Here is a 72089-nt window from a genome sequence, read left to right as displayed (position 1 = left end):
CTCATCACGTTACTTCTAATTAATGTTGTTGGGTTTTAATTGTACTTTTAATTGGGATTGAGAATGCTGTCAACCATTCTCAATGTTTCACAACCACCATGATAGTTAAATAAACTTATTGCTTTGCAGTAGGGAAAAACTGGCTTTACGCAAAACTGTAACCATAGAGCTTTCCACCAGCCATATATGCATATAGTATAGCTGTTTCATTCCATTACTCTCTATGTGTTACATTGCCAGCATATTCCATGTGCTGACCCGTTTCGGGCTGCAACGTTAATGTTGCAGACTTTTCAGACGACGATTGAGGTGTTCTTAGGTCATGGTTCTATACTCAGTGATGCCGCTGGAGTTGATGGACCCATTTATCTTCCGAGTCTTCCGCTGTTATCGATATTAGATGGCCTTCAGCCATATTTATTGTAATAAGTTCTTTTTGAGCCATCGATGTAATAAGTGTGTGATTGCAACTCTGCTATAAATGCTCGATGTACTGTGTGGTGTCAGCATTACTGATCCAGGGATGACACCGTAGCATAGTAGACGTGATCCATTCGGGTCAGGTCGCTACAGAGATGGTATCAGAGCACACGCTGACTGTAGGACACGACCACTAAGTTAAAGCCATAGATCACCATTCTCTTCTCATTTTCTAACTCCTCATCTTTTCTACTCTTTTAGGATGACGCACGCGAAGATTAAGTACGCTCAACCGGATGAAAGCACACCATTTGGATTTCACCTGAAGGAAGTCACCAAGTACCTGAACATTGGATTACCAAGCTTCACGGGAACCTTCAACACCACTCTGCCTGAAGAGGAGCGCTGGAAGATTCAAGCTCACGTTCCGGGAAGGACATTCGCGCCAATCATGAAGCCTATAGATAGTGTTTTCAATGCACCAACCTGGAGTCTGGGAAAGAGCATGGCCGCTCATATCACCATAGGACGCATTGGAGAAGTTTATCAAGAAGACCTCAAGGACACTATCTACCAGATTTGCGGACGCCGAGATGAACAATGGGAGTTAGTCAGCACCAAGAAGGATAGATCCATTGCATCTTTCATCCAGGAGTTAAACCAGCACATTCGACGCCACGAGAACCAGATGTGCAATGACATGATAGAGTTGAAGAATGCGAAGGCAAGGATCATCGAGCTAGAAGGAGAACTGAAGTCTACACGCAAGGACTACATGGACGAGATCGTAGCTCTAGCGAGACACAATGGCGATTTTAAGCAGGAGATTGAAGAACTCAAGAGGAAGTTAGGATCCAAGGAGGAAGACAAGTATGTCGCATGTCCGGACAACTACATCATCATTGACGACACCGATTCGGATCCAAGTGAACCCGACTTTGAAGACGAAGCTGGAGCAGATATCATGGAGTCTTCCATCGGTTCAAATTTCTAGATGACCACCAAATAGTAGTATTTCCCCCATGTAAAAATTATAGTTCGAGCACTTTTGCGATAGTTTTAGATCGTTTGTAAGCCCTTGTCTGATTGATTGAAGTGATTTTGTATGCATTTGCCTCATGTGCATATGGGTAGTGTTTTCCCTTTAGACCTCTCTCTATTCTTAATTCTCGTCTTTTCTAAACCCTCAGATGCCTCCGAGATGTGACAATGGATTTCCACCGAAGCTCACTCAGTTGATCCAGCAGCAGAATCAATTGATGCAGATGTTAGTTCAGAACCAGCAGAACAACAACAACAACCCACCACCACCTGTTGACCACTTAGCCCGTTTCCTTAGGCTGAATCCGCCGGTGTTTTCTAGTAGCACCGAGCCGATAGTAGCAGACGACTGGCTCCGCAAGATAGGAAGGGAGTTGACCACTGCAGGATGCACGGATGGTGAGAAAGTGAAGTTTGCCGCTCACCAGCTTGACGGACCCGCGGCAACATGGTGGGAGAATTTCACAGCCACTTACCCAGTTGACACTATCACATGGGATCAGTTCCAGCAAGCTTTCCGCACTGCCCATGTTTCAGCAGGAGCTATGGCCATAAAGAAGCGTGAGTTTCGCAACTTACGCCAAGGAGGAAGGACTGTTGGCCAGTATGTGGAGGAGTTTAGTAAGCTAGCCCGTTATGCTCCAGATGACGTTGCTATGGATGCAGCTAAGCAGGAGAAGTTTATGGAAGGACTGAATGATGAACTAAGCATGAAGTTGATGGTAGCGAGTTTCAACAACTACCAGGAGTTGGTAGATCATGCCATCATGATAGAAGGGAAGCAACAGCAGATTGAGAACCGTAAGAGGAAGTATGGACAGGGGAAGTATACCTCTGGAGCCCAGCAGAAGCCCCGTTTTGCCCCTAAACCGGGATTTCAGTTTCAGCATACCCATGGAGGAGGTAGCTCGCACAACCATAATGGCCACAAGAATGGTAATGGGAATGGAGGAAGCAACGGCCAGAATCGGACCACCCCATCGACCCCAACCAAGAGAGACCTGAGTCAAGTCACCTGTTTCAAGTGTTCCAAGACCGGACATTATGCCAATGAATGTCCCGAAGGCCAGAATGGAAATGGCAATGGAAGCTCTGGGAAGAAGCCGAACCCTTTCAATAGGGGACAGGTGAACCACATTAATGTGGAGGAGGTTGAAGATCAGCCCGATGCAGTAATCGGTAAGTTTTTGGTTAAGTCATTTACCGCACTCGTTCTTTTCGATACTGGTGCATCGCATTCATACATATCAAGGGGATTTGTGGAAAAATATAACCTGCCAACCCAAGCCCTTAGGTCACCCATGTTAGTAAGCTCACCAGGAGCGGAGTTTATGGCTAGACGATGGTGTGATCGGTTACCATTAAGGATTGGTAACTATGTGTTTCCCTCGGACCTAATAGTATTGGAATCTCAAGGACTGGATGTGATATTAGGCATGGATTGGTTATCAAAGTATGAAGGGAATATTGAGTGTGCTAGTAAGTCAATTTTACTTACCACACCAGAAGGAAGAAGGATCAAGTATGTATCCCGGCATGTGCCACACAGGACACAAGTAAACTGCCTAACAGGAGTTGTGCAAGAGGAAGTACCAGTGGTACAGGATTTTCTTGATGTATTTCCTGAGGAATTACTAGGCATGCCACCGGATAGAGACATTGAGTTTTTGATTGAGTTATTGCCAGGTACAGGCCCAATATTGAAGCGACCGTACCGGATGCCAGCAAAGGATTTGGTGGAAATTAAGAATCAGATTAAGGAATTATTGGATAAAGGTTACATTCGCCCAAGTTCTTCGCCTTGGGGATCACCCATACTTCTAGTGGAGAAGAAGGATGGATCATTAAGGATGGTTGTTGATTACCGTGGATTGAATGAAGTAACCATCAAGAACAAGTACCCACTGCCAATGATTAATGATCTGTTCGATCGTTTGCAAGGAGCTAAAGTGTTTTCCAAGATCGATTTGCGATCAGGGTACCATCAGTTGAAGATTCGAGAGCAGGACATACCTAAGATAGCATTCGCCATGAGATATGGACTGTATGAGTATACCGTTATGTCATTTGGATTGACTAACGCACCCGCCTATTTTATGAACCTGATGAACAAAGTGTTTATGGAGTTTTTGGATAAGTTCGTCGTAGTGTTCATTGATGACATCCTGGTTTATTCAAAGAATGAAGAGGAACATAAGGAACATTTGCGTTTGAATTTGGAGAAACTAAGGGAACATCAGTTATACGCCAAATTCAGCAAATGTGAGTTTTGGTTGAAGGAAGTTGGATTCCTCGGACACGTTATATCCGGAGAAGGTATAGCAGTTGACCCCACAAAGGTCGAGACCGTAACCGAATGGGAAGCACCAACAACAGTTGGAGAGATCCGGAGTTTTCTTGGACTCGCAGGATACTACCGGAGATTTATTGAGAATTTCTCAAGGATTGCGAAGCCTATGACGGAGTTGTTGAAGAAAGATACTAAGTTCAAATGGACTGAGGAGTGTGAGGCTAGTTTCCAGGAGTTGAAGAAACGCTTGGTTACCTCACCAGTATTGATTTTGCCAGATCAGACCAAGGATTATGAGGTGTATTGCGACGCTTCACGTCGAGGACTTGGAGCAGTGCTTATGCAGGAAGGAAGAGTTGTTTCGTACGCTTCACGACAACTGAAGCCTCGTGAGTTGAATTATGCCACGCATGATTTGGAGTTAGCAGCCGTAGTGCATGCATTGAAGACATGGAGACATTTCCTCATTGGAAATCATTGTGAGGTGTACACGGATCATAAGAGTTTGAAGTACATTTTCACACAGAAGGAGTTGAACCTCAGACAAAGCAGATGGTTGGAGCTCATCAAGGATTATGATATGAGATTGCATTACCGTCCCGGAAAAGCTAATGTAGTAGCTGACGCATTGAGCCGTAAGAGCCATGTCAACACCCTAGTGACGGGAGAATTACCAAAGGAGTTAGCAGAAAACCTTCGTGAGCTATGTTTGGAAATAGTTCCGAGAGGCTATGTAGCAGCATTGGAGATTCAGTCAACATTGATGGATAAAATCAGAGAAGCTCAGAAATCTGACAAGGAGATTGCCGCTATAAAAGAGAGAATGAGTAAAGGAAAAGCAAAGGGATTTCGTGAGGATGAGCACGATACCCTATGGTTTGAGGACCGTGTTTATGTGCCCAATGACCCGGAGATCAGGAAGTTGATTTTGCAAGAGGCACATGATTCACCGTATTCGATTCACCCAGGGAATACCAAGATGTATTTGGATTTGAAGGAAACATTCTGGTGGACCGGAATGAAGAAGGATATTGCAGCATATGTAGCGGTTTGTGACGTATGTCAGAGAGTAAAGGCAGAGCATCAGAAGCCAGCCGGATTGTTACAACCATTGCCGATACCCGAATGGAAGTGGGAAAGGATAGGCATGGACTTTATCACAGGACTACCCAGGACAAAGGCAGGCTACGATTCGATATGGGTAGTAGTTGATCGTTTGACAAAGGTAGCACATTTCATTCCAGTTAAGACCACTTACACCAGTGCTAAGTTGGCAAAGATATACATGACTAGAATCATTTGTTTGCATGGAGTTCCGAGGAGTATCGTATCAGATAGAGGAACCCAATTTACCTCAAAGTTTTGGAATCAGTTGCATGAAACTTTAGGAACCAGACTGGAGTTCAGCACAGCTTTTCATCCGCAGACAGATGGACAAACCGAGAGAGTCAATCAGATTTTGGAAGATATGCTGAGAGCTTGTGCACTAGATTATGGATCAAGTTGGGACGAAAACTTGCCGTATGCGGAGTTTTCTTATAACAACAGTTACCAAACCAGTTTGAAGATGGCACCTTTCGAAGCTTTATATGGAAGGAGGTGCAGGACACCATTGTCATGGGACGAAGTTGGAGACCGTCAATTCTTTGGACCAGATTTGATTAAGGAGTCTGAACGGAAGGTTAAGTTGATTCGTGATAGGCTCAAGGTAGCCCAGTCCAGGCAGAAGAGCTACGCAGATTCAAAACGCAAGGAGACAGTTTAAGAAACCGGAGACAGAGTTTATCTTCGAGTATCCCCACTTCGAGGAGTTAAGCACTTTGGAGTTAAGGGAAAATTAGCATCGCGTTTCGTTGGACCATATAAGATCTTGCAACGTATGGGAGAAGTCGCTTATAAGTTGGAATTACCAGAGGGACTGTCAGGAGTTCATGATGTATTCCATGTTTCGCAGCTGAAGAGATGTCATGCCGAGATGGCAGAGATACCGCTAAGAGATACAGTGCCGCTGGAGTTGATGGACCCATTTATCTTCCAAGTCTTCCGCTGTTATCGACACTAGATGGCCTTAAGCCATGTTTATTGTAATAAGCTCTCTTTTGAGACAACGATGTAATAAGTGTGTGATTGCCACTCTGCTATAAATCCTTCGATGTACTGTGTGGTGTCAGCATTACTGATCCAGGGATGACACCTGAGCACAGAGCGCTTGATCCATTCGGATCGGGTCGCGACAGACGGATTTCATTACATTCAAATGAACTACGCGGTGCTAGTTCTGGACAGCACAGGTATATAATACCTGGCCTAAATGGTCGCCCGCCGATCGATTTGTGTTCCTCATGTCCGGCAGCACGATCACCGGACTGCCGGGAGCCCCGGAGGTATATGCTTCAGCGCAAAGGACGGCTCGCTTCCCCACTGCCCAACTGATATCATTGGCTGGTGCCGAAGATGATGGTGGCCGGCACCGGTTCGAGTTCATCACCGGCCACTACTTCGCCCTGGCCGGCACCGGCTCAAGTTCATCCTAACATTCCCCTCTTCCGTGGAGCCCATGCGGGGTCGACGAAGGTCCTCACAACAAAAGGATCCGGCAAGATACCTGCTGTGTACGCCGGCGTCGCCTCCGCGGTGGCCTTCATGGGACCCAAGCGGCGGCGGCCTCCCGTGTTCTACTTCTCCTCGATGATGGCGGCGGAAGCGGAGGCGCTGGCCACCGACTCGTCGCTCTCCACGCACCCGGCTTCTGTCGCTGCTTGCATGGTGCGGCCGCCGGCATGGGAGTCTCGGCCACAAAAACAGGAGACGCGGTACGAGGCGGCGGTGTGGATGGCAGCAACGACGCCCGTGCGCCGCTCCTCGTCGAGCTGGCCTGGAGCGGCGAGTTGCTGAACTGCGCGCCAGCTTGGGGCAGCAATTGGCTCCGCCGGGCGAGGGGAGGGAGGTGGATCAGCGAGCTGCATAGCTCGTATCCGGCGGGCTACCCAGCCGGCTTGGATGCGGAATAACTACTCTTCATAAGCCATTGTAAGAGTGGACAAAATGGTGGAGGAGATAGGGGAGCGGTGGAGGTGTGCGATTCTTGGCTGGCGTTTGGCCTCGTTTAAATAGGAGATTAAATAGATGGCGGACGGGAGGAGCTTGGCCGGCACTGCGTTTAACGCCGGCCCGGTCATGAACGGACGTGTGTCCAGAGTGGGATTCTCGGCTTCCACACGGGTGGGTTTCATGGAGGCGTTTGAATGCGGCACGGAGGCGTGTTCAGCCGGGCGTGCCGCGAGTGGCGCCCTCGACTCTGACCTAGGACACCGCGCCGTTCTTCCACTGATGTGTGGGCTCTTTGGGTGCATGGCCTGCATGTCAGTGACCCAATGCAGGCAGCGCACAGCAGAGGAACCTTTGGAGGGCCAGGGCGCTCAGAAGCGGGCATTTCATAAATCGATGATTGTTCATTGAGTGTGACGTCATCTTTTTCATGTAGATAAGCCTACTATGTTGATAGCCCATTCGATACGTTGTGATTCATAAAGACCGCTGCAAACATCAATGTTCTGCTTATCACAGATAAGATTGATTAATACCCATAACAATCCATGTCCTTAACAAAGGGTGAATGCACGTATAGGTTGAGCGTGTGCCTTGCGTCGTGTGCTGTGTGCATGCAGGCGTGCGAGTGTTGCGTGCGTGCAAGGGTACGTTTCAGTGTTGCATGCATGGGTGCGTACGTGCGTGTGTTCATGAGTGCATGTGTACGTGTCAGTGTTGCACGCCAGCATGTGTGCGTGTGTACGTGTCAGTGTTGCACGCCTACATGCGTGCGTGCATGTGTACGTGCGGGGTGAGGCTACACGTCGGTCGACTGACTTTTTCATCTCTGGTCATTAGATTTTCCAGCCGTTGGATACGAAATCAAGGGCCTCCAGTTTATCATCAAACTCCACCCCCCCTGGGCCGCCAGCCACCACCGGCCGAACCGCCAGCCCCCGCCGCCCGCGGCCGGCCCGCCCTCCCCGAAACCACTCCCCACCGCCGGTCCGCCGCCGCACCGGCCATCCCTCTAGCCCCCCCCCCAGCCGAGCTTTTTCTCCGGGGATCCCCACCCCACCGCCCAATGAACGCCCCCCAACCATCGGTGACTACCAAGCAGAGGTCTCACGACTTCGAATACCCACCGACCACTAATTTATTACCATTTTGTCCTTAATATACGCGCTGATGGGTGGGCCCTATGGTAATGTGCGCTGCTGAATGTGGACCGTTTGACTGGTCAATTGATCGTGTTATCAACAAATTACGGAGCTGTATGGTGAGCCAATGACCGTATGATCACCCTAAAATGTACTCCTATTTTATTAACACAATACAGACTCAAACTACCATTTCTTTCTTTCATATACGGGCTGACAGGTGGGCACCACGGTTACGCGCCCCGATGCTGCAACACTAGTTGCGCCGCGTGGAACGTTTGACTGGTCAATTGATTGTGTCATCAACAAAATACGGCATTGTACGGGTGAGCCAGTGGCCGTATAATCATGATTTGTATTTGTTTAACACGGTACAGACGCAAGGGCTCATATATACGCGCAAGCACTCACCGCTATAAGCGCACACACGCGAACCCTACCCCTATGAGCACCTTCGAGAGAGTGGGCCAGCATATATGATCTTGAGATTTTACGAAGTCACCATAGGTGCCTCGTAGTCGAGTGGAACGTCTCCTCCCACTGAACGTACATCGCTGGAAAATACTGAAATTAACACAAGATAAATGCGAGCACCGGGACTTTAACCTTGGTTGGCTCGAGAAACCACTGTCCTCTAACCATCCAACCACATGTTGGTTAGCATGACAAAATGTATGTGGTAACCGTGATGAGCTTATTCTGAAGTCCAGTGACCATATTGTGCTTTCGCTTCAAATACAATGACCGTAAGTGTCGTTAAGAAAATACGGAGCACGCGTCAAATGCAAAGTCCGTCAGTGCCATCAACAAAATATGGAGACGTATCGTGAGCTAGATACCGTTGTACTTGTATATGCTTATTTTCTTAGTGGCCGATTGCGTGTGTGGTGTGGTGGGCACATCATTTCTAGTTGTGGTGGGTCAACATGAAGACTCATGGGTCGGTTCCATCCTGCGCCACATATAGGTTGGACCGAGACGTGTTATACGAAGACCCATGTGGAGGAATCGGCGTACAACACGAAGCTACCAGAGTCGCGGAGGACTCTATCCCCATTAGTGATAAGCCGACTATATATGATTTGTAACCCTAGGCCCTTAGTGTGTTATACAAGCTTGGGGGCTAGTTCGTCAATAGTATACACACACGCACAATGCCTGGTATTCACGTGTACTTTGTACACACCCCTATCACTAATATACAGTACCATGAGTAGGCTCTTTCTTCAACTGCAAGGGTCCGATCCAAACTAGGGTAAAACTTTGCCTCGTATTACCATCCAGCCTAACAGCCAGGGATATCCTACCGAATGATATGATGAAATCATATCTGCCAACTACTAAGAGAGAGGTGTGTCGGGGGGGCAATGTGTGCGAGAGAGGCCTAAAGATAATGTGCGTGCGGGAGACACGTAGGCACATATATGTGCGTATAGAGGGCTAGTAGAGACCGTGCATGTGTATATATGCATGTGAGAGAAATAGTGTTTTCCAACTGAGATTAGTGAAAAGAGTGGTACATAGTAGTTAGAAAGAGAGAGAGAGAGAGAGAGAGAGAGAGAGAGAGCATGTGTGTGAGACACCCCGACACCCTGAGAGAGATTATGAGCATGTGTGAAAGAGAAATGCCGATGCATATAAAGTGTGTGCACTTATGCATTAGATAGAGAGATATATAACGCGTTTGGGAGAACGGGGCGAGGCATAGTGCATCTACGTGTAAAAGGCGGTTCTACGCATTAAATTAAAATATAAATGGTATTATTATTTTTGGATGAGATCATGAATTTTGCAAATTGTGTATGGACGAAAATCGGTCTATCAGACACCCATACTCTATTGAATTCTAGCATGTGCATGTGTTTATTTCATATTATCGATCCATAGAGTGAGAGCGGTTTGAAATACAGGCAATGGATGCTTTTGCAATTCATATATAAACATTAATTAGTGCACTCCATGTTGTTAGTGTGAAGCACTTTATACATTTTTCACTTGCATGGATACATTCCAAATTGCTAGCTACAAAATAGAATACATGTCGAATTCAACATAAAGGGGGTTTCGAAGATTCGAATTCATAGGAAGTGCATTCATCTATTTGAACCCGAGATAATGGCATTTGTAAATCAGATGTAAAAGGGGGCATCAATCTTTGTTGTGAGTTTGAACATGCTATATATATTCATACGCATATCTAACTTTTTTTTGCATCCAAGGAGATTATATCTGGAACCATGCATGAACTGAGGTAAGTTGCATATTTTTTAATATATACTCGTGTACAATGTATATTCAAATGTACCCCCTCCATTCCAAAATAATCGTAGCTTTAGGATTTTCAAGAGTAAAGATTTGTGAAGTTTGACAAATCCTGAAAGTTCAATTCAAGAGAACCGAAAACGTTAATGCTTCTGCTCCCAAATATTGAACGAAGCGCCAAATAGGCCTCTGGTCACCCGAAACCGCGCGAGACTAATGTTTTGGTGGTAGGAAATTACTGTCCTGACTCTGGCCCGTGTAGCCTATCGTCCCGATGTCCAAAGGTTTAAACCGGCGTAGGTTTGTAACTTCACCAAGACGCCAGTCTCAACCACCTCCGAGAAGCATTCATACGCCGTGGGCGCCTACCCATGCGCTCAGCTGAAATCTATCCCGCCGACATTTGGGAAACCTGACATGACTGTCCTACCCCCAACCCGCAATATGACCGAAATTTTAGATGGGGGCAAAGTTTGTAACTTTCCCCAAATTTCAAACAAGCGCGTCTCAAACCGAAACATTGTTCCCCTTTAGTTCCCCGCCTCCCTCCATTTCCCCATTCATACTCCGTGGGCACGAAAACGCCCTCTCCACCAGCCGCGAAACCCCAGCCTCCTCCATCCTCCACCCCATAGCGGCCAATCCACCGCCGCCCTCCTCCATCACGCCGGAGCCGGTACCCCGATGTCGTCGTCCAACGCAACCGCAACTGCAACGCCCTCAAGGACTTAGCAGCTGAAGCCGAGGCAGAGCTGCCTCCACGATGCCGACGCCGACACCGACGTGCGCCGTACCAGAACCACTCCGACCACGCCGTCCTGCGCCTCACTGCTGTGGCTCCACTGTCGCAATCGTCCACCGCACCGAAGCAGTTCCCGCTACGCCGTCGTTTGCCGCCGTGGATCTGCTTCCCCGCTGCCGACAGACGGCCACCGCACCACACTCAACAACTTGGCCATGGTTTCTTCCAAGGCTGCACCGTCCTCCACAACTTCTGGTTTTCGGTGAACAACAAGAAGATCGTCGGAAAAACAGAAGGAGGACACAGCACTGCCAGCAGAAAGAGGTACTCATCTTCCCTTATTCGTGCAAATCTTACGTCTCCGCTCACACCGTATTCATCCCATGAAAGAAACTAGTTGAGCACTTCTTACTGCATCTTCCTCGTGATACTAAATGCACAAGGTTTCCTCCCTTTTACTATTTCACCTTTGCTAGAGGTCAGTAGCCCACCTGGATTTCAATTCAGGGTCAGTCGAACCGCAATTAAAAGAAGCAGCACCCGCTTAGGCGTGCGGAGCACTTAGTCCGCATGTTCCCCGGGAAGCGGCGCATCGGTGTCTATCATAGGGGTGTGGGGCGCAGGAGCTTCTTGCGCCCGATCTGGAGGTCAGCGGGGCTTGAATGGATGGCCGGGGGCGGTGCCAAGCATGGCAGTGCGGTGAGGTCGAGGGGAGGGCGCGGGAAGGGGAGGAATACTGGGCCGGTGGTCACTGGCGTTTCGAGGAAGATCGTCAACACTGACTGGCTGGAGGTAGATGAAGGCGATCTGCCTGTTCTTTGTACATCGGACGGTGCAAAAAAATGGACTGACCTATTTGCTTTCAGTCGACTGTTATTTTCATAGAATCCGGTAGTAATTTAGTGTGCCATGCATGTTGTAGAGCTATCATATGTCTCCCGTCATTTATTTCTCACCGACCTGCTATCTGCTACCTTTACACTGTACTAATTCTGCACACACTTCACCCATACTCACACTATTGTTTTTTTATGCACGGGTATTTTAGACTCTGATGCAGTGTTGATGAATGCAGAAAAGAAAATACAAAAGTTGCTGCAGTGTAATTCGAAGATAAGCACTAAGCGTTTCAGCACTCTAATGGGTGCAGTGTCAGCAGTTGGAGACAGTAAACGTAGCACTGCAGTTGATGATCTCAATTGCCACACACAACCATCCCAGGTGCTTGCTTTAACTTCGCGCTGTGAAATGTGGTTGCATGTTGCATATGGTGTCTAGCTTGTATTGCTTCCAATTTGGTTAAATTGCATCTGCTTACTTTACACATTATACCTTTGATAATGACATGCCTTCCTGTTTTTGGTACATACTACATATGTCTATTAACCATGTTCGTACATCAAACTAATGCTCTTTTGTATCCCTCGTCAATCACTTATGATGAGACAGTCACCCGAGTGGGTTACTGTGAGACGCCCTACTCGTTTAAAGAGTGCAGTGTCATCCTCCCCACATGATTCTCAAGAAACAGCAAGGCTAAATGAAGATAGTCAACATAGCTCTCTAGTTGATCACCGCAATTCCCCCACAACACCATTGCAGGTGCTTGCTCTTACTTGGCAGTGTGATATGTGGTTGCATGTTGCATATGGTCTCTACCTTGTAATGCTTCTAATTAGGGTAAATTGCATATGCTTAGTTAACACATTATACCTATGAATGTGACATGCCTTCCTGTTTTTGGTACATACTACGTCTTTCTATTAACCATGTTCTTACATCAAACTACTTTTCTTGTGTATCCCTCATCAATGCTCCTAATTTGTTAAATTCCATCTCCTTAGCTTACACATTATACATGTGAATATGACACGCCTTCCTGTTTTTGGTACATACTACATCTGCCTATCACACCATGTTCTTACATCAAACTACGGTTCTTGTGTATCCTGCGTCTATCTCTTATGATGAGACAGTCACGCACGTGGGTTAATATGAGACGCAATACTCTTATAAATAATGCAATTTCATCCTCTCCACATGATTCTCAAGAAACAACAAGCCTAAATGAAGATATTGAACGTAGCTCTGTACCTGAAGACCGCACTTCCCCTACACCACCATCACAGGTGCTTGCTCTAACTTCGCAGTGTGATATGTGGTTGCATGTTGCATACGGTGTCTAGCTTGTAATGCTTCTAATTAGGGTAAATTGCATCTGCTTAGTTTACACACTATACCTGTGAATATGACATGCCTTCCTATTTTTTGGTACACACTACATCTATGTGTTAACCTTGTTCTTACATGAAACTACCTCTCTTCTGTATCCTGCATCAATCACTTATGATGAGTCACCTTTATTCGTTGCATATTATTTCTAACTTGTTGCCATGTATTGCTTCTAATTTGGTCAAATACATTTGTTAGGGCACCCTTTTAATTTGGCAGAGTGATATTGCTTTCATCTTTCATATGGTTTCTAGCTTGCATCGATTCTAACAAGTTCAAGCACCTTGTGCTTAGTTTACACTTTATACATCATACATGTCAATATGTCACGCCGTCCTGTTTTTCATACATATTCCATCCTCCTATCATGCAGCTGCCTTACATGAAAGTAGTGTTCGTCAGTATCATGCATCAATGAGTTCTGAAGAGCAAATTTTATTCCTTTTTCTTGTGGGTTTGACTTGACAAGGAAAAATCAAGAAAGAGGAAGGAAAAGAGTAAGGAAGGCGATGATGGTGGTCCTCTGCAGCAACGTAAACAGAGCATATGTACCGATTCTCCTTGTACTGATAGTGCATTACAAGGTCCAAGTCTCCGCTCCCCTACTCCACCATCCAAGGTGCTTGCTCTAACTTGGCAGTGTGATATCTGGTTGCATGTTGCATATGGTGTCTAGCTCGTATTGCTCCTAATTAGTGTAAATTGCATCTGCTTAGCTTACACATGATACATGTGAATATGACACGCTTTCCTGTTTTTGGTACATACTATATATGTCTATCACACCATGTTCTTACATGATACTACTCTTCTTGTGTATCCTGCATCAGTCACTTATGATGGGACACCTTTAAGTTGGCAGTGTGATATTGGTTTGCGTCTTGAATATGATTTCTAGCATGTATTGCTTCTAGTTTGATGAACGCTACCTATGACGAGACAGTTTTAACTTGTTAGAGTGATATTGATTGCACCTTCCATATGGTGTCTTGTAGTGTTTCTAATTTGTTGAAGTGCCTTCTGCTTAGTTACCACATCATAGGTGTGAATATGTCAAGCCGTCCATTTTTTCGTACATATTCCATCCTCGTATCATGACTTTGCTTTTCATCAGAGTAGTGTTCGTCAGTATCATGCATGAATGAGTTCTGAAGAGCGAATGATATTCCTTTTTCTTGTCGGTATGACCTCACAATGCAAAATCAATAAAGCTGAAGGAAATTGGCAAGGCATTGGATGATGGTGGTCCTTCCAAGCAACTGAAACGGAGGTTCTCTACAGATTCTACCCCACCATCCTCCCAACAAGATTTGCAAGACAACGCAAGGCTAGACAGTCAACGTAGCTATGTACATGATGAGCACATCTCCCCTACTCCACCATCACAGGTGTTTGCTCTAACTTGGCACTATTATATGTGGTTGCATGTTGTGTATGATGTGTAGCTTGTATTGCTTCTAACTTTGTTGAATTGCATCCACTTACTTTACACATAATGCTTGTGAGTATGACATGTGTTCCTGTTTTTACATCAGACTACTATTCTTGCATATCCCGCATCAGTCACTTATGATAAGGCACCTTTAAGTCGCCACTGTGATATTGGTTGTGTCTTGCATATGATTTCTAGCATGTACTTCTTCTAATTTGTTGAAACGCCATACAGTTTGAACTTGGCAGAGTGATATTGGTTGCATCTTTCATATGATGCGGCGATTCTCCCTCTATCCTGAGGACGAACTATGTCCGGATTCCCGAGCTCTCCGAGCCGGATACCCGCTCACGGGACGACATCGCCCTAACCCTGAACCTAGAATTAGGCTGCATACCGAACCTACGGGGCAACATCCCGGATCCCGAACTTCCAAGATCGGAAACTCCCCTGCCCCGGGGTCTCAGATTGGGTCAAGGTCTGGACTTAAATCCACCCACCCACCTAGATACAAACGATCTTTCCCATATTAGGCAAGCGCCCCAAGAGACAGTACATCACTATTGGGCCAGATTCCTCCTTGTAATGAACAAGGTCAAGGACTATCGCGAGGAAGACGCAATTTCATTCTTTTGCAACAATTGCACGGACAAGGGAATCCTCAACGCCATAAGTCACCATGACATAGCACACTTCGCTGACTTGGCGGCCATAGTACGGAAGTATTGTGCGATGGAAAGCACCTGGAAAACCCAAACAAAATTTTGGGATAATCCGACTCTGACAAAACACCCAGTCTGAACTAAAAGGGTGCACTCTCATAAGTCGCCCGACTCAATTACAAAGAAGCAAAAGCCCACTACAAGGCATGGAACCGTATTGGAGGGATGGCTTAACGGGCCCTGCAAAATTCATAGTATAGCAGATACCATATCAACACATGGCCTTAGAGCATGTTGGGTACTCCGGCAGGTGGCCAAGAGCGGTGAGGATCTCCTCATCCAAAATACCTCAGAGCACCTTCCCGTGGATAACAATACAGTATTGACAGTCTTTGAGACATTCGCCTCAAATAATAGGTGTAAGAGAGCACTCCGCAGCCTTGCCGAAGTTTACCATGTGGCAGCAATAAATCCATGGAGCAACAAGGCTATCACCTTCAATGCCAGTGACGAACCTAAATTCCGAACAGCCCGAGCACCAGCCACTTTAGTCCTCAGTCCAATTGTGGATGGCTTTTGGCTCACTAAAGTGCTCATGGACGGCCGCAGCGGATTAAACCTCATTTATGAGGAGACTCTTCAAAAAATGGAAATAGACAGCAACCGTATTGAGCAAAGCAGCACGACCTTCCGAGGAATCATCCCTAGTAAGGAGGCACGTTGTGCTGGGAAAATCACACTAGATGTGGTATTCAGCACTCCGGAGAATTACAGGTCCGAAGAAATCACATTCCAAGTGGCCCCGTTCAGTAGCGGATACCACGCCCTTCTAGGGCGGGCGGCATTCACGATTTTTCAAGCCATACCCCATTACGGGTACATGAAGCTCAAAATTCCTGGACCCAATGGAATCATCACTCTAGCTAGTGATCCGGACATAGCACTCCATGCCGAGAACAAAACAGCCGAACTGGCCTCGAGGCATTATCCGAAGCCCTTGTGGCGGAGGAGTTAACCGCGCTGCGCTCCATAGTGGACAGGGACGACGTGATACTAGACAAAAGATCCAAGTCCACCTCCTTTAAACCAGCGGATGAAATAGTCAAATTCCAAGTCCATCCAACGGACCCCATAAAAACAGCATCCATCGGGGCACAGTTAAACCCCATCGTAGACGCCGCACTATGGGAGTTCCTGCGCGAGAATTGGGACATATTCTCCTGGCATCCTTTAGACATGACAGGAATCCCACGCAGGCTAGCCGAGCATAGCCTTAACATTCTAAAACGATTCAAGCCGGTTAAGCAGACTCTTCGGCGTTTCTCCGAACCTAAGCAACAAGCCATGGGAGAGGAGCTAGCCAAGTTACTGGAGGCCGGATTCATTAGAGAAATAAAGCATCCGGACTGGCTAGCAAACCTGGTGATGGTGCCAAACAAGGACAAATCCTGGCGCCTATGCGTCGACTTCAAGGACCTTAATAAGGCGTGCCCAAAGGATCCCTTCCCCCTCCCTCGCATCGATCAAATTATCGACGCTACCACAGGACATGAATCATTATGCTTCCTCGACGCATACTCCGGTTACCACCAAATTAAGATGGTGGAGTCCGATCAAGCCGCAATGGAATTCATCACTCTATACGGCCCCTTCTGTTTTAACACAATGCCCTTCGGGCTCAAAAACGTCGGCGCAACGTATCAGCGCATGATTCGGACATGTCTGGAAAAGCAGATTGGCAAAACAGTGGAGGCATACGTCGACGACGTGGTCGTTAAAAGCAGGCACGTCGACTCCTTAATAGATGACTTGAGGCTCACGTTCGACAATCTCCGAACATACGACATTAAGCTCAATCCGGAAAAATGTGTTTTCGGTGTACCCGCCGGAAAGGTCCCGGGCTTTATCGTCTCCAGTAAAGGAATTGAAGCAAATCCGGCTAAGATCCGGGCTCTATCGCAGTTGGCTATCCCAACTAACCTCAAGCAAATCCAGAAGTTAACTGGATGTGTGGCAGCCTTAAGCCGCTTTATCTCTCGATTAGGAGAAAAGGCACTCCCCCTTTATCACCTTCTTCGGCGCACCGAACACTTCGAGTGGACGGACGCAGCCACAGCCGGATTGGAAGAAATAAAAGCCATCCTGGCCACCAACCCAATCTTGGCCGCACCAAATGTCGGCGAACCAATGCTGTTATATATAGCGACAACTCACCAAGTTGTAAGCGCAGTGCTCGTCGTCGAATGAGAGACAGACGGACATAAATTCCCACTTCAAAAGCCGGTATATTATGTGTCCACTATCCTCACTCCATGCAAATCACGATACCCACATTATCAAAAGATAGCATACATGGTATTCATGGCAGCCCAGAAATTACGACACTACTTTCAAGAGTGTTCAGTTACGGTGGCCTCTGAAGTACCACTCAACGACATAATAAACAACCGCGATGCCACGGTCCGGATTGCCAAATGGGCTATCGAGCTCCTCCCGTTCGACCTAACATATAAACCATGGCGAGCCATTAAGTCACAAGTACTGGCCAATTTCATCGCCAAATGGACAGAAGCCGAACTCCCTAAAGAGTACGACGCGTACTCTAATTGGATCATGCACTTCGACGACTCTAAAATGCTAGCTGGTCTGGGGGCTGGCGTCGTCCTAACATCCCCCACTGGAGATACAGTGCAATACGTACTCCAAATACTATACACAGACTCCAATAATGCAGTCGAATACCAGGCCCTATTACACGGTCTCTGGATGGCAGTTTCCATGGGCATTCAACGCCTGGACGTGCGTGGGGATTCAAACCTCGCAATATCTCAAATAAATGGAGACTTCGATGCCAAGGATCCGAACATGGCGGCATATTGCAACGCCGTCCTCAAAATGTCAACTCGGTTCGAGGGGCTTGAATTCCACCATGTGGCTCGGGAAAACAATCAGGCGGCGGATATCCTCGCTCGTATCGGCGCTAAACGTGACCCTATTCCACCCAACATCTTCCTGGAAAAACTGTTTAAGCCATCCGTGGTATGGGAGGGGGACACCGGTAACAATAATCCGGACCCGGCCACAACACCAGATACCGAACACTCTGACACAATCGGAGGCTCTGCCATCAAAATAACACCTTCAGCCCACGTGATAATGGTCGTCATCGCCCTGTGGACAGAACCATTCCTGGCCTACCTAACCAAGCAGGAACTACCCGAGGACCAAAATGAGGCACGCTGCATAGTGCGGCGATCTAAAGCCTACAAGGTCCACGAGGGAGAACTTTATAAGAAGAGCACTACCGAAGTCCTTCAAAGGTGCATCTCCGAAGAGGAAGGGCAAAAGCTTTTGGCAGAAATCCACGCTGGACTCGGCGGCCATCACGCCGCAGCCCGGGCCCTTGTAAGTAAGGCCTTCCATACAGGTTTCTATTGGCCGACGGCCCGAGCAAATGCGCAGCATCTGGTCCAACATTGTGTCGGTTGCCAGCTTTTTGCAAACCAAAGCCATATGCCGCCTACCGCTCTCCAAACAATCCCCATTACTTGGCCCTTTGCAGTCTGGGGGGCTTGATATGGTCGGACCCCTTAAAGGGGGAACCCATAAGAAAAAATACTTACTGGTCATGGTGGATAAATTCACCAAATGGATAGAAGCCAAACCTGTCAAAACGGCTGAATCCAGACCGGTGATAGACTTCATATCCGGGGTTGTACACCGTTATGGCATCCCCCACAGCATCATCACTGACAACGGAACGAACTTTACAGCCGACGAGGTGAAACTTTGGTGCAGCAACATGGGCATCAAGCTTGATTACGCTTCTGTCTATCACTCGCAAACTAACGGTCAAGTCGAGCGAGCAAATGGTCTTATCATGAGCGGCATTAAACCCAGATTAGTGCGGTCCTTAAAGGAATCAAACATGCACTGGGTAGAGGAGCTCGACTCCGTACTATGGGGGCTGCGGACCACGCCGAATCGCACTACCGGATACACACCGTTTTTTATGGTGTATGGCGCAGAGGCGGTTCTACCTTGCGACATAATTCATGACTCACCTCGAGTGCGCATGTACGAAGAAAAAGAGGCCGAGATCGATCGGCAGGACAGTTTGGACGCCCTAAAGGAGGAGCGCGACGTGGCAAAAGCCCGTTCTGCATTCTATCAGCAACAGGCTCGAAGGTATCAAAGCAGAGAAGTGCGGGCCAAAACCTATAACGTTGGCGAACTAGTTCTACGCCTGTCGGAGAATAAAAAGAACAAGGTCAAGCCCAAATGGGAAGGTCCCTTCATTATTGACCAGGTTCTGACCGGTGGAGCGTACCGTCTGCGGGCATCGGACAATTGACTCGAGCCAAACCCATGGAACGCAGCCAGACTCCGAAGATTCTACGCCTAGTGTCGGACTCTACGTTCGTCTCCTTACCTCCGTTAATCTTTTGCATATCTGTCTTTTCTCTCTTTCTCTCCTTTTATTCTACCCAAGGCCCTAAAAGGCTAGACTTGTGCTTGGTTACACAATCTTGACGCGCTAACCGCGCTCATTATACTTGGGGGCTTCTTATACAGAATCTAAATCTAACTATTTTTCTGGGCTTTATGTCCCACACATGTATTATTCTTCCACATGTACCTTTTTCGCCATTATATGCATCGATATGACTTAAGTTTTGGCCAAGCTGGGTTACCTGGCTCTTGTATTTACGCCCTATGTTCCTGTTAATTCGGCTAGGGCATAAGGGGAGCACCTCTGCGATTGTTACTGCCGGGTCAGCCGGATGTGTACCTCAGACTGGGTGAAGCCGAAAGCTAGCGTTCTTAAGGGAATATTTGGTCGGTGAATAAAATATGACTTTTATTTAATTTGACACATGCCCCTAGATGTTTATAGCCTGCGTCTCTTTTCGCAGTTCGGACATGCACATTAGGGCATGCGTACCCAGGGAAAGGAACCCTTAACGGAACTATTCTCCCTGGAAGATGTTTCTTACTACCCATGTAATATAACATAGCTAGTTGGGTACTTGTCTGTTCAAGCACTTATGACCCCTATGCCTGGTTTCCATGCATACCCCGATTTTTACATAACCGAGCGGGTATTCACATACACTCCAGACTATCGGTTCCAGAGGTCGAAGCAAAAAGGTCTGCCATGACAAATGATTTACAATCCGGCTAGGGACATTACATATGTCACTTGAAGTACACAGTCTCTAAGACTGATTAAATTCTTCTTCTATACCATCCAACAGGCTGTCTAGCCTAAAATCCTGTTGGGAATACTTTGCGGCTAATTCTACTTGGTCATACATTAAACTGACGGGGATCTCTTTCCCATCGGGCCCCACAGGTCCGACCTCGGCCATGTGGTTTGGGTCAGCTTTGGTATATCGCGTCTTCACCATGGCCCAGGCTTCCCTTGCACCTTGTCGGCAGGCTGATATCTTCCATAATCAGAAGCGTCGCCGCGCTCCCTTGAGATTCTCTGTAAGCTCACCCATGCCTCTTGGCAGGGACGTGGATGGCCACAAGGCTTGGGCAATACCCTGCATCACCTGCCGAACTTGCTCGTGCAGTTGTGAGAGCTCTGGTTGAAGATCACCCGAAGACCCGGGCATCTCCTCCATGGGACGACCCATCAGCATACCTGCAGACATAACTCTGTTAGCCAGCTTCTTCGCCGAACTCCTTTAAAAGTTCGTTCAAGCACTTACTAAAAATGTCGCACCGAAGCCGCTTATTCTCCTTCGCGGAGTCTGCAAGCTGGGCTTGGACATCTTTCGGTTCCACGCCCAGCCGGATATTGGCGTCTTGGAGATTATTTTTCTCCTGCCTGACTCGTGTAAGCATGCGCTCGCCAGCATTTAGCTGTCGATCAGCACGCGCCACATTCACTGCCACGGCCTCCGGATTCACTCCGGAGCCATCTGCAACATCTATTGTTAGATTTGCATGCATGCCGTATACTACCTGGTACCTGTATTCTTTGCAATGGAAACAAGTGTTACCAGAGGGGCCCTTCTCGGACTCCTTCAACGCAGCAACAGCGGCCCCTAGCTGGGCCTTGCACTCTTCCAGCTCTTGAGACAATTGGGAATTCTTCTCTATAAGAACCTGCACAAATAATGATCCTTAAATCAGTTGTGTCAACTGTTTCAAGTCTCAGGGGCTACTGATATGTATAATCGTCAGATTTTCCTACCCATATATCCTTTACATACTGGTATGTGGCTCTGGCAAGACCATTTTGAGCAGCACGGATGTACGCGTCTCCTGAGTTGAAGGCATCGAACGCCTCTTGGGAGAAACAAGCGTCACGGAGTACGGCCTGGCGACGCCTGTGATTCATGGCGCTCTCCACTTCGGAATTTGTAGCGGATAGTCTGTCTGCATCCTCTGTAGGAGGAGCATCCGGCGTCCGCCCCGTGTTAGCTTCTGCCTCTATGTCCGGCCCTGGAGTCCGACTAGTGGAAGCGTGATCGGCAGCCTCTCCGGATATAGTCCGGCGAGCGTTTTTTCTACTAGGAAACGTGAACGTCATTATATTTTAAGAAAGACGACAACCACGGAGCGAGGTTTTGTGTCATACCTCTACGTTGGCGTCTCCGTCCTAACCGCCTTCCTTTTTGGCCTACCCAGCTTCGGTGCCCCTTGTTGGCGAGTCGCTGCGGGTTCGGCACGGCATCCCGAAGGCCTTCCCTGTAAAACACCATATGTGTACGGTAGGTGAAGTGCATAACAGGGAATATTTCTTGGAAGTTGGGACTCCGGTTTTTTCTTACATGCGATGCAGGGAGTAGTCCAGGATAGTCGGCCGTTATGGCCACCATGGCGTCATCGCAGCTCAATTGATAGAATTTCCTGTTTATCAGCTCCACAAATATGTCCGGATCCTCTTCGAGTCCGGGATCGAGGGCCCGGTCAGGGTCCTCCGGTTGTGGAGGTGGGTTGTTGACCTCCCTTACAGCTTTTCATAGTTCCTGCCGTGAAACGGCAAGGTGAGTATTTACGATGAAGAATGCGGGAAGGTTGGGAGTAAAGAGTGACAGCTCACCCAGCTTGGAGGGTTGTACATGAAGAATCCATCCCGCGGCTTCATACGGATGAACTCCTCTTCCTCTCCCTTGAACAACTCGGATAGAATTTTTGCTAGAGCAGCAGCGGAGTCCGGTCCCTTACACCCGCAGTGGGTGGCATCATCTTCCCCGTTAAAACGCCACAGGGGGTGCCCTCGATATTGAAGCGGCTGCACCCCCGCATTATGCATATTGACATAACCTCGATTACTGTCAATCCTGATTGAGCCGGCACTTTAATCCGGTCCATCAGGTAAAGGACTTCTCCGTTGTCTTCCTCCTGGGGGCTCCGTGTGCGCCAACTTCGGCGTTTCTTCAGAGGAGCATTGTTGAACTCGAGAAGACCCCTCCGAACAGGGTCTGGAAGGGGGACGTCCTCCATGTAAAACCACTCCGAAGGCCAGTCTTCGGACGTCTTCTTCGGGGTGCCGGACAGGTATCCGGTCTCAGCGATGCGCCATATTTCGGTTCCGCCCACTTGATAAAGTGACCCCTCCTGTGTACGGGGCACAAGGCAGAATAGCCTCTTCCACAGCTCGACATGAGCCTCGCAGCCCAGAAACATCTCACAAAGGGCAACATAACCGGTGATGTGCAATATGGAAGCAGGGGTGAAATTATGCAACTGGAGGCTGTAAAACTCCAGGAGCCCGTGGAGGAATTTATGGATTGGAAATCCAAGTCCCCTTAGTAAGTAAGGGACAAGGCATACCCACTCCCCCTTGGAGGGATTGGGGAAGCTCTCTGCTTGCTCCCCGCCATTATAGGTGGCGAGCCCGGCTCGGACGGGGACCATATAAGCTAGAGGAAGAAATCCCTGGGTCTGCAACTCTACTAATTGGCTGTGCGGGACGGAACACTTCTCCCAATTACCGGGCTTAGGGCTACGGGGGCGGGAGGAGGAGCTGCGATGGCTTGTATATTCCAATGATGGGCTTCCTCAAAATGCACTAGGTCTTCATGAGCAAGCAAGTTGGATGCACACCCACTTAGTTTCTTTTTGAGCTTTCATATACATATAGCTCTAGTGCATCCGTTGCATGGCAATCCCTACTCACTCACATTGATATCTATTGATGGGCATCTCCAAAGCCCGTTGATACGCCTAGTTGATGTGAGACTATCTTCCCCTTTTTGTCTTCTCCACAACCACCACTCTATTCCACCTATAGTGTTATGTCCATGGCTCATGCTCATGTATTGCGTGAAAATTGAAAAAGTTTTGAGAAGGTCAAAAGTATGAAACAATTGCTTGGCTTGTTATCGGGGTTGTGCATGATTTAAATATTTTGTGTGGTGAAGATAAAGCATAGCCAGACTATATGATTTTGTAGGGATAACTTTCTTTAGCCATGTTATTTTGAGAAGACATAATTGCTTTGTTAGTATGCTTGAAGTATTATTATTTTATGTCAATATTAAACTTTTGTCTTGAATCTTTCGGATCTGAATATTCATACCATAATTAAGAATAATTGCATTAAAATCATGCCAAGTAGCACTCCGCATCAAAAATTCTGTTTTTATCATTCACCTACTCAAGGACGAGCAGGAATTAAGCTTGGGGATGCTTGATACGTCTCCAACGTATCTATAATTTTTGATTGCTCCATGCTATATTATCTACTGTTTTGGACATTATTGGGCTTTATTATCCACTTTTATATTATTTTGGGACTAACCTATTAACCAGAGGCCCAGCCCAGAATTGTTGTTTTTGCCTGTTTTAGGGTTTCGAAGAAAAGGAATATCAAACAGAGTCCAAACGGAATGAAACCTTCGGGAACGTGATTTTCTCAACTAACAAGACCCGGGAGACTTGGACCCTACGTCAAGAAAGGAAATAGGAGGCCACGAGGTAGGGGGGCGCGCCCACCCCCACCAGGCGCGCCCTCGACCCTTGTGGGCCCCCTGTTGCTCCACCGACGTACTCCTTCCTCCTATATATTTGGTTTGGCCTACTAGATTGATATTTCTTGCAATGGGAGAAGTGCTTAGCTTTGGGTTCAATCTTGCGGTGTCCTTTCCCGGTGACAGTAAGGGCAGCAAGGCACGTATTGTATTGTTGCCATTGAGGATAACAAGATGGGGTTTTCTTCATATTGCATGAGTCTATCCCTCTACATCATGTCATCTTGCTTAAGGCGTTACTCTGTTTTTAACTTGATACTCTAGATGCATGCTGGATAGCGGTCGATGAGTGGAGTAATAGTAGTATATGCAGGCAGGAGTCAGTCTACTTGTCTCGGACATGATGCCTATATACATGATCATACCTAGATATTCTCATAACTATGCTCAATTCTGTCAATTGCTCAACAGTAATTTGTTCAACCACCGTAGAAAACTTATGCTCTTGAGAGAAGCCACTAGTGAAACCTATGGCCCTCGGGTCTATCTTTATCATATTGATCTCCTACTACTTAATTATTTCCTTTGCTATTTACTTTGCCTTTATTTTACTTTGCATCTTTATCATAAAAATACCAAAAATATTATTTTATCATATCTATCAGATCTCACTCTCGTAAGTGGCCTTATAGGGATTGACAACCCCTATTTGCGTTGGTTGCAAGGATTTATTTGTTTTGTGCAGGTACGAGGGACTCACGCGTAGCCTCCTACTGGATTGATACCTTGGTTCTCAAAAACTGAGGGAAATACTTACGCTACTTTGCTGCATCATCCCTTCCTCTTCGGGGAAAACCAACGCAGTGCTCAAGAGGTAGCAAGAAGGATTTCTGGCACCGTTGTCGGGGAGGTCTACGCAAAAGTCAACATACCAAGTACCCATCACATACCCTTATCTCCCGCATTACATTATTTGCCATTTGCCTCTTATTTTCCTCTCCCCCACTTCACCCTTGCCGTTTTATTCGCCCTCTCTCTCTATCCTCCCTCTCTTTCTCTATTTGCCTCTTTTTGCCCGTTTCTTGTTTGCTCGTATGGTTGGAATAGTTGTTTATTTATTTCTAAACAGAGAACCTAAGATCTATGGATCCTCGTCCACTTGCTAATCTTTTTAAGAGATCCAATTGTGATGAACCAATTGCTAGTGAGTTTTGTGCACTAGATTATATTTATGAGGTTTTGCTTGAAATTCGTGAATCTGAAAAGTGTGATGAATTACTTTATGAAGCGATTCACGGTAGATCTTTGAATAAAAAGCATGATTGCAATGATGATAGTATAAATTCTATTAATGTCAATTGTGCTCATAATATGCAAAACCCTAAGCTTGGGGATGCTAGTTTTTCTATGTCTACTACTTGTTGCAATGATCATGATTGGGGTGATTCTTCTTTTGATCTTGAAAATTTATTTAAGCCCCATGATGAATATGAGATTGATAATAATGTTTGCAATATTGATAAAAGTGGGTTTCGAGAAGTCATGACCTTAGTTAATGTTAATCCCACTATTTTGGAAGAGTATCAACTTTGCATGCATGTGGATCGTGTTGAAAATATTTTATGTGATAGCTATTTTGTTGAATTTTCTTATGATCCTACATGTAATTATTATGAGATAGTAAAATACAGTGGTAGAAATTTTCATGTTACTAAATTACCTCTCGTTATGTTGAGATTGCTATTGTTTCGTTCCGCTTCCTTGCATATGCTAGTTTTTGCTTGCCTTCATAATTTGTTTGCCTATAAGATGCCTATGCATAGGAAGTATGTCAGACTTAGATGTGTTTTTCACATGTTTTATGATGCTCTCTTTGTGCTTCAATTCTTGTCTTTCATGTGAGCATCATTAAAATTATCAATGCCTAGCTATAAGGCTTTAAAAGAACAGCGCTTGTTGGGAGACAACCCAATATTTTTCCTTGCTGTTATTCAATAAATAATTTATCTAGCCTCTGTTTTGGTTGTGTTTTTTTGTGTTTAATTAGTGTTTGTGCCAAGTAGAACCGTTGGGAAGACTTGGGGAAAGTCTTGTTGAACTTGTTGTAAAAACAGAAACTTTAGCGCTCACGAGAACTACTGCCATTTTTATTTGGAGAGTGATATTTAGTTAATTCATTTTGCAGATGATTAATAGATAAATTACTCACGTCCAGCAATTTATTTTAGAATTTTTGGGGTTCCAGATCTTGCGCTAGCTACAGATTACTACAGACTGTTCTGTTTTTGACAGATTCTGTTTTTCGTGTGTTGTTTGCTTATTTTGATGAATCTATGGCTAGTAAAATAGTTTATAAACCATAGAGAAGTTAGAATACAGTAGGTATAACACCAATATAAATAAAGAATGAGTTCATTACAGTACCTTGAAGTGATCTTTTATTTTCTTTCGCTAACGGAGCTCACGAGATTTTCTACTTTAAGTTTTGTGTTGTAAAGTTTTCAAGTTTTGGGTAAAGATTTGATGGATTATGGAATAAGGAGTGGAAAGAGAAGATAATCTAAGGACACCTAAAAGCCAAAGCTTGGGGATGCCCCGGAAGGCATCCCCTCTTTCGTCTACTTCTATCGGTAACTTTACTTGGAGCTATATTTTTATTCGCCACATGATATGTGTTTTGCTTGGAGCGTCTTGTATTATTTGAGTCTTTTCTTGTTAGTTTACCACAATCATCCTTGCTGTACACACCTTTCGAGAGAGCCATACATGATTTGGAATTTGTTAGAATACTCTATGTGCTTCACTTATATCTTTTGAGTTATATAATTTTGCTCTAGTGCTTCACTTATATAACTCCGCCTATGTTGTCTCAACATAGCTGGTCCCAAGCCCGGGTAAAGGAGGAGGGTTGTGATAGGCTTGGCGAGCCAACATAAAAACTCAGCCACTCTTATGGACATGAAACCCAAAAGATTTTCGTTGGGGCGTAACCCTCTCAGCGACGCGCCACATCGGAACCCGGGTGTGGTGGAAAGTGGGCAAGGGCCGGGCCGTCACCCCCCAAGTGGCGCGCCGTATCTTAATCCGGATATGGTGGCAAGTGAGCAAGGATCGGGTCATCGCATCCTTAGTGGCGCGCTACATCGGCGCCCGGGTGTAGTGGAAAATGAGCAAGGGTCTTCGCATTTGACTCGACGGGTGCGAAGGGTAAGGAAGCTAGCCGAGCCTAGGAGGATTCGCTTAGGTAGCTGGAACGTAGGGTCTCTGACAGGGAAGCTTTGGGAGCTAGTTGATGCAGCGGTGAGGAGAGGTGTTGATATCCTTTGCATCCAAGAAACCAAATGGAGAGGACAGAAGGCGAAGGAGGTGGAGGATACCGGCTTCAAGCTGTGGTACATGGGGACGGCTGTAAACAGAAATGGCGTAGGCATCTTGGTCAACAAGAGCCTCAAGTATGGAGTGGTAGACGTCAAGAGACGTGGGGACCGGATTATCTTGGTCAAGCTGGTAGTTGAGGACTTGGTTCTCAATGTTATCAGCGCGTATGCCCCGTAAGTAGGCCACAATGAGAACACCAAGAGGGAGTTCTGGGAAGGCCTGGAAGACATGGTTAGGAGTGTACCGATTGGTGAGAAGCTCTTCATAGGAGGAGACCTCAATGGCCACGTGGGTACATCTAACACAGGTTTTGAAGGGGCGCATGGGGGCTTTGGCCATGGCATCAGGAATCAAGAAGGAGAAGATGTCTTAAGCTTTGCTCTAGCCTACAACGTGATTGTAGCTAACACCCTCTTTAGAAAGAGAGAATCATATCTGGTGACTTTTAGTAGTGGCCAACACTCTAGCCAGATTGATTTCATCCTCTCGAGAAGAGAAGATAGGCGTGCGTGCCTAGGCTGTAAGGTGATACCTGGAGAGAGTGTTGTACCCCAGCATAAGCTGGTGGTTGCTGACTTCCGCTTTCGGATTCGTGTCCAGCGGGATAAGCGTGCCAAAGTCGCTAGAACGAAGTGGTGGAAGCTCAAGGGGGAGGTAGCTCAGGTGTTCAAGGAGAGGGTCATTAAGGAGGGCCCTTGGGAGGAAGGAGGGGATGCGGACAATGTGTGGATGAAGATGGCGACTTGCATTTGTAAGGTGGCCTCGGAGGAGTTTGGAGTGTCCAGGGGAAGGAGAAGCGAAGATAAGGATACCTGGTGGTGGAATGATGACGTCCAGAAGGCGATTAAAGAGAAGAAAGATTGCTTCAGACGCCTATACCTGGATAGGAGTGCAGACAACATAGAGAAGTACAAGATGGCGAAGAAGGCCGCAAAGCGAGCTGTTGGTGAAGCAAGGGGTCGGGCATATGAGGACCTCTACCAATGGTTAGGCACGAAGGAAGGTGAAAGGGACATCTATAAGATGGCCAAGATCCGAGAGAGGAAGACGAGGGACATTGGCCAAGTCAAATGCATCAAGGACGGAGCAGGCCAACTCTTGGTGAAGGACGAGGAGATTAAGCATAGATGGCGGGAGTACTTTGACAAGCTGTTCAATGGGGAGAATGAGAGTTCTACCATTGAACTAGACGACTCCTTTGATGAGACCAGCATGCATTTTGTGCGGCGAATCCAGGAGTCTGAGGTGAAGGAGGCTTTAAAAAGGATGAAAGGAGGCAAGGCGATGGGCCCTGATTGTATCCCCATTGAGGTGTGGAAAGGTCTCGGGAACATAGCAATAGTATGGCTAACCAAGCTTTTCAACCTCATTTTTCGGGCAAACAAGATGCCAGAAGAATGGAGACGGAGTATATTAGTACCAATCTTCAAGAACAAGGGGGATGTTCAGAGTTGTACTAATTACCGTGGAATTAAGCTGATGAGCCATACAATGAAGCTATGGGAGAGAGTCATTGAGCACCGCTTAAGAAGAATGACAAGCGTGACCAAAAATCAGTTTGGTTTCATGCCTGGGAGGTCGACCATGGAAGCCATTTTCTTGGTACGACAACTTATGGAGAGATAAAGGGAGCAAAAGAAGGACTTGCATATGGTGTTCATTGACTTGGAGAAGGCCTATGATAAGATACCGCGGAATGTCATGTGGTGGGCCTTGGAGAAACACAAAGTCCCAGCAAAGTACATTACCCTCATCAAGGACATGTACGATAATGTTGTGACAAGTGTTCGAACAAGTGATGTCAACACCGATGACTTCCCGATTAAGATAGGACTGCATCAGGGGTCAGCTTTGAGCCCTTATTTTTTTGCATTGGTGATGGATGAGGTCACAAGGGATATACAAGGAGATATCCCATGGTGTATGCTCTTTGCGGATGATGTGGTGCTAGTTGACGATAGTCGGACGGGGGTAAATAGGAAGTTAGAGTTATGGAGACAAACCTTGGAATCAAAAGGGTTTAGGCTTAGTAGAACTAAAACCGAGTACATGATGTGCGGTTTCAGTAATACTAGGTGTGAGGAGGAGGAGGTTAGCCTTGATGGCCAGGTGGTACCTCGGAAGGACACCTTTCGGTATTTGGGGTCAATGTTGCAGGAGGATGGGGGTATTGATGAAGATGTGAACCATCGAATCAAAGTCGGATGGATGAAGTGGCGCCAAGCTTCTGGCATTCTCTATGACAAGAGAGTGCCACAAAAGCTAAAAGGCAAGTTCTACAGGACGGCGGTTCGACCCGCAATGTTGTATGGTGCGGAGTGTTGGCCGACTAAAAGGCGACATGTTCAACAGTTAGGTGTGGCGGAGATGCGTATGTTGAGATGGATGTGTGGCCACACGAGGAAGGATCGAGTCCGGAATGATGATATACGAGATAGAGTTGGGGTAGCACCAATTGAGGAGAAGCTTGTCCAACATCGTCTGAGATGGTTTGGGCATATTCAGCGCAGGCCTCCAGAAGCTCCAGTGCATAGCGGACGGCTAAAGCGTGCGGAGAATGTCAAGAGAGGGCGGGGTAGACCGAATTTGACATGGGAGGAGTCCGTTAAGAGAGACCTGAAGGATTGGAGTATCACCAAAGAGCTAGCTATGGATAGGGGTGAGTGGAAGCTTGCTATCCATGTGCCAGAGCCATGAGTTGGTTGCGAGATCTTATGGGTTTCACCTCTAGCCTACCCCAACTTGTTTGGGACTAAAGGCTTTGTTGTTGTTGTTGTTGCTTCACTTATACCTTTTAGAGCACAGTGGTGGATTTGTTTTATAGAAACTATTCATCTCTCATGCTTCATTTAGATTATTTTGAGAGTCTTAAATAGCATGGTAATTTGCTTAAAATCCTAATATGCTTGGTACACAAGATTAATAATAAAAATTCTCTTATGAGTGTGTTGAATACTATGATAAGTTTTATACTTGATAATTGTTTTGAGATATGGAGATGGTGATATTAAAGTCATGCTAGTTGAGTAGTTGTGAATTTGATAAATACTTGTGTTGAAGCTTGTGATTCCCGTAGCATGCACGTATCGTGAACCGTTATGTGATGGAGTCGGAGCATGATTTATTTTTTGATTGCCTTCCTTATGAGTGGCGGTCGGGGACGAGCAATGGTCTTTTCCTACCAATCTATCCCCCTAGGAGCATGCGCGTAATACCTTGCTTTGATAACTTGTAGATTTTTGCAATAAGTATATGAGTTCTTTATGACTAATGTTGAGTCCATGGATTATACGCACTCTCACCCTTCCACCTTTGCTAGCCTCTCTAATACCGCGCACCTTTCGCCGGTATCATACACCCACCATATAACTTCCTCAAAACAGCCACCATACCTACCTATTATGGAATTTCCATTGCCATTCCGAGATATATTGCCATGCAACTTTCCACCGTTCCGTTTATTATGACACATTCCATCATTGTCATATTGCTTAGCATGATCATGTAGTCGACATCGTATTTGTGGCAAAGCCACCATTCATAATTCTTTCATACATGTCACTCATGAGTCATTGCATATCCCGGTACACCTCCGGAGGCATTCATATAGAGTCATATTTTGTTCTAAGTATCGAGTTGTAATTGTTGAGTTGTAAGAAAAATAAAAGTGTGATGATCATCATTATTAGAGCATTGTCCCAGTCAGGAAAGGATGATGCATACTATGATTCCCCCACAAGTCGGGATGAGACTCCGGACGAAAAAAGAAGAAGAAAAGAGGTCATAAAAAAGGGAAAGGCCCAAATTATAAAAAGAGAGAAAAAGAGAGAAGGGACAATGTTACTATCCTTTTACCACACTTGTGCTTCAAAGTAGCACCATGATCTTCATAGTAGAGAGTCTCTCATGTTATCACTTTCATATACTAGTGGGAATCTTTCATTATAAAATTTGGTTTGTATATTCCAATGATGGGCTTCCTCAAAATGCCCTAGGTCTTCATGAGCAAGCAAGTTGGATGCACACCCACTTAGTTTATTTTTGAGCTTTCATATACTTATAGCTCTAGTGCATCTGTTGCATGGCAATCCCTACTCACTCACATTGATATCTATTGATGGGCATCTCCATAGCCCGTTGATAAGCCTAGTTGATGTGAGACTATCTTCCCCTTTATGTCTTCTCCACAACCACCACTCTATTCCACCTATAGTGCTATGTCCATGGCTCATGCTCATGTATTGCGTGGAAATTGAAAAGGTTTTGAGAATGTCAAAAGTATGAAACAATTTCTTAGCTTGTCATCGGGGTTGTGCATGATTTAAATATTTTGTGTGGTGAAGATAGAGCATAGCCAGACTATATGATTTTGTAGGGATAACTTTCTTTAGCCATGTTATTTTGAGAAGACATAATTCTTTGTTAGTATGCTTGAAGTATTATTGTTTTTATGTCAATATTAAACTTTTGTCTTGAATCTTTCGGATCTGAATATTCAGACCACAATTAAGAAGAATTACATTAAAATTATGCCAAGTAGCACTCCGCATCAAAAATTCTGTTTTTATCATTTACCTACTCGAGGACGAGCAGGAATTAAGCTTGGGGATGCTTGATACGTCTCCAACGTATCTATAATTTTTGATTGCTCCATGCTATATTATCTACTATTTTGGACATTATTGGGCTTTATTATCCACTTTTATATTATTTTTGGGACTAACCTATTAACAAGAGGCCCAGCCCAGAATTGCTGTTTTTTGCCTGTTTTAGGGTTTCGAAGAAAAGGAATATCAAACGGAGTCCAAGCGGAATGAAACCTTCGGGAACGTGATTTTCTCAACGAACAAGACCCGGGAGACTTGGACCCTACGTCAAGAAAGGAAACAGGAGGCCACGAGGTAGGGGGGTGTGCCCACCCCCACCAGGCGCGCCCTCCACCCTCGTGGGCCCCCTGTTGCTCCACTGACGTACTCCTTCCTCCTATATATATCCACGTACCCCCAAACGATCAGATACGGAGCCAAAACCCTAATTCCACCGCCGCAACTTTCTGTATCCACGAGATCCCATCTTGGGGCCTGTTTCGGAGCTCCGTCGGAGGGGGCATCGATTATGGAGGGCTTCTACATCAACACCATAGCCCCTCCGATGAAGTGTGAGTAGTTTACCTCAGACCTACGGGTCCATAGTTAGTAGCTAGATGGCTTCTTCTCTCTTTTTGGATCTCAATACAATGTTCTCCCCCTCTCTTGTGGAGAACTATTCGATGTAATCTTCTTTTTGCGGTGTGTTTGTTGAGACCGATGAATTGTGGGTTTATGATCAAGTCTATCTATGAATAATATTTGAATCTTCTCTGAATTCTTTTATGTATGATTGGTTATCTTTGCAAGTCTCTTTGAATTATCAGTTTGGTTTGGCCTACTAGATTGATATTTCTTGCAATGGGAGAAGTGCTTAGCTTTGGGTTCAATCTTGCAGTGTCCTTTCCCAGTGACAGTAAGGGCAGCAAGGCACGTATTATTGTTGCCATCGAGTATAACAAGATGGGGTTTTCTTCATATTGCATGAGTCTATCCATCTACATCATGTCATCTTGCTTAAGGTGTTACTCTGTTTTTAACTTAATACTCTAGATGCATGCTGGATAGCGGTCGATGAGTGGAGTAATAGTAGTAGATGCAGGCAGGAGTCGGTCTACTTGTCTCGGACGTGATGCCTATATACATGATCATACCTATATATTCTCATAACTATGCTCAATTCTGTCAATTGCTCAACAGTAATTTGTTCACCCACCGTAGAAAACTTATGCTCTTGAGAGAAGCCACTAGTGAAACCTATGGCCCCGGGTCTATCTTTATCATATTGATCTCCTACTACTTAGTTATTTCCTTTGAAATTTACTTTGCCTTTATTTTACTTTGCATCTTTATCATAAAAATACCAAAAAATATTATTTTATCATATCTATCAGATCTCACTCTCGTAAGTGGCCTTATAGGGATTGACAACCCCTATTTGCGTTGGTTGCGAGGATTTATTTGTTTTGTGCATGTACGAGGGACTCGTGCGTAGCCTCCTACTGGATTGATACCTTGGTTCTCAAAAACTGAGGGAAATACTTATGCTACTTTGCTGCATCATCCCTTCCTCTTCGGGGAAAACCAATGTAGTGCTCAAGAGGTAGCAGCCGACCATGATGGAATGGATTTTTCCGAGCACGCTCCGATGGATTCTCGTCGTGGGAGGATGGTGTGGATTGGATCTAAGAATCCCCATCCCTTTAATAGACGATTTATTTACATGGCTAGGGGGGCGAATGTAAAAACGCCCTGGCTCCTCGCATTCGCTCGACACGTGGAAGATAGCCCTTATTGGGCGCAGAAGCCAAGAAGTGCAACATTTATGGGGAGCCGGACACTACTTAGCAGATATTCAGAATTTGGAGAAGAGCCCGCCTTGCAATGCCGAAAACAATCTGTGCGCTGGACTCATCGTCATTGAAGCCTGGTTCGGGGGCTACTGAGGGAGTCCTGGATTAGGGGGTCTCCGGACAGCCGGACTATATCCTTTGGCCGGACTATTGGACTATGAAGATACAAGATTGAAGACTTTGTCCCGTGTCCGGATGGGAGTCTCCTTGGCGTGGAAGGCAAGCTAGGCAATACGGATATGTAGATCTCCTCCCTTGTAACCAACTCTGTGTAACCCTAGCCCCCTCCGGTGTCTATATAAACCGGAGGGTTTAGTCCGTAGGACAATATACAATCATACCATAGGCTAGCTTCTAGGGTTTAGCCTCTACGATCTCATGGTAGATCAACTCTTGTAATACTCATATCATCAAGAACAATCAAGCAGGACGTAGGGTATTACCTCCATCAAGAGGGCCCGAACCTGGGTAAACATCGTGTCCCCTGCCTCCTGTTACCATTCGCCTTAGACGCATAGTTCGGGACCCCCTACCCAAGATCCGCTGGTTTTGACACCGACATCCTCCATAATACTTCATCATGCACAATACATCGAATGGTTCTCTAATCATTCGTCGTCACCTTGAGCCATCGGACTATCAGATGACAAACTGATGACAAACCCTGCCCGTTCCACAATCATAGGCATTACATATTTTGAATGGGAAAAGCTTGTCAAAGTTGACATTAGTTTAATATATTGGAATTGGAAAACCTTGTCAATTTTTACTCATTGATGTTAGCCAAAAGACATGCATTTGATATTTTGGGGTGGGACGCCCTTTGCTGTGAGCAACGTCGATCATTTTTTCTTATTCCTGTCTTCAGTTCAGAAGTAAATATTTACTCTGCTGAGATGCATAGTCACATGAATGTTGACTTATGTAAGATATTTTAAGAGTTTGTTCTGAATATTGTCTATGTAATGCCAGGCCTTGTGTTTGATTGCAAAGTTGAGCTTGGAATGTTGTGGCATGCGTTATCACGAGCTGTTCACCGTGCCTCCTGAGAATAATGCTTTGTATTGTTTTGTATGTCGATCTAATGCTAGTGATTTGCTTGTTAAGAAGATCATCCTCTTCTGTTGTTTCTGTGCTTAAGAAGTTCATCGTCTTATGTTTCATTCATAGCCTATACGGCAAGTCGGGTAGGTTAGACGTGAAACCATATGATCTTTCGACCAACTCATCATCTTAGGCCGTGATTGGATCGTCGTTTTTAACCAAAGCTGCTTGTAAAACTGACACTTGTAAATAAAAGTAGATGGTCTTGGGCGAAGCGCTTGGTTGGTCAATTTCGACTAGTAAAATATACACTGGTCTCTCAAATTACACGTATAACCCGCCGGTTTTACTTACAGACCTCGGGCCCTCGGTTTCATTACGCTTGTATTTTACGCGTTGTTTTCGATGACGAGTAAATTACACTTGTATCTTGATACAGGTGTGAAATAAACCAGAGCTCCCAAGCGCGACCTTACCGTTTCATGATGTCTCGGTCTCTCGAAGGTGCTCATAGGTGTCTGATGATCCTGGCTTCCTGAATGAGCAGCGGGCGTTGTATCAGACCATCCGTAGGGCCCGCGAGGCCCCCCTCCATCGTCCTTCGAGTTGTTGCGCTCGCTGTGGCGCCGAGCATTGTTAACATGGTCAATGAACATGAGGATTCAGGAGATGACTTTATTTTGACTGGATGATAGTAGGGACCCACTAGGTCATAGCCGTACGTACGCAAGTGCCTCCTTATTATGTACAACTATATTTTTTTGCTTCCTCCTGGTTTCCTGACATCACGGTCCCACATCATTGTCAACCTATATAGTCAATATAAACGAGAGAATTGCACAAGGTGCGGCCGACAGCTGGGACCAAGAAGTTCGAGCAGTATTTGTGTTTTTGAGGCGTGAGCACTGCAGAGTTTTTCCTGGCGATGTTTTCATTGTTGTTCAGAGGAGAGCAGGGTATTAACTGGGCGGGCTGTGGACCGTCTAGCCCAGGACAGATATCCAGCCCAGATATTAAATTTTTTCAAGATGAAAATTGCTAGCCCAGCTATACGTTTTTTTGAGGAATACCCAGGCAAGGTCAAGTTGTTATTCTCCGCCCCGCTGGGCTGCAAATCTTTCCTAGGAGGGATGCATTAGGCTTAACAGGAAAATGGGCTTTAAAAATAATAAATTAGATGTAATTATAAAAATTGGGCAGTAACTATAGAAAAATGCACCAAACACGAAATTAGTTTATAAAATATTATTTATGGATTTTGAAAATCTTAATTTTTAATTATTGCACGCGCAATGTTTTGTTGGATTTTTACGTAATACAAATTTATATGTAATCTGACTAGAAATTTTGGGATAAAAATATTTCTGATCCCATCAAAATGTGGGAAGTTTTGTTGAATTCTGTCTTGAACGATTGGTTTTTTTAATAAATCTTGAATGGTTGGTTGAAATTATTAATTATTGTCCTAGCTAGAAAATGGGCTATACTTTTAACAAACTGTAAATGGGTTGTAGTAAATTCCATTAGAATTCAAAAATGGAATGTACATTCTTACAAATCGCAAATGGACTATAAGTTCTCTGCCACACACTTGTGCGCCTACTAAGTTGACGCGTCCCAAAAAAATAAGTTGACGCGTATGCAAGGCTTTGTCAACTTCTTATAGTCAACACATGGTTCTAGTAGCAGTGGCCGTTGGATATCTATCCAACGGATGTCGTGCTTCTTCTTCAATCTCGAATATTCTAACTTCGGCCGCCCAAAAAATGGTTCCTCCCCCTGACATCTGGGGCGCACCATTTCGGAGGCTGACCTGTGGGCCTACTAAGTTTACGCGTACCAAGGGCTTTGTCAACTTAGTCAATATAAACGATTCTAGCTGCAGTGATCGTACGATGTCCATCCAGCAGCCGTAGTGCTTCTTCAACCTCTGGTCTTCTTACTCCAGCCGCCCAAAGCATCGCCGGGCGTGCCGCCTGCTTCTGCCTCCCGTGGTCGGCTGTGCTGCCGCGGAGGCCTCACTGCCCCCTACTACTCCCACTGTTGGCCAGGCCATCCCTTCACTCACCCACACCCCCTGTTATTCTGCAGCGACGGCAGCCTCACACCACAGCCGAACCAGTGAACCCTCATACTCCTCTCCGTGCAGGCTTCCACTGTCGCATCTTCCCTGGCTCCGTGTCGTCCCCTTCCTAGGCCTCCCCATCGTCCACCGCCCTGGTGCTCTCGGCACGGCGTGGTCAACGTGGTCAAGGAACGACTACCGTCGAAAGAGTACTGTATGTGGAGAGGCTGACAGTTGGGTCCACGGCGGCCGCAAGGAAATGCCTCCTTATTACGCGCAAAATAATTATTCCTCCGCCTAACAACAGGGACCCACCGGACGGGCCACCGTATTTCGCGAAAAAACACTCCCCCTGACTGCTAGGACCCACCAGCTACATCTTCGCACGCAAGGAAGTGCCTCCTTATTACGCACAAAAAAATAAATACTCCCCCTGCTAGCTGGGACCCAATATAGTGGCAGGCTGACTTGTGAGCCTACTAAGTTGATGGGGGCGGAGGGCTTTGTCAACTTAGTCAATATGCACGATTCTAGCTCCAGTGACCATACGATGTCCATCCAACGCCCATAGTGCTTCTTCAACCTCTGGTCTTCTTGCTCTAGCCGCCCAAACTAGCGCCGGTCGTGCCTCGTGCTCCTGCCTCCCGTGGTCGGCTGCGATGGAGCGGAGGCCTCACCGCCCCCTACTACTCCCACTGCTGGCCAGGCCATCCCTCTACTCATCCACACCCCCTGTTATTCTGCGGCGACGACAACCTCACACCGCAGCGAACCAGTGAACCCTCATAATCCTCTACGCGTGGGCATCCACTGTCGCGTCTTCCCCGGCTCCACGTCGTCCCCTTCCTAGGCCTCGCCGTCGTCCATCGCCCTGGTGCTCTCGGCGTGACGTGGTCAACATGGTCAAGAAATGGCTTCCATCGGACGTGGACTGTACGTGGAGAGGCTGGCAGCTGGTCCACGGCCGCAGCAAGGAAGTGCCTCCTTATCACGCGCAAAATAATTATTCCTCCACCTAACAGCGGGGACCCACCGGATGGGTCACCGTATTTCACTAAAAAAATGTTTCCCCCTGACTGTTGGGACCCACCAGTTACATCTTCGCACGCAAGTAAGTGCATCCGAAAAAAACGATTCGCCCCCCTGACTGCTGGGGCCGACCAGCTACATCTTTGCACGCAAGGAAGTGCCTGACAGTCGGGACCCATCTAGTTGAAGTGTACGTAGCGTTGTCATTCTGGTCGCGAACGTGTATGTACATAGTGGTCGATGTAGAGGCGTGCACGTGTCGTAGTAGAGGCGCGCACGTAGCATGTACATGTACGTACAACGGCCACTGTGCAAGAAAGAAAATACAGCCACGTACGTACATACGTACGGGGTTTCGAACGCCTACTCGCACATACGTACGGCCAGGGCTCGTATACAAGGCTGGGTCGGAACGGAGAAACTGCGTCGTCGTTGTGTTCATGGGAATCCAACCGGGTGGGTCAGAATGGAATGCGGCGTCGTGTTCATCGGGGGGCTTGGACGGAATAGCCGATGGAAACGAGGCCTGGTGTACCGCAGAACGGAGGAAACGGCCTTGTGTTCGACCGGCCACGTTCGAAACAGGATCCTATTCATCAGGAGGGGTCTGGCGTACCGCAAAACGGAGGAAACAGACCTCCTACGGTCGAAACGGGGTCCTGTTGATCGGGAGGGGTGTGGCGTACCGCAAAATGGAGGAAACGGACTTGTGTTGGAGCGCTACTGTCGAAACGGGGGTCCTGTTCATCGGGAGCGTGTGGCGTACCGCAAAACGGGACTCCGCGAGATAATATTCATCTCCACCGTCGACCCCCTCTAGCCTCCACGGGCTACTGTTCATCCACCGTTGACCTCCTCCAGCCTCCACCTGCGATTGTTCATCCACGGGCTCATGTTCATCCAGCCTCCACCGCGCGCTACTCCACCGGCTACTGTTCAACCATCCCTCTCCACGGGCTCCTGTTCAACCACCCCTCCACGGTCTACTGTTCATCCAGCCCTCCATCGTCTATTGTTCATCCGGCCCTCCACGGGGTGGTCCTGTTCATCCAGCCCTCCACGGGGTCCTGTTCATCCAGCCCCAACCGGCTCGATCGATCGGGGTCCTGTTCATCCAGAGGCAACACCACGGGGTCCTGTTCATCCACCCCCACCAGGAACTGTTCATCCAAACCCTCCAGCAACGCTCACTGTTCATCCAGAGGCAGCATCGATCGGCTTCAGTTAGCAGCAGTAGCGAAGGAATCGCTTGATCGGGTTCAGTTAACAGCCATCGATCGATCGTTTGGGTTCAGTAACGCGTAGCCTGCAGTGCAATCGCTCGGGTTCAGTTAGAGCCCAATGCCTCGCTCGTGTTCAGTTAGAGCCCAACGCCTTGCACCCACGCGCGTGCGTGTACGAGAGAAACGTGCATTGCTCGGCCCCGACCACCCACCATAACCGGGAACACTCCGATATTTTCCTCGCCCTTGCTTCTACCATGGTTTTTTCCGTCATGGATGGCCCAAAAAATGTCATGCAGCTCGTCTCCGGCCCGCCCAGGACGAAAAGCCCATTTTCTGTCATGATTTTTTTGTCATAGAAGTAGGAGCCCACCACATCTATGATGATACCAGGTTTTGTCACAATTATCGTCATAGAAGTGTCATAAGTATGATAGAAAAAAAATCGTTCGGCCCAAAATGTCACGGATGTGTCTTTTTTTGTAGTGTTAGTTCATAATCTTTGATGAAAACTTGAATGTTGGCTTTACATATTTGCAACAATAAGATCAAATGGAGTTTGTAAAAGTTTTTCTTTATCACTTTCAGTTTCTCAACTGAATTGCTTGAGGACAAGCAAAGGTTTAAGCTTGGGGGAGTTGATGCGTCTCCGTCGTATCTACTTTTCCAAACTCTTTTGCCCTTGTTTTGGACTCTAACTTGCATGATTTGAATGGAACTAACCTGGACAGACGCTGTTTTCAGCAGAATTGCCATGGTGTTATTTTTGTGCAGAATAAAAAGTTCTCGGAATGACTTGAAACTTCACGGAGCCAAGTTTTGGAATTAAAAAAATATTGGCGAAAGAATTAGCAGCAGTGGGCCCACACCCTAGCCACAAGGGTGGGGGTGCGCCCTTCGACCTTGTGGGCCCCCTGGACCTCCACCGGCCTCAACTCCAACTCCATATATTCACTTTCGGGGAGAAAAAAATCAGAGAAAATGATTCATTGCATTTTATGATACGGAGCCGCCGCCAAGCCCTGTTCTTCCTTGGGAGGGCACTGGAGTCCGTTCGGGGATCTGAAGAGGGGAATACGTCGCTATCGTCATCATCAACCATCCTCCATCAACAATTTCATGATGCTCATCGCCATGCGTGAGTAATTCCATCGTAGGCTTACTGGACGGTGATGGGTTGGGTGATATTTACCATGTAATCGAGTTAGTTTTGTTAGGGTTTGATCCCTAGTATCCACTATGTTCTAAGATTGATGTTGCTATGACTTTGCTATGCTTAATGCTTGTCATTAGGGCACGAGTGCCATGATTTTAGATCTCAACCCTTTATGTTTTCATGAATATATTTGTGTTCTTGATCCGATATTGCAAGTTATAGTCACCTACTACGTGTTATGATCCGGCAACCCCGGAGTGACAATAGTCGGGACCACTCCCGGTGATGACCTTAGTTTGAGGAGTTCATGTATTCACTAAGTGCTAATGCTTTGGTCTGGTACTCTATTAAAAGGAGGCCTTAATGTCCCTTAGTTTCCAATAGGACCCCGCTGCCACGGGAGGGTAGGACAAAAGATGACATGCAAGTTCTTTTCCATAAGCATGTATGACTATATTCAGAATACATGCCTACATTATATTGATGAGCTGGAGCTAGTTCTGCGTCACCCTATGTTATAACTGTTGCATGATGAATATCATCCGACATAATTATCCATCATTGATCCATTGCCTACGAGCTTTTCACATATTGATCCTTGCTCAGTTACTTTTCCATTGACTGTTATGATTGCTACAAAATTGTTATTGTTACTTTTGCCACCGTTACCGTTACTTTCATACTACTTTGCTACTAAATACTTTGCTGTGGATATTAAGTCTTTTAGGTGTGGTTGAATTGGCAACTCAGCTGCTAATACTTGAGAATATTATTTGGCTCCCCTTGTGTCGAATCAATAAATTTGGGTTGAATACTCTACCCTCAAAAATTATTGTGATCCCCTATACTTGTGGGTTATCAAACACCAACACAAGGCGGTGAAAGCGAGGGTGATGTCACTACTCCCAGGATCTCATCATAAGTTCGTCATGTTCATGTACCTACACGTGTATATCTTTGATGCTCTTGACATGTTCGATGTTGATCTTACCTTCTTCAATTTATTACCGGTGTTTTTGGTTGATACATCTTGCTTTTGGTAAGTGAAATTCGAAATTTGGTCGACACTTGATTAGGCGGGCCATCTAGATTCTCTGACTTTATGTGATGGTTGGTCTCTCCCATGGGCGGCGACACTATTTGTCGCTAGTAATGTAGCCAGAATAATGATTAGTAGGGTGTACAATAGCCTTATAGCGAAGGTTGTCATACATTAGACTTTGATATTTTCTTGAATGGGCTCAGTTGTCTCAGCACAACGTCACTTGGTTCTGTATCAGGAAGGAATTGAGGAAGGCTTAGTCAGTGACAATCATACGCAAATCCTCGAGGCCAACTCCAAACTTCTATTCCTTGACATCGAGCCAAGTCATTCGAGACTCCTCGGGCTTCTTGAGTGAATCTTCGGTATCTAGCGCTCTCCCCTTGGTTGTATTCAAGTGAGAGTGAATAAGGGTACATACACATGGGGTCAATTAAGGTTAGGCTTGCTTGGCAAATGAATAAGGCTACCCTTGTGGTAGTAGGTTGGAGGGGTATTCTTCGACTGACTAGGTAGGAGTGGTGCATAGTACATGATAGACTAGCTCACCTAACTTCCAACTAATGGACTTCTTTATGCCGGGACATTTTTATTCTATTGACTTGTTCTTTACCTCTCTTCTCATTTGACTTATTAATCATGATTAGTCGCTTATACTTGTGTTGATTTGACTTGACTTTGATAATTTGTGACGTAAATACTAAGCGGGGCTCCACTAGAATAACTATTCACACAATAATGATAAATGACTCTTTGATTTTTTTGGAGTGTTCATGTATCCTTTTTCGTAAAGAAATATCATGACCTTTGAGCAGGTGATGTGGTAATTCCGAGGACTGGTGCAATACCAAACTAATGAAGGTGGGACGTCACATCTCTCAGCTCAAGGTGATGCCATGTCTCGCAAATGGGTGGCATGAGAACTTTAAAGGATAATTGCAACACAAAGAAGATGTGGGGTCATGGCTCCGAGCTCCGACGTGGGCAACACACTAACTTCGAGGCTCGTGCATCACCAAGTTGGCAAAGGGGTGACATCATGTCGTTGAGGCTCCCAGGATCTCTTGAGAGCAAGTATAATGGTCCTATTCAGCAGGCTACAAGGGATTCCACATCAGTAAAATTCTGAGCTGGAGGAGAGTAAAGGCAAGAGAGAGAAGAGAGCGAGCGCTTCGCTAGTCGCCCAGCTGCAGCACAAGACGCGAGAAAGTTTCGCCCGCTTGCAGCCCGAAGCCAGCGACAACGCCGCTGCTCCCAATCCACTGCGTCCCATCGTCCAATCAGCTCCTTTTTTCTTTCTGCCCATGCATGCAAACATTGATTACCCTGACCATCCAACAGCTCGTACAAAGCCAACCTTATTATACCAGACTTTTTCTATGAAGACTATTGCTGATATGGCACCCATATAGAGCCCGTTGCCGGCGTTTCTATTAGCCATGCTCTGAGAGGTCCTCGTCTTCATGTAGTGGCATGTTTTTTTTTCTTTGGATGCTCTTGACATATTTAATGTATATTTTATCTTCTTCATTTATTTCTGACGCAGTAGGTTGTTACGTCTTGCTTTTGGCAAGTAAAGTTTTGAAATTTGGTTGGGACGTTGATTAGGTTGGGTCATCTAGCTTCTTCGGCTTTACACGATGGTTAGTCTCGTCCACATGATGATACCACTATTGTTGTCGTGGATACAACATGAGATTAGGGAGGCGTCATTAGCAAAAATAAAGTCGCAGCAATGAGATCTTACAAAAAAAGAGCAAAAGAATAACTTAAATCAGATTTGATGCAAGGAGACCTTTTGCAAATAGAAAGAGAGAAAATGAACAAGCAGTACTGTAATTATGATAGAGAAAATGAACAAGCAGTACTGTAAGAGCAACTCCAACGGGCTGACCAAACGAACGATGCTTTTGTTCACTTTTTGTTCATTTGGATCGGCCGCCCGCCCGGCGTCCGCCCTCTTTTAGATTTGGGTCAGTAGTGCGTCCAACGTGTCGATCCATTTCATAACTGCGCGCGCTTAGATCATGCCAGCGGCCATGTCGTCGCCCTGGTTTTGGCGCTCCAGCGCGCGGGGAAGATTCGTCGGAGGAGGGGGGGGGGAATCGGCCTAACGCTCGCTGGTTTTGGCGCTCCCGCGCGCTGGTTTTGGCACGCCGCGACCGACGCTCGTTATAAGAAGGCGCTCCCTCCACACTCTGTCTGCTGCCCACTTGTCTCGCCCCCTCTCACTAGCCTCGCCGTCTCTGCGCCACCATGTCGGTGCGCCGCCTGGGCGCTTCGGATTTTCACGGATCCGCGAGCGCCGCTCCGGCGCCTTCTCCTCCGAGATCTAGTTTGGTGAGAAACGCCTCATCCTCGGCACCTTCGACACCGCAGAGTAGGCGGCCCGTGCGCACGACGTGGCGGCGTGGTGCCTCTTGAGGCCTCGTCGGAAGATGAATTTCCTCGACGTGTCGAGCCAGCGGGCGCAGGATCTCGCGCCTCTCCCGCGGCTTTTCACGGACGAGGATCATCGTGTCCACCGGAGGCGGCAGCGTCGCCTCGCCATCGCCGAGATGGACGTGGAAGCCATGGTGCTGTGGCGCGAACACTTCCCGCAGGACATCATCGACGAGTGCCAGTTCTACAAGCAATGGAGGACGAAGAGGGAGGCGAGGAGGACGGAGCGAGCCGCCTATCGGGAGGACAAGTGTGCGCGGAAGCAGGCCGTTCAATTAAAACTGAAACTACGAGAAACGTCGGGGTGGGACTTCAAGGACGAGCGGTATGCTGACGCCTACATTCAGACATCGGAGAAAGACATTACCGAGTCGGAGTCGGAAAGCGACGAGTAGTTGATCTTTTCTTTAATCCGTGTACGCTAGAGCTATATATGTATCCTTTTTCTATCGGAAAAAATGGTCGGCGGCGTCGGCGACGAAGCAAGCGGGCAAGGGTGTGTTGTTAGATATGGAGAGGCCAATGTACCACCGACCAGCGGGCCCGGAGAGGAGAGAGGATGAGCGCGTGCGTCTGTCTTGTGTTCGCGCCGACGCAAATCCGGTGAAAAAATGGGCTGGGAATGGATCGGCACGCGGACGAACGCGGACGCGCGTTCGTTTTGATCGGCGCGTTGGGCCGATTTTTCTGTCCGCGCCGACATAAGAGCATCTTCAGCCGCGCCCCCAACAGGCCCACCCCAGGCATTTTTGCCGCGTCGACGCCGAAAAAACGGGCCCAGTCGCCCCCCAGAAGCCCGTTTTTCGCCGGCTCGGGCCGAAACTGGTGTCGGCGGACCCAAGTAGAACCCGGCGCCCTGGGGGCGCCTGGGGCGCCGGCACAAGCGAAAAAGGGCGCGTGGGTCAGCCCTATCGGCGAGTCCAGCGCATATTCCTGTCGTTTCTTCCCGCTTTTCCCCCACTTCCCTCTTATTTTCTCCTTTCCTCCCGCTCGCCTCCCAGCCGGCCGCCATGCCACCGAAGAAGTACGTCGCCCCCCGCGCGGCGGCAACCGCCTCCGTCGCCCAGCCGAAGCAGAGGAAGTCAAGGGCGCCGCCGTCCAAGCCACCGGGCATGACAAACGCCGAGTGGAGGGCGGAAATTCAGCGACAGGAGGATGTCACCACCGACCGGCGCAACAGGGCCATCGCCAAGAAGGCCTGTGACAACGCGGCGCGCGCAGCTGCGGCTGCGGCTTCGGCAGACCAAGCCGAGGCCGAGGCGACTCGCGCGGGGATGATGAACCGACCCGGCAGTCACGCCCAGTACGCTCCCTAGGGCCAGCAAAGCGTCGGCTCTTCGTCGCCGCAGCCATGGGGATCGCCCTCGCTGAGCTAGCCGACGGGGACGCGCACGGTGGGTTCAACCCAAACATCACCTTTCCCAGGACACCCGGCCCAGCGCACGCCCTCGCCCGCCTTCGCCGGCGTGCAGTACCCTCCATACAATTACTCGCCGCCCGCCTACGCGTCCTCCCCGACGCCCCATCTACGCCGTTGCGCACTGCCCTTCTCGCACCTCGGCGACACGGACGAGACCGAGGGCGACATGGACGACATCATCGCCGCAGGTTCGGCCGCGGCCGTCGCGTCTCGCGGGTTTGTCACCAGGACGAGACGGTGGATCTTAGTGGTGGCATGGACGGCGAGCTCGGCTACATCTACGGCGAGGACGAGCAGGAGGAGCAGGAGCAGGAGGAGGAGGACGAGGAGGAGGAGGAGGAGGAGGAGTCGGCGCCTGTTCCGGCGAAGGGGCGCAAGAAGAAGAAGCGGGCGTCCAGGTCAGGCGAGCCGCGCATCAAGTGGGCGTCCAAGGAGAAGAAATGCCTCACCGAAGCATGGAAAGTCGTCTGCCTCGACCCGACCACCGGCACGAACCAGAGCATCGACACGTACTGGGACCGCATCAAGGCCGAGTTCGACGAGCGCAAACTCGTCGACCCCTACTTCAAAGGCGTCTACATGCAGCGTGGCTCGAAGGCGATGGCGAACCATTGGGGGCGTATCCAGGGGGTGTGCAACAAATGGCATGGGGTCGTCGAGGAGGTCGTGGCTCGCCCGAAGAATGGCGCCGACGTTGAGGATCAGGTATGCCACGCCGGTCTCTCCCGCCTCTCTTCACCGTGTATGCCTGCCAACTGTTTGTTCCTCCGTGCAGTTGCTGCGCATGTTCGCCCTGTACTGGCAGAGCAACATCAACGCCGAATTCAAGTACCTTCATGTTTACAAGCGCATTGACAAGTGCGAGAAGTGGGCGGAAGCCCGGCGCACCCTCGACAAGGCCAAGGAGACCTACAAGCCGGACGCGCTGACTCCTGGCGCATCGGAAGGGCGGCCGGACGGCAACAAAGGTGTCAAGAAGGGGAAACACGCCGACGCGGCTACCGCTCGAGTGCACGAGTCCATCAAGCACTGCCTCACCGACGTGCAAGCCCGGGCCGTCCTTCGTGAAGAGAAGACCGACGCGCGATGGTCGGCGTTGATGTCGAGCAGCACCGTCAAGCTCGACCTGCTCCGGACCAACGTCGCCGCGAAGAAGAGAAACACCGACCTGACTTTCCTGCTGAGCGGGGCGGACATGCTCCAGAGCACCGACGAGGCGGTCAAGGCGTGGTACTTGACGGAGCGCGGCCTCAACCTGAACCAGCTTTCCTCGACACCGCTGCCGACGCCGACGCCCACGCGACGCCGCCGCCAAGCCCGCGTGATGACGCCTCCACGACGCCCAGCAGTATCGATGTCGCGCCGACACCGCCCAGCGCAGAAACAGCTCCGACACCGCCAAGTCCGCACACGCCAACTCCGTCGACGCCTGGGGCAGAGCCTGCTGAGTGATGCGAACGCAAACTTCTGCCGCTCTATTTTTTGTGCGCCTGTCCGATCGTCGAACTGTGACTTGCGATCGCCGGATTTGTGTGACGTATTTTGTGAGCGAGAACGATCAAGCTCGAATTTTCCGCGTCCTGGGACGGTGTCTGGGGGCATGACTGGAAGCTAGGTCGCCCCAGGGGCCGAACTAGCGCCGGTTCACCCCCATACCGCTATTTTTTAGCGTCCTAGGGGCCGAACGGACGAAATGGACGGCGGCGGCGGTGGCCCCAATGAAGTTGCTTTAATTATGATATCGATACGCTCAGATTGGAACATAAAAACACCTTTGGCCACTTGAATTGGTACGATCGGGATATGGTCAGATTGGAATCGAGCGAAATGATAGCTCAGATTGCAGAAGTAAATATAGCGCATCTTGTTTACATCCACACGATACCGCCGATAGTACTAGGAGCGTCGGCATGGTCGGTGCACCCATGGAGGAGCACCACCTGAACTTGCGTCCGACTGTCTGGCCACGGCCATTGACTGGCAAGTCGCCCCCACGACGACGGGTTTCCCCACCAGCACAGCACAGTACCAGGAGGCCGGCGCCGCACACGCACAGGCCCCGAGCCAGCAGAGCGCTCCCTGTCCGTCCGATCTTCGGTGGGCGGTGTCGAGATCCCGGACACCTTTAACCGCCTCGGGCAGGCCCCACCGCCGCACCCCACAGTTTCGAATTCAAACCCCTCCCCCCCTCTCTCTCTCCCCTCCCTCCCCACGCGGCGCGCTGCTCCCGAATCGAAGCTTCCAGAAGCCTACGCGGAGGCGCGCCGGGACCCGAGCGGGGTGAGGGGCGGAGGGAGGCGCATGGCGGAGGCGCGGAGGGTGTCGTTCCGCAACGGCCGCTTCGCGTCGCGGAAGACGGAGGAGGCTGGTACGCAGATCTCTCGTCGCCCCCATCCATGGCTTCTTGCTTGATCGGTTCATCCCTGTAGGCTGCAGCGCGGTGTCTCCTTCGAGATTCCTGCGGCCCGTCTTCTTCTTCTTTCTTGCTGCGCCTCGTTTTGGTTGGGTTCTGGGCGGGTTTGCGCTGAAGCGAGCGCGTGGCCATTTTCGGGCGCGTTTGTTTTAGTAACTTTGGCGGAGGGCTCGCGGGAATCGCGCGGTTCCATTTCTGGATATACCCTATTGAATCACGGGATCCTGCGGATATTGTGCCATCTGATGTGCAACGATTCTTTTTTTCCTGCTTCTATATTGGTCAAATCGACGCGCTTGTTGGCGGAAGTTCGTTGTAGAAATCGGTGTTCGTCAGACTCAGACGCGCTGTTGTGCATTCTACCCTAGTTCTGCGATATGTTTCGGTGATTCCTGAATCTGTCGCTGCTATCTTTGCTCCAAGAACCCGTGCAAAGCAGTGAAAGTGCAGCTTTTATTCCGGTTATTATTATTATTATGCATGCTTTCATTTCTGTAAGAAAAACAATGTTAGTTGCGGAGGAAAATCCTAAACCAGATTGTGCAGTTGGCCAGTTCTAATTATACTTTTAATGCAAGAGTGCCATTCTTGCAGCTAGAACGCCGCATTACTGCATTTCCTTGCATATGTAGCCAATACTACCATGTTTAGTTTAACATGCCACAATTTCCAACACATGGAGTTGTGCTTGTGTAAATCTCATTGGCTCACTGTACTTCTTGCTTTGGTTTGTGCAAGCATGGAGACGGCACCAGGCTGCAGCGTGGCTAGAGAGCATGGTTGGGCCCTTCGGCCTTACCCATTGCCCATCGGAACAAGAATTTGTTGCTGCTCTAAGAAACGGCATTGTCCTATGCAAGGCCATCAACAAAATACAGCCAGGTGTTGTGCCAAAGGTTGTTGCAAACGCCCCCTGCGATAGCCAGCCATCGACGGCTTTTCAGTATTTTGAGAACATCCGCAATTTCTTGGTTGCTGTTCAGGCACTAAAGTTGCCGAGCTTTGAGGCCTCTGATTTGGAAAAGGTTTGCTAGCTATCCTTACTGTGTTAATCTTGATGATGGATCGATGCCCATTAGCCACGACGCTAATTTGGTTGTTTGTGCAGGACAATCTTGATGCTGGGTCAGTGGGCAAGATAGTTGATTGCGTCAATTCTCTGAAGTCCTACCAGGAGCGAAAGAAATGCAGCGGAACCTATGGGCCAGTCAAGTATATGAAATCACCTCTTGCACCACGCTCTGCAATTCATGTTCAGTCTGAAAATGTCACTTTAGGATCTTCTACCCCTCAAAAGTGTCTAGACTTGACAGAGATTGATGCCGAGGGACAATCTTCTCAAAACGTGGGTCCTAACATGGAAGGTTTGTGATGCACTTTACTTTGCAAGTTTTTTACACTTATAGTGCTTAAATGTTTCTAGCCGGTAAGTAACCTCTGTCGCCGTATGGATGCTGCTTCTTTAGTTGATTTCTCAATTAATTGTGCTATTTATGTTTTGCTCCATGCGTTAACTAATTTCAGCGACTTGGTTAAACATAGTATCTGATGAATAATTCGACCATCTATGTATTGTGCATTTGCAGAGGCAATTGGAAAACTTCAGAGGATTATTCTTGATTGCATGATAAGCTGCAAGGAAAATCTGAACCAGGACGCTCTTAAAAAGGTCCTTAGTCAACAATTTTTTTGGTTGAATGTACAGAACCATGTATCAGTTTTCTGATATGGCTAAACTTATTTTCCAGGATCCAGTAACGCTAGTTGGCACTATTTTATCAAATCAACTGGAAAAAGAACAGGTGACTTATCTATTGAATTCTTCCTCTCAAATGCCATATGTATTTGTTGACGCTAGCCTCACCAATTTAGTCGCACTCAGGCTTACTTTTGTTTTATAGGCAGGCCGCAACAGTAAGCACCTGCGTCTTTCCATATTCGGTATAAGACATCTTTTCTGAAAAATGCCTGTGTCAAATGGTTGAGAATCCACATAAATATGTGATTCCTTCGCCATTAGTTGCACTGTTATTATTCAGATGACGTCTCAGTATATTTTTGCATATCATAAGTTGATGTCTACTCAAAGCGTTGTTGCACCAAATATTTTCCGTTTCTTATCATCATCTCAACTAAATTGTGTTGTCTTATTCTTTTCATGCACACTTATATTCTTGCTCAATTTAGTGCACACCAATATGTGTGATAATGTGAACTTCCTTCCATATATTAGTGATTATTACATCATAACTTAAGTATATTACTGTTACCACACTGTAATACTGGGAGAGATGTTAGAACTACATCTTTCTACGTAAAACAAAGAACAAGTTCTGTATAAAAGTAAGAATACTGATACCGTAGAAATGTAGAACTATGAGGAATCTTAACTTTATTTCCTACTCTTGGCGGTTGGGTTCCTCCTAACGAATGAAACCGATGGAGTTTGTATTTGTTTTATTACTCTGAAGCACAGCTTTTAGAAAATACCATGTGATACAAGCAGACACTAAGATCTTCGATCTTTCATATTTCTCAGTTCTGAATTCTAAACTGTGGTTATACCAAGTTCCTTTTGTTTGTGTTGTCAGACTTGTGCATTTTGTGCAATGAATTATATGGCCTTGCAGGCTGGTATAGTTGGTCTACATTTCTGTTCGCCGATCTATCAGGATTTTTCCAATTGGAAATTTTCCTTTTTAGCGCCTCTTAATATTTTATCTGTTAGGAATATGCAACTTGTATTCCCATGAGGCCATAGGCCGATATATATATACATGTACAGGTGTGGAACATATGCAGGAAACCCCTCATATAACGGGATAAATACAAAGGGGTACATGACTTATATTATAACTCTAACACCCCCCCTCAAACTCATGGTGGATGAACAACACTGAGTTTGGAGAGATAAAAGCCATGTTGTGCTCTAGTCTGAGCCTTCGTCAGGAAATCCGCCAACTGTAACTCGGAAGGCACATACTGAAGAGCAATAACCTGATCCTGCACAGCAGCACGCACATAGAAAGCATCAACACCAATATGCTTGGTGAGCTCATGCTTCACAGGATCGCGTGCAATGCTGATAGCACCTGTACTGTCAGATAGAAGCAGAGTCGGTGTAGTGACAGAAACACCAAAATCCTGCAGTAACCACCGTAACCAAGTCACCTCTGCCGTCAAAAGAGCCATTGCTCGCAACTCAGCCTCGGCACTCGAACGGGAAACTGCAAGCTGTTTCTTCGTCTTCCAGGCAATGAGAGAACCACCAAGAAAAACACAGTAAGCAGAAAGTGAACGGCGATCGGAAGGATCACTAGCCCACGTAGCATCCGAATAGGCCTGGAGCTGTAAAGAACTGGAGCGAGGAAAGAATAGACGGTGAGAGATAGTGCCTCGAAGATATCGAAGAACACGAAGGAGATGACTATAGTGAACCGAGGTGGGGGCAGGGACAAACTGACTCAGAATATGAACCGGATAAGATATGTCCGGACGAGTGACAGCTAGATAGACAAGACTGCCAACAAGATGACGATAACGCGTCGAATCAGGGAGAGGATCACCATCAGTAGCACAGAGGTGAACATTGAGCTCCATAGGAGTCTCAACAACGCGCTCGTCAGTAAGAGCAGCACGAGCAAGAAGATCCTGGATATACTTTTCCTGGGATATAAAAAAGCCATCAGAGGTAGAAGAGACTTCAATCCCAAGAAAGTAGCGAAGAGGTCCAAGATCAGACATAAGAAACTGCTCACTAAGACGGGCCTTTACAAAGGCAATATACTCGGGGTCATCCCCCGTGATGATCATGTCATCAACATAAAGAAGAAGTGTCCGACCACGAGGAGAAAGGTGAATAAACAATGCGGGATCATGAGCACTTGCTAAAAAATCAGCAGCAGTGATCACAGAGGCAAAGCGCTCAAACCAGGCGCGGGGGGCTTGCTTAAGGCCATAGAGAGAGCGACGAAGACGACATACCATGCCATCAGGAACAGAATACCCAGGTGGTGGCTGCATGTACACCTCCTCATGCAGCTCACCATTAAGAAAGGCATTCTTAACATCAAGCTGAGATATAGACCAGTGGCGTGCAGAGGCAACAGCAAGAAGGGTACGAACAGTGGTCATATGAGCCACAGGAGCAAAAGTCTCGTCATAATCACGACCATGCTCCTGCTGAAAACCACGAGCCACAAGACGAGCTTTGTGACGCTTAAGAGAACCATCGGAGCGAGTCTTAACCTTGTAGACCCACTTACAAGTGATCGGACGGACTCCGGGAGGAAGAGAAACAAGATCCCAAGTACCAGTGCGTTCAAGAGCAGCAATCTCCTCTGCCATCGCAAACTGCCATTCAGGATGAACAACAGCCTGACGGTAAGAAGTTGGCTCAAGAACAGCAGCACCAGCGGTGGGAAAGCCAAAGCGATCAACAGGCGGACGAGGACGAGAACGCAAGCCATAAGTAGGCTGAGAGGAAGATGACGACCCATCCATAGAGGCATCAACTGGTCGTGGACGACGAGTGTAATGCTGAGGAAGAGATGGAATAATAGAAGGAGGAATCGGCAAGGTAGAATCAGGGGGTGGTGACGAAGAAGTCACCGGAGATGAAGGTGTAGAATCCGGTGACAGACTGGGAGAGGAGACCGGGGAGGAAGTCACCGGAGATGAGGGTGGAGAACCCGGTGACATGCTAGGCGAGGAGACCGGGGAGGATGGTGGCTGCAAGTCAACTAGATGTGGAGAAGGAGAGGAAGTGGAACGGAGAGGTACAGTGTCGGCAGGGGTGAGAAGTGAGTCAGGAAAAGTGAGGAAAGAGATATTCTGCACTGAAAAAGTCGAGGAAGATGGGCGTGGGTAGAAGGGACGAGACTCTTCAAAAGTCACATCTCGAGAGATACGCAGCCGACGACCAATAGGATCCCAACAACGATACCCCTTATGCTCATCACTGTAGCCTAAGAAGACACACTCAACAGACTGAGCGGTCAGTTTGGTGCGTTCGCGAGGGGCAAGAAGAACATAGCAAACACAACCAAACGAGCGAAGCATTGAATAATCGGGAGAACGATCAAAAAGTCGCTCGAAAGGAACACCACCCTGTAGAGCAGCGGAAGGCTGTATATTGATAAGATAGGTGGATGTGGAGACGGCCTCAGCCCAAAAATGAGGCGGGAGAGAGGCAGCAATCATCAATGCACGAGCCGTCTCAAGAAGATGTCGATGCTTTCGCTCAGCCACACCATTCTGAGCATGAGCACCAGGACAAGAGAATTGAGAGAGAGTCCCGTGCTCAGCAAGAACACCACGCAACATCTTAGAGATATACTCGCCAGCAGAGTCAGCACGCAAAACACGAATGGGTGAAGAGAACTGAGTATGAACCATGGCAGCAAAACGCTTATAAATAGACAACACCTCAGAACGAGAAGTCATGAAATAAAGCCATGTGTAACGAGAGAAATCATCTATAAAAATAATATAGTATTTATGACCACCTTTCGAAGCGAAAGGGGCCGGACCCCATACATCAGAATGGACTAAATCGAAAGGACGCTTAGACACGGACTCACTATGTGAATATGGTAACTGAATCTGCTTGCCAAGACGACAACCCTGACACTCTAAAGAGACATCTCCTGAGACAGACCCCAGAAGGCCTCGACGAACTAAAGAAGACAACCGAGAACCACACAGATGACCAAGTCGATGATGCCACTGCTGGAAGGAACCAGTGACGGAGGCAACAGAAGCGGGAGAACTGGCGATGGTGGTGGCAGCAGAAGGAACATGAAGCCAGTCCAACTCCCAAAGACCCTGAGAATCACGGCGGCGAGGGCCAGCCCCAACCAGAGTGTGCGTGTGACGGTCCTGGACAGAACAAGAGTCAACGTCAAGGATGACGCGACAACCAGAATCCGTAAGTTGTCCAGCAGAAAATAAATTCATGGTAAGGCGAGGAACATGAGCAACATCAGGAACAGAATAAGAAGGAGTAGTAAGATTGCCTCTACTAGCAACAGAAAGGGGAGTACCATCAGCAGTGAGGACATGAATAGGAGAATCGAGTGATCGAAGAGAGGACAAAGTGGAAGAATGAGAAGACATATGAAAAGAAGCTCCAGAGTCCAGAACCCATGGGGATGTACCTGACTGTGTAGAGGGTGAGTGCTCAGTGCGGGAAGCATCAGTCACAGAACCGGCAGCACCCGTCGAGGAAGAACCTGAAGCCGCGAGCAGACGCTTAAGTCTCAGAATATCCTGCTCAGTCAAAGCAATGGCTGAAGCTGTCGAGGTAGACGACGAAGTCCCTGAAGATGATGATCGAGCCTTGCGCAGGTGTTTCTTCTTCGTGTAGCACTGAGACTCAAGATGACCATCATTGTTGCAATAGGCGCAGTGTGGACGGGGGCGACCTGAGCCTCCAGAAGGAGTGGGCAAGAGCGGCGGAGCACTCGAGCGAGAAGTGGTCGATGGAGCAGGTGGCGTAGGAGCACGAGTAGCAAGCACAGAAGGAACCTCCAGCAAACCAGCACCACGTAAGCGAGTCTCCTCCGCACGAATCTCAGAAAGCGCCTCCATGAGAGAAATACGGCCACGAGCAAACAACTGAGCACGCCGGGGCTCAAACTCCTTACGGAGCCGAGACAAGAACTCATAGACGCGATGAAACTCCAAATTGGCCTGGACAGCCTGGCAACAGGGGCAGGTACGACACCCAGCACTACGGAGAGAATCAAGCTGACGCCAGATAGCAGAACTCTGGGCATAGAAGTCATCCACAATAGAGTCACCCTGCTGAAGAGCATGCTCCTGACGGATCACAGAGAGGTATAAGGCATCACCAGAGGGCTGATAGCGCTCACGAAGACGGGTCCACATCTCAAAGACAGTAGAAAGACCCAGAAATTCAGAAGCAAACTGAGGCAGAACACTAGCAGTGAGAACAGCTGCAGCACGAGCATCATCATCAAGCCACTGGGTGTAAGCAGACAGAGCACCATGATACAACTGAAGAGCCTCCTCATAAGTCAAAACCCTCTCATCATAAGCACGATCAGCAGCCTCATCAGCAACCTTAGCCGCATCCTTGGCGGCCTGATTAGCATCCGTGGGAAGAACCGATGGAGTGGGCGGAGTAGGAGCCACCGGAGGAACTGGACGTGGCGGACAGCAGACCTCGCCAGAAAGAACACCCCAAAGACGAATGCCACGCATGTGAATGCGCATGAAGCCAGTGAACTCGGTGTAGTTAGTACCATCAAAGATCACCGGACAGCGAGGGACAGCAACAAAACCCGAGGCAGTAGACTTTTTTTTTTTTTAGGATCCGGCGAGAACAACCAGATCGGGATCAGGCGCGGGCTACAAGAGCTTCGGAAGCCGGCTGGAGAGGGAACCCGCGGCTGGGGCAGGGATGGGCGGCTGGAGCAGGGACGGGCGGCTGAGACGAGCTCCCTGGGCGCCCACGGGAAGGGCGGCTGAGACGAGCGGGATGGGCGGCTGGGTAACTCCCGATCTGGACGAGCCGGCAGCCAAGCTCCCTGGGCACCGGCGGGATGAGCGGCTTGGAGGACTCCCGGCGGCTTGGAGGACTCCCGGCGGCTTGAGACGAGCGGGATGAATCGGGACGGGCCGGCAGCAGTAGCCCGTGCGAGCGCTCCTGGGCAGCCCTGCGAGCGGCCGGCGGGAAAGGAGAGCAGGGCTCCTGCGGGCGGCTGGGAGAACTCCCGATCGGGACGGAGAGGAGATCGAGCGAATAGCTTCGATCGAACAGACAGATCAAACGCACGAGTTGCAGCGTGCAAAAAATTGACCTAGCTCTAATACCATGTTAGGAATATGCAACTTGTATTCCCATGAGGCCATAGGCCGATATATATATACATGTACAGGTGTGGAACATATGCAGGAAACCCCTCATATAACGGGATAAATACAAAGGGGTACATGACTTATATTATAACTCTAACATTATCAAGGCTAATTACAGCTGACACCAATGCCTTTTATGCAGTTCAAACCACTCCTTCAACTTATTTCTCCAGAAGGGGCTGCTACGAAAAATGAACCAAATCAACAAATCGAGGTAATGTTTAAATATTGCAATGTCCTTTTCCATTTATCTGCAGAAGTTAGCGGAAATGACTTGGACAATATTTTTCTCAAGAGAGAAGCAAAAGCTTTGTGTTTATAGAATAATAGAATGAAAAGCATTGGTTGACAAGCCTAAAGACACCTAAGCAATATCTAGCTGCTATGCCATATTGGCAGCTAAAGATTTCATGCATCGCCTTTAATCTCATGAATAAACTTTTAAAATGTGCAACTAGAGAATAGCCATTTTAGTATTTGGCTGTGATACAGGTTCATAACCTGACATTCTATCAGTTTTTCCTCATAGTTATGGTAAAAGGCTACATATATCTTTGCTGATTTGACTATGTACTTCACATCTGGGATGCGTAATAAATGCCGGTGCTGAAGCCTGAAGAACACAATACCAGAATACACTCTTACTCTGTTTAAAAATGTTGTTATAGGGTAGAGATAAGGTCAAATAACTCTAGCTTCTGAGGAATTCCCCCAAGACATTTATTTCCGCAACACTTCAGTGACGAATTATGACACTTAGCTCAAATTTTGTACATCATTGTGATGCATTATACCATTATTTTCTTTCAGTGTTCAAACTCGCAGAATGAGAATAGACTGCGTCTCTTGGAAGCACAGGAATCTGAACTTTTGGTGAGATCTCATGCTGCTAACTAAAGTGTATTGAAGTTTGATAGTCAGCATCATCCATTTAAGGTTTTCTTAAAATAAACGTGTTTTTGAGATACTGCAATGATCTTATATGTTCCTTAAATGGCAAGTTTTACCTCTTTGTGGGTTCAACAACAGTTTGCTCAGCACTCAGTTTGTACTTTGTAATGACATGACTTATTTTACAGGAGCTCAAGACAATGTTTCAAGAGGTTAAAGTTGATTTCAGGTCTTTGCAGACCCAATTCCAAGATGATATCACAGAATTAGGTATGTTGCTTAAACCTTCGCCAGAGCACACAGTTCCAGGTATTCGAAGTAAGCTCCATTTACAAGCTTTAGCGGTCTGGTGTAACACTGAGACTTACTTTACAGGCCATAACATTCAAGGGATATCCAAAGCTGCTCTTGGCTATAACCAAGCTGTGAAAGAAAACAGAAACCTGTATAACATGCTTCAAGAAGTGCGAGGTATCAGTATAGTTCAGTGTTGTCATGGATGTTACTGTTTTGATGACTTCTAAGAGTTTTTTTTTATAGGGAATATCCGAGTCTTCTGCCGGATAAGACCACTTATGAACTCAAAGTCTATTTCTTCAATTGAACATGTTGGAAATGATGGTTCGATAATGGTTTGTGATCCATATAAGCCACAAACTACACGTAAGATCTTTCAGTTCAACCAAATTTTTGGGCCAACAACCACTCAAGGTAATATGGTCTAAACTTTTCCTCAAAATATTGGTCTAAACTGTACTTGAAGTTGTATGCCCATGTCTTTATCTAATTTTTACATCTTCATGCTCAAATATCCCCAGATGAGATTTACAGGGAGACGCAATCATTGATTAGATCTGTCATGGATGGTTATAATGTGTGCATATTGGCTTATGGGCAGACAGGTTCTGGCAAAACCCATACAATGGTATAGAGACAAATCATATTTTCTACAGTAACTCCTTATTTTTACTGGACCATATTGAATCACATGTAATTGTTCTTTGTCTGTGCATGATGGTGATTAGTGCGCCCCGTCTGGTGGGTTATCGTCTAACGATCTTGGAATCAATTACATGGCACTGAACGATCTCTTCACTATATCAACTTCTAGAGAAGATGTAAAGTATGATATACGAGTGCAGATGGTTGAAATATACAATGAGCAAGTTCGTGATCTCCTAAGCGAAGATACTTCAAGCACGAAATATCCTTTCATATCTGATGTGCCACTCTTGTTATATTTTTGTCCCAGTGGAATCCAATTTCATAACTGTGTTGGTTCCTGACATTAATTTCACATTAGATATAAGGTCTTCAAGCAATGGTCTGTTCAACCTTCCAGATGCAAAGATGTGCCCAGTTCAGTCCCCTTCTGATGTTATGACTTTGATGCTGCTGGGGGAAAAGCACCGTGCTTCTGGTCCAACAGCAATGAACAATAGAAGCAGTAGGTCTCACAGGTTTGAGTTCGCACTATCTGCCCCAGTAACCTTTTTGTGTGCTCTTTCAATATTTGCTGCAACTGATTTTTTATGTTTGCAGTATCTTGACTGTCCATGTAAATGGGAAGGACATTTCTGGCAATGTCAGCTGTAGCTGCCTGCATTTGGTAGATCTTGCAGGAAGTGAAAGGGTTGACAGGTCAGAAGCCACGGGGGACAGATTGAAGGAGGCTCAGCATATTAACAAGTCACTGTCTTGCCTAGGGGATGTCATCACTGCCTTAGCTCAGAAGAATTCTCACATTCCCTACAGAAATAGCAAACTTACCCAATTGCTACAGAGTTCATTAGGTATATGGCTACATCTTGGAACATGCTCACCACATTCACTGGTCTAGCTATTGATATTAATACTACTGATCAACCAAGTGGTTGGTCACTTTTGATGTTATATGTCTTTTCTTTAAGTATCTTCTACATAATCAGCATCATAGTTTAAGTGCATGCAAAATCACTGATAATGAAGCAGTGCTTTCATTGGCTCCATCCTACCTTGTTATACATTGACGTTATATTCCCACTGTAATATCTTATAATATTGTTTTTGCATTGCCGATGACAGGGGGAAATGCAAAGACATTGATGTTAGCCCACATAAGTCCGGAGGGGGAATCTTATGTAGAAACTCTTAGCACACTGAAATTTGCCCAAAGGGCTTCTACTGTTGAACTTGGAACTGCTCATGCAAACAAAGAAAGCAATGATATAAGAGAGCTTAAAGAACAGGTAATTTTCCTGTTGCTTCCAATTGCATATTCAAGAGTTGTTGCTAGTTTCCTAAATCAACAATATAATTTGACCACCTTTACAATGTTGCATTTACACTTAAATTTATTATTTCATCACTTTATCTTTGTGTGAAACATTGGACTGAAGAATGGAAGACTTTGTCCTTACAGAATTTTGCATTTATCTCTGTGTTGCTAGTGTACATTGAATTTTTATTGCTCCAAATGCTTACATTTGATATGTATTTCATTTGCTTTACAAACAGAAGATAAGTATGTAAGATTCAACATATTTTCAGGTAGAAACTCTCAAAAAGGCATTGGCAACCAAAGAATTTGAAAGATCGTCACTTAAACTGAAGGAAAATACAGTAACGAGTGAGAGAACAAAGCAACTCCCGCAGCGTACCCCACCAAGGCCGCGTAGGTTAAGCCTAGAGACTACTAGTAGTGAAAAGGGTAGCATACCAGGAAAGCCTCCAAAATCACCTGTTTCAGCGATGACGTTCAACAGAGATCACGGGACAGCTCATGACAAGGAGTGCAGTATTGATGTCTTCAACCACACAAAGATCCACAGATCTGTAATACAGGTATATCTTGCTCTGAATAACTTCATAATGTTTGGTGATGTAACGACTGACCTTTTATCCTTCTTCCTCATTGTGATAAAAGATGTCCCCAACATTATCTGAAGAGCCAGTCGGACATGAGAGTGAGACGATAGTTACAACAGATGATACGGTTACCTTTTATCAACTACCCCCTGATGGTTATAATCAATACAAGCAGTCAGGTTTGGATACTCTCCAGAGAACACCATGCAGATCAAGGTACATGGGTGTGCAAGTGAGTCAGACGGAAGAACCTTCTGATGCCAAATTGGATAAAACAACCACAAGCAGCGTGGCGAAGAGAGGGTCACATTTAAGAAGATCCATTCAGAGCAGCATAGGGAAGTTGATTCATGGCTCTGAAAGAAGGTAGGTCCATTCAGAGCAGCATATTAGTATGCACTTGCAAACGATTATAGATTGTAATTCTGCATGTGCACTAAGCTTTCTCTGCCGTTGACACACGTTGCAGGAATACTCCACATTCAGCCCAAGCAACTCCTGCCAAAATCACAACTAATGCAAATAATGACGGCGCATCTCCAATTACTACCAACGCGAGGTTAAAAAGAAGACAGTCACTAACAGGTCTCCCACCTCCATCGACGACCATGTCACGCAGATCATCTCTAGGAGGAAAGTCGGATTCGAGTAAGTATCTGGATAAAGAAAATGTTGTTTTACTCCTACTTCATATACTTAATATGTAATGATGGAGGCTGCCTTGTGCAGAGGAGTAATCAACTAAATTGTTACTAATGTTGTACCGTTTGATGAAAGGTGTACAAAATAGCCAAATCATTGCATGTGCTGCCAGCGCCAGAAATTACAAGCCACTGCCATTCTCCTGGGTTCGATGGCCTGAACAACATCAATGTGAATTCTCCATTCTTTCTTAACCAATCCTTTGCTTCCCAGGCCAAAACCACTATAACCCTCTTTTAGCTGCTTGCATTCTATTTCCTCATGGCTTCAGTAATCATTGGTTTTGATACATATGCAATCAAAGAAATCATCAAGGATTCTTGCCATTGCTTTCTGAGCCTATAGATCCCTTCCTGTCAGTATATTGTTCCTAGTTTTTAAAATTTTCCGAGTGAGCTGTTAGTTGATGCTTGGAACTGAATTTTACTTGTTCCCTACTGCAACTTTAAGAATGCAGCAAGTGGGAAACAGAGCTCTGCAGGAGAAAATGCCCAATCAGATATAATTTTACTATAAATCCTGGTGCTGTATATAGTTTTAAAGGACGTTGTGTTGTGATGATCCTAAGTTTTTTACTGAAAGAGCTTCAACTTCCATTGACAGGTTCAAGTGACAGAAAAGCCAAAACGCCACCTCCGATGAATTCAGCTGCGAAGGCAAAGAGATGGCTGTGAATCCTCAGTGAAAATCGTCAGAGATTTCCATCTCAAGCTGAGCATGAGTCCGCGATAGCTGCCGAGTTAGAGTCATCAGCTTCTGTCAAACCATGATACTGCTGAAGAAGGAACACCAGGCAAGGGTTCGCGATGTTGAGAGAGCCCCCCACAGGTTCAGGCTAGGTTACATTCCTTGTAACAACTGAAACTTCTTGAGAGGTTACATAACATGTGGATGGAGTATGGAAATGGAAGCAAGTAAAGAATGCTTGTTTTGTGTTTGTTGTATTCTGAATCTCTGAATGTGTCGAGAAAGCAATGCACAAATGATTCAGATTAACCTAGCAGCCAAGTGTCAGATTTGGCATATGTAATTTCATGGCTACTTCTGGAACATTTTTGTAACTGCTCGTTTGGCCTCGGTTTTCCTTTTTCTTTATTTCACATGAGCTAAATAGCCTTCGCATGGTCAGGATGCTTACGCTTTAGAGTCTTCACTTATGCTGATCCATCAGTTTCAGACAACCAGATACTTGGAGGCTCGTATTGTTTTGAGAGACCATGGGCACACTTTTGTGGTGGCAAGAAATATTAGATTTGACAACATGACTGGTCCTCTTTCAGTTTAGTTTCTTTTTTGCAGGGACTCTTTTAGTTTAGTTTAATCACCTGTCGGGATGCAATTTGGTTTTTGACAAAGGGTGGATTTCCTTAGCTTAAAATTGAGCATCAGGGATACAAACCCAGTGGGCCCACACCGGCCTTTGCATGGTTATAGGATACACACAACCAACATCAACACATACACAAAAAACACACTGGCACTAAGTCAGAATCTGAAGCGAGCTGTTGACTCTTCCAGTAAAGTAGTGAGGGAAAAAGAGGCATGTCAGATTGAATTGGGAGCAATGAAGGGTCATATGGATTTATTACTCAATCAACTTGATTTACTTACAAACAAAGTGGACAAGCAAGACTCCTGTATAGTATATCTGAAAAAAACAAGGAGTTTGGTATGATTGCCGGGCAGGCTGGAGCGAGCTGTGCAGCATGCAGTACGTCAAAATGAGGTCAATTTCAGTGAGTTACTTGACAGATTTAGAAATGGTAGACTCTCTAAAGGAGGTGGAGAAACAAATCAATATTTATGTAACATCACTGAAGAAAAGGAGAACATATTCACATCAACCATTTATAAGGAAACAGAGTTTTCTTTTTTTTTGAAAGAAAAGGCAGAACAATTTCTGCCTTATGCATTTCAAAACAGGTATGAAACCTGAGTGACCGAGGTCAATTGCATGAAGGCAATGTTAGCGCTGCACGAAAAATGCAGCTGGCCATTGCCAAGCCATGTTGAGCTAGGAACAGAAGAAAAGGGATGGGAAAAGAGATACAAAAGGAGCTACAGGATGGGGAATACGAGAGCCTATCAAAAAATCTCCATCCACCGAAGCATGATCTGCTGGTCTGCAGAGTTCTTCGCCCAATGATGCCATAGGTGAATCATGTTGGCTGCTTCACTTAGTAAGAGAGCATCAGGCCATCTGTTATTGTCAAAAACTCAGGCATTTCGAGCGCTCCATAAAGTGACCGCACACACAGCAAAAAGCACATGCCATAGTTTGCCAATTCTGTATGATGCCAGAGGTGATGAGACAAACTCCAGAAGGCTGTTTGCCTGCACAGCCAGGTCTAGCACCCCAATTTTCTTCCAAAGGACATCCGCAGCTTTGCATCTGAGCACCAAGTGAGTAATTGATTCAGTGGCAGGGCAAACATCACATCCGTCATGTGATGCAATAGCTTTCCAATTCTTTTTAACCATGTTATCTCGAGTGTTCAGCCTACCATGCAAGGCCAGCCAGAGAAAAACTCGGTGGCACATGGGGATGATGCTGTTCCATATGAAAGCAGCCTGCGGCCAATTCATACCTCTGAAAGTTAACAAATTATAAAAGTACGCCATGGTTGCTTCGCCCTTGTGAATAGAAGAAACCCTTTTATCACCGTGTGTTAGATCCGGCTGTATGTTGCAAAGCTTCGCCAGCAGGTCATCCAGTTGCCGTGCAGCGGTCATAGACAGGTTGGGATGTAATTGAATGTTCCATTGCCCACTGTACTGAGAGGCCACAGTGCATAACTTGTTCCTGGCAAAAGTGAAAAGCGTGGGAAAAGAGTCCCTTAACCGGCCATTGCCTGACTAATCATCTAGCCAGAAGGAAATCCTGGAGCCGTCTCCTAACGAACACTTTGTAGCGTTGATGACCAGAGGCATCGAGTTTTTGAGGCATCTCCACATAGGTGTATCTCCATTGCTTGCTACCATTGGAATGGTGCGTTCACAGTATCGTCGTGCAAACCAACTAAAGCAGGGAACTTCACTATCTTGCAACACCTTCATGGTGAAGCGGCAGATCATAGCCAAATTATGCGCACGTAAATCCCGGATTATGAGTCCCCCAGTGCCCCTGGGGAGGGTAACAACATCCCAGGCCACAAGCATTGCCCTCCAAGGGCAGATTTCTTTCCTTGCCACAAAAAACCCCTGAGAATTTGCTCAAGCTTACCCAGGGACTCCTTCGGCCATAGAAAACAGGCCATATAATAATTTGGTATAGCTGCAAGTACAGAGTTTATCATAGTAAGCCTCCCTCCCCAAGACAAGAAGGTTGCCAACCAGCCAGAGAGTCTTTTGTCCACTCGGTGTATGACTGGCATCAACATCGCATGGGTGATCTTGTTTGTTGACAACGGCAAGCCCAAGTAGTTACAAGGAAAGGTTGAGACCGGACACTCTAACAGCTCAGAAACTTGCTGGCCAGTAGATTGCTCCATGTTGATGGGCACAAAGGTGCTTTTATTGGAGTTGATCTGCAGATCAGTGAAGTCAGAGAAACGCTTAAGCATCCTCTTGACGATTGCGTCTTGCTCCACAGTCCCTTTGATCAGCATCAGGGTGTCGTCAGCGTACTGCAGCACCGGGAAAAAGGAATCCATCTCCAACGGATGTAGCAGATTGCCTCTCCTGAACTCCTCACAACACATCTGCTGCAGCACATCTGCCACTAAAATAAACAGGTAGGGTGATAATGAATCCCCCTGCCGGAGACCACACTTTGCGAGGGTCGGCTCCCCCAGTTTTCCATTCAAAGTAACCCTTGCCAACTTGTGTAGAGAAGGTTCTTGATCCAGAAGATCCACCTTTGTCCAAAACCCCTGGCGGCCAAAACAGCAAACAGTGCGTCCCAGCTAACACTATCAAAAGCTTTCTTGAAGTCTAGCTTCAGTACAATTGGTATCTTCTTCCTTTTTGCATATTGTACAAGCTCTGCAGCGAGGGAAATTTTTTCAACAATGCATCTGCCAGCAAGGAAACCAGATTGTAGTGGGTGCACTAGTTTAGGTATCCACAGCTGCAGCCTGGTAGTTAGGAATTTTGTGGCTAGCTTGGGGAGGCTATGCACCAAGGATATAGGCCGGAAGTCTTTAATCTCCATTGAAATTTCTTTTTTAGGCAGCAAGACAATGGATGCAGAATTGACGCCTGAGAGATCGGCGTTATTTGCATGAAAGTCACTGAAAAAATTCAGCAGATCAGGTTTCAGAGTTTCCTTGAAGCATTTGTAGAACTCATTTGTGAAACCGTCCGGCCCAGGACTACGGTTGTTCGGGGAACGTTTGATTGCAGAGACGATTTCAGCCCATGAAAACTGCTCTTCTAGCGAGCTTAGGTCGATCGGATCATAGAGCGCTGAGATATCTACGACCGGTACCGAAGGAGAGGCCTGTCCGAACAAGGTGTTAAAATACTCAGTTGCTATCCTGAGCTTGTCCTCATCATCAAAGAATTCGATACCATCCTTGACAAGAACTCTGATTTTGTTCCTTCTTGAATGACTATTTGCAGCAGCATGGAAAAAACGGGTGTTTTCATCCCCCAAAGTGCATTGACAGATTTTTGCCCTTCTCCTCCAAATGCTAGTTTGCCAAAGGATTAACTGCTGGACTTTCTTATTGGCATGATCTCTAAGACAAAACTCCAAGTTAGAGAGTGTCCTGTACTCCTCAACCGCATTCAAAAAGTCCACAACATGCTTGTTATTTTCCATGAGCAGCTGAACACTTCCCCTGCTTCTACCCTACTTGCGGATGGCAGCTCGAATTCTTCTCATCTTAATGCTGATAAGAGATGTAGTCGCAGCAAAGGCCCTGGTGCCTCTAGTCCAACCTTCTGAGATAATCCCCCTGACCTCTTCAATATCCAGCCAAAAATTCTCGAACCTGAAAAAATTGCTTCTGGTGGTGTCTTTACTGAATTCCACGATGAACAGAGCATGATCAGAAGTTGCGGCCATTATGGCAGTGGCCACAGTTTGGAAGAAACCCAAATTCCACTCGGCGTTGACGAGCACCCTGTCCAGCTTAACAAGCATTGGTTCCCTTCTCTTATTGGACCAAGTATATTTGCGATTTGCAATATGAATATCATCCAAGCCATGTTCTCTAATCCAGCTGTTAAAGTGCTCCATGACTGACCAGTTTATGCGTCCTCTAGATTTCTCGTGGGCAGACCTGTACATGTTGAAGTCACCCAGCAGTATCCACGATCCACCCACAAGAGCAGCAGCTTGGTTGAGGTGCTGAAAAAAATCTTCCCTTTCTGAACTATCACATGGGGCATATACAGTGGTCAGTGTGGCGGCATTTCCATTGGAATTTGACTGAAAGGGAAGATTCAAGCTCTGAAGTTTTGTTTCCTGCAAGCACGCAACGTCAGCACGGCTAGAGTGAGTCGCATCCTTGATTAAAGAGCATTTATCAGTGTCACCAAGACCGCATATGTTCCAGTTTAGAATCCTCATATTAGATGTGGGGGACACACAAAAAACAAGGAAGAACAAAGACAGAGGACAGCAAGGACCAAGGAGGTACTCTGAATGTAAGACTGGAAATTCATTTGAATAGAGACAAGAGATGCAAATACAAGTAGGATGCAGATACAACAGCCGCAGACGCAGCAGACCGACACATGCAGATACAACTACCCCTGAGAGTGACATGGACTGAAGATAAGAACGCATGACAAGTCTTGTTGAATCTATTGAAAAAAGAGTCTTGTTGAATCTATGAGAGAGTTTGAGAATCTTGTTACAGATCAAGAAACTATCATTTCACAGTGAATCTAGGTTGGCTGTTTTTTGTTTCATTCTTGATATAAGGTTGCCTATATGATCGAGATTCGTGATCGATGCTGAAGAAATTCGCGGACAAGGAACATAACTAAAAAGAATTTCTATTGATAATACTAATTCAGACACCAATTACATCAAGAGTAGCCCCATTGGCCACGTTTGGTTCCAGAGACCAAATTCACATCTAGACTGGCTAGAATCAGCCGAGCTAAGCTCTGATTCTGATGGCTAGCACGATTTACACTAACAGCTGAGCTACACTGAACCTGGTGCCATGGGTGGTTCATTCAGTTGGTCCATACGAAGTAGGGGCAGACGGGTCCCATGGCCGGCGTCCAGTTGCCACACCCGAAGAAGCACTTCCCCTGCATCGGCCCTGGCACGGACACCACGCCTCCTCTGGTCGGTACCCTGCAGTAGCAGAAGCACGTCCCAGGCAAGCCATCGCAGGGGCTTATCATGTGAGGCTGCGGCGGCTGCTGCTGCTGCTGGATCAGCGGCGGCGCCAGCGCCGATGAGCCACCGCAAGGGCTTGTGAGAAGCTGCTGCGGCTGCTGCTGGATCGGCGGCGATGGCGCCAGCGAGCCCGTGATGGTCATCTTGACCCCACGCAACATGAGCTCAACAAGAAGCCGCGCCGTGTTGCGCGCGTCATCCAACCCGCTGTGCAGGCGGCCCTCCCAGTCCAGTCCCGCCGCCCGGACCGCCTCCTGAAGGGTGACCCGCCCTCCGCCGCCGAGCGCCGCCTGGAAGGGGACCCTCAGGTTGATCCAGCGATCGAAGTAGGACGGCTTCTCGATCCCCTTGAAGCGGCACTCTGACTCGAGCATGGTGCGGCAATCCCAATCTCCCCAGGTCACGACGGCCAAGCTCCCTGCCCCCGCCGTCGCCGCCTTCAGCCAAGCCTCGTGCAGCCAGAGCGCCTCGCCGAGATCCACGCCGCTGTCGACGTCCTCCTGCCGGATGCCGGTGAGTTCCCTGCAAAATTGAGTCAGCACAGGGTGATGTTTTGGACGAACGTACCTGCGAAACGCCGACTCGATGCGGCCGGTGGCGCCGTCGACGAGCACGGCGGGGAACTCGATGATTTCCTGCGGGAAGATCCTCCCGTCTTTCACGCACGTCGCCTCGAAGTCGACCACCACGAAGAAGTCGAAATCTTGCACCTGCCCCTGCCCGCGCGCCGCCATGTTCGACGGAGTGCGCGAGATGGGGGGAAGTTGGGCGGCGAAGATAGGGGAAAGATCAGATCGAAAAACTAGGGTTGCGAACCCGTCGGTGCGTCGTCCCCTTTAAATCTAATCGATAATCGAAGCAAAAACGAAATCTGATTCTTGGATCCGCAGCTCGACGGATTGGCGTAACTTCTATCCAAATCCAATCCGATGCTTTTCGGAACAGCAGTTGGCGCGTTTTTTTTATGTCGTTGGCGCTATTTTTGTAATCTAATCAACAAACCCAAGGCTGTGATTTCTCAAAAAAAAAAAAGGTTGTGATTAGCGGGGAATAAAAACAATGGCTGTGCATCTTCACATGTTCATGTGTTAGTTGGTTTTGTTGACCCTTTTTTTATTATTATCTCGCTACTTCTACTTTAGGGCATGGCCAATACTCCAGCATGGACAGATGCTCCAGCACGCCACGTAGGTCGGATAGCTGAGCTTAGCAAAAGGTGTAGCTCGCAGAGATAGATGGGATCCCGCAGAAGAGGCCGGCTCTCCCCTGACAAAAGTGCAGACGCTGCCAATGAGGAAGGGTTGGACATCACCGTGCTAACTTTAACAGGACAAGCCTACTCTATGGTGAATAGAAAAAGGCTGCCAACCCTGAGGACAATACCGCTCCTTCCGTTGGACCAAGGTAGAATTAGACAGTGGCTTTAGTTGCTTTTATCTACGTGAAACATTAGGGCAGTGGTGTGGTGCTGCCCCCATTGTACACGCCCTTAGAGTCTTAGAACATCTATAGCCGGGCATCCCAAACCTGCCTCAAACCTTGGGCGGACAGCCCGCACTGACCAGTAAAACAAAAACGACTCACCCAGGCGCTTCAAAACGCCCTCAAACGCACGGACTGTCCGGCGCCCATTAATCCACCGGCTAGTTGCCGGCGGAGCCCGACGAGGACAGTGGCTCCTCGCTTGGGTCTATCGCCGGTCACTGACGACAGGACGGATGCTTGGCGGCTCCGCTGGATGAATGCCAAGGCGTGGCAGCTTGCCATTGAGCAGTCTGAGTGCGAGGGGGCAGAGGCAGCGGCGGAGGCGGCTCGGCTCACGAAGCTCAAGCGGCAGGAGGACACGACCGTCCGGTGGCTCAAAATGCTCATCGTCCTCTCCGACTCCTCCGAGAAGACGACGACGATGACCATGGCACCTCGTCCGATGACCGGGCAATCCTCCACCAACCGCCGACACCTACAGCTGCACTGTCAACCGAAAGGGGAAAGGTTCGGCGAGGAAGTGGTGAAGATCCACCTTCTCCACTTTAATTTCAAGTTTCCAGATGTAGTTTAAATTTGTCTGCCGTTTATGTGCATCATGTGAATTTTGGCGATCTTTTAAAGATCTTTTGGTGAACGGATTGTGCATTTTATGTCCGATTGTATGTATGTTTCATGTTCTACGTAGTTTTATTCATGTTGCATGGTTTAGTATGGATATAAGGGATCGAATATGAGATACACGGATGTGGACGACGCTTTTTGAGGCCTGGCCGGTCAATGCCCACAGACACAACTGGACGCATCAGCGAACGCTTCAAAAGATGATGTAAAACTTGATGATATAAAAATGATTATAGGCTAGAACAGATAAGATGTTTGGACACCGTGCCTGCGGTTGCTTTTTCATATGCCCAAAAACTGAAGCCCAAAGTGAAAAACTGAAAAGCAATTGAAACTTGAAATCCAACGGCGGAGAGGTCGGGAGCTTCGAACGGGACTAGCTTCTCGGTGGTGGTCAGGTCGGTAGATTGGAGGACACCTAATCACTAATAAACCTCAGCGGCCGACGATGGTGTGGCAGCTACCATCTTGGACGGAGGAACTTTTTGAATTGATGACGGTGTTTCGAGCGTCCACAATAGTTTTCTTGGCCGAAAGGTACGAGTAGTGGCGTGGCAGCGAGGCTGGGGCTGTCACCGGATTCGCGGCGACAAGTAAGTTCCACCATGGCGGTTGGGTTACCGACGCGGCAACACCGTGTTGGGGAACGTAGTAATTTCAAAAAAATTCCTACGCACACGCAAGATCATGGTGATGCATAGCAACGAGAGGGAAGAGTGTTGTCCACGTACCCTCGTAGACCGAAAGCGGAAGCGTTAGCACAACGCGGTTGATGTAGTCGTACGTCTTCACAATCCGACCGATCAAGTACCGAACGCATGACACCTTCGAGTTCAGCACACGTTCAGCCCGATGACGTCCCTCGAACTTCGATCCAGCCGAGTGCTGAGGGAGAGTTTCGTCAGCATGACGGCGTGGTGACGATGATGATGTTCTACCGACACAGGGCTTCGCCTAAGCACCGCTATAGTATTATCGAGGTGGACAATGGTGGAGGGGGGCACCGCACACGGCTAAAAAATCAAATAAATTGTTGTGTCTATGGGGTGCCCCCCTGCCCCGTATATAAAGGAGCAAGGGAGGGAGGTGCGGCCGGCCAGGAGAAGGCGCGCCAGGAGGAGTCCTACTCCCACCGGGAGTAGGACTCCCTCCCTTCCTTGTTGGATTAGGAGAAGGGGGGAAAGAGGAGGGAGAGAGGAAGGAAAGGGCGGGCGCCGCCCCCCTCTCCTTGTCCTATTCGGACTAGATGGGGAGGGGCGCGCGGCCTTGCCCTAGCCGCCTCTTCTCTTCTCCACTAAGGCCCACTATGGCCCACTAAGACCTCGGGGGGTTCCGGTAACCCCTCGGTACTCCGATAAAATCCTGATTTCACCCGGAACATTTCCGATATCCAAATATAGACTTCCAATATATCAATCTTCATGTCTCAACCATTTCGAGACTCCTCGTCATGTCCGTGATCACATCCGGGACTCCGAACTAACTTCGGTACATCAAAACTCATAAACTCATAATATAACTGTCATCGAAACCTTAAGCGTGCGGACCCTACGGGTTCGAGAACAATGTAGACATGACCGAGACATGTCTCCGGTCAATAACCAATAGCGGAACCTGGATGCTCATATTGGCTCCCACATATTCTACGAAGATCTTTATCGGTCAGACCGCATAACAACATACGTTGTTCCCTTTGTCATCGGTATGTTACTTGTCCGAGATTCGATCGTCGGTATCTCAATACCTAGTTCAATCTCGTTACCAGCAAGTCTCTTTACTCATTTCGTAATACATCATCTCACAACCAACTCATTAGTTGCAATGCTTGCAAGGCTTATGTGATGTGCATTACCGAGAGGGCCCAGAGATACCTCTCCGACAATCGGAGTGACAAATCCTAATCTCGAAATACGCCAACCCAACAAGTACCTTCGGAGACACCTGTAGAGCACCTTTATAATCACCCAGTTACGTTGTGACGTTTGGTAGCACACAAAGTGTTCCTCCGGTAAACGGGAGTTGCATAATCTCATAGTCATAGGAACATGTATAAGTCATGAAGAAAGCAATAGCAACATACTAAATGATCGAGTGCTAAGCTAACAGAATGGGTCAAGTCAATCACATCATTCTCCTAATGATGTGATCCCGTTAATCAAATGACAACTCATGTCTATGGCTAGAAAACATAACCATCTTTGATCAACGAGCTAGTCAAGTAGAGGCATACTAGTGACACTCTGTTTGTCTATGTATTCACACAAGTATTATGTTTCCGGTTAATACAATTCTAGCATGAATAATAAACATTTATCATGATATAAGGAAATAAATAATAACTTTATTATTGCCTCTAGGGCATATTTCCTTCAGTCTCCCACTTGCACTAGAGTCAATAATCTAGATTATACAGTCATGATTCTAACACCCATGGAGTCTTGGTGCTGATCATGTTTTGCTCGTGGAAGAGGCTTAGTCAATGGGTCTGCAACATTCAGATCCGTGTGTATCTTACAAATTTCTATGTCTCCCACCTGGACTAGATCCCGGATGGAATTGAAGCGTCTCTTGATGTGCTTGGTTCTCTTGTGAAATCTAGATTCCTTCGCCAAGGCAATTGCTCCAGTATTGTCACAAAAGATTTTTATTGGACCCGATGCACTAGGTATGACACCTAGATCGGATATGAACTCCTTCATCCAGACTCCTTCATTTGCTGCTTCCGAAGCAGCTATGTACTCCGCTTCACACGTAGATCCCGCCATGATGCTTTGTTTAGAACTGCACCAACTTACAGCTCCACCATTCAATGTAAACACGTATCTGGTTTGCGATTTAGAATCGTCCGGATCAGTGTCAAAACTTGCATTAATGTAACCATTTACAATGAGCTCTTTGTCACCTCCATAAACGAGAAACATATCCTTAGTCCTTTTCAGGTATTTCAGGATATTCTTGACCACTGTCCAGTGATCCACTCCTGGATTACTTTGGTACCTCCCTGCTAGACTTCTAGCAAGGCACACATCAGGTCTGGTACACAGCATTGCATACATGATAGAGCCTATGGCTGAAGCATAGGGAACATCTTTCATCTTCTCTCTATCTTCTGCAGTGGTCGGGCATTGAGTCTTACTCAACTTCACACCTTGTAACACAGGCAAGAACCCTTTCTTTGCTTGATCCATTTTGAACTTCTTCAAAACTTTGTCAAGGTATGTGCTTTGTGAAAGTCCAATTAAGCGTCTTGATCTATCTCTATAGATCTTGATGCCCAATATATAAGCATCTTCACCGAGGTCTTTCATTGAAAAACTCTTATTCAAGTATCCCTTTATGCTATCCAGAAATTCTATATCATTTCCAATCAGCAATATGTCATCCACATATAATATCAGAAATTCTACAGAGCTCCCACTCACTTTATTGTAAATACAGGCTTCTCCAAAAGTCTGTACAAAACCAAATGCTTTGATCACACTATCAAAGCGTTTATT

The 72089-nt window shown here is 47.1% G+C and overlaps 2 protein-coding genes across 3 annotated transcripts; one reads left to right on the top strand and one right to left on the bottom strand.

Moving 5' to 3' along the window:
* Positions 1-47470: 47470 nt before the first annotated feature.
* LOC125543519 (kinesin-like protein KIN-14A) lies at positions 47471-66270 on the top strand. 2 transcript variants are annotated; one of them, XM_048706889.1, is made up of 20 exons: positions 47471-47810; positions 48594-48880; positions 48964-49219; positions 49442-49524; positions 49604-49657; positions 55882-55953; positions 56550-56612; positions 56819-56900; positions 57006-57101; positions 57171-57341; positions 57449-57555; positions 57656-57834; positions 57929-58090; positions 58173-58423; positions 58695-58858; positions 59160-59453; positions 59536-59843; positions 59947-60125; positions 60255-60350; positions 60783-66270. In XM_048706889.1, the coding sequence occupies exons 1-20, from the start codon at positions 47744-47746 to the stop codon at positions 60851-60853; spliced, it is 3042 nt and encodes a 1013-aa protein (XP_048562846.1). In that variant the 5' UTR covers positions 47471-47743; the 3' UTR covers positions 60854-66270. The 2 variants fall into 2 exon arrangements, with proteins under 2 accessions (XP_048562846.1, XP_048562847.1); XM_048706890.1 differs by lacking the exon at positions 60255-60350 and having other exon boundaries at positions 47477-47810.
* Positions 66113-67494, bottom strand: LOC125543520 (ERI1 exoribonuclease 2-like). The gene has a single exon (XM_048706891.1). It carries the CDS (start codon positions 67215-67217, stop codon positions 66315-66317), a length of 903 nt encoding a protein of 300 aa, XP_048562848.1. The 5' UTR covers positions 67218-67494; the 3' UTR covers positions 66113-66314.
* Between the last annotated feature and the right edge of the window lie 4595 nt (positions 67495-72089).

The sequence above is a fragment of the Triticum urartu genome, chromosome 3 (genome assembly GCF_003073215.2).
Source record: "Triticum urartu cultivar G1812 chromosome 3, Tu2.1, whole genome shotgun sequence".
Classification (NCBI taxonomy): Eukaryota; Viridiplantae; Streptophyta; class Magnoliopsida; order Poales; family Poaceae; genus Triticum; species Triticum urartu.
The sequence above is the reverse complement of the archived record's forward strand: the minus strand, read 5'-3'. Positions and strand labels throughout refer to the sequence as shown.

What these genes read in the sequence shown, in the direction of transcription:
- LOC125543519 (XM_048706889.1), top strand. Translation starts at nt 47,744, where the DNA reads ATGGCGGAGGCGCGGAGGGTGTCGTTCCGCAACGGCCGCTTCGCGTCG. An exon ending in ATCAACTGGAAAAAGAACAG is followed by an intron (nt 49,658 to 55,881) that starts GTGACTTATCTA and finishes CCTTTTATGCAG; the next exon opens with TTCAAACCACTCCTTCAACT. An exon ending in CTGGCAAAACCCATACAATG is followed by an intron (nt 57,556 to 57,655) that starts GTATAGAGACAA and finishes GATGGTGATTAG; the next exon opens with TGCGCCCCGTCTGGTGGGTT.
- LOC125543520 (XM_048706891.1), bottom strand. Translation starts at nt 67,217, where the DNA reads ATGGCGGCGCGCGGGCAGGGGCAGGTGCAAGATTTCGACTTCTTCGTG.